The 71,702-nt window shown below is 40.6% G+C and overlaps 2 protein-coding genes and 1 non-coding gene across 14 annotated transcripts in view; 1 reads left to right on the top strand and 2 right to left on the bottom strand.

The window, feature by feature from the left end:
• FBH1 (F-box DNA helicase 1) overlaps positions 1-18,173 on the top strand; it is a 43,594-nt gene extending 25,421 nt beyond the window's left edge. For all 8 annotated transcript variants that reach the window (XM_037143560.2, XM_037143558.2, XM_037143555.2 and 5 more), the window contains 9 exons: positions 510-646; positions 4,660-4,759; positions 4,853-4,974; positions 6,811-6,886; positions 7,505-7,702; positions 8,270-8,395; positions 10,079-10,185; positions 16,663-16,794; positions 17,586-18,173. In XM_037143560.2, the coding sequence (XP_036999455.2) occupies positions 510-646; positions 4,660-4,759; positions 4,853-4,974; positions 6,811-6,886; positions 7,505-7,702; positions 8,270-8,395; positions 10,079-10,185; positions 16,663-16,794; positions 17,586-17,756 (1,169 nt within the window). In that variant the 3' untranslated portion in view covers positions 17,757-18,173. The remainder of the gene's footprint in view (positions 1-509; positions 647-4,659; positions 4,760-4,852; positions 4,975-6,810; positions 6,887-7,504; positions 7,703-8,269; positions 8,396-10,078; positions 10,186-16,662; positions 16,795-17,585) is intronic.
• A 10,854-nt stretch (positions 18,174-29,027) lies between these two features.
• On the bottom strand, positions 29,028-29,134 carry LOC119048027 (U6 spliceosomal RNA). Its single transcript, XR_005082244.2, has one exon. It is a non-coding gene; the product is annotated as a U6 spliceosomal RNA (small nuclear RNA).
• Positions 29,135-34,375: 5,241 nt separating this feature from the next.
• Positions 34,376-71,267, bottom strand: IL15RA (interleukin 15 receptor subunit alpha). Of its 5 annotated transcripts, XM_037143549.2 has the most exons (8): positions 71,022-71,267; positions 48,951-49,145; positions 47,330-47,422; positions 46,924-47,064; positions 45,227-45,406; positions 44,559-44,591; positions 36,914-36,992; positions 34,376-35,139 (listed from the first exon to the last, which is right to left on the bottom strand). In XM_037143549.2, the coding sequence occupies exons 1-8, from the start codon at positions 71,128-71,130 to the stop codon at positions 35,031-35,033; spliced, it is 939 nt and encodes a 312-aa protein (XP_036999444.2). In that variant the 5' UTR covers positions 71,131-71,267; the 3' UTR covers positions 34,376-35,030. The 5 variants fall into 5 exon arrangements, with proteins under 5 accessions (XP_036999444.2, XP_036999446.2, XP_036999445.2 ...); XM_037143551.2 differs by lacking the exon at positions 46,924-47,064; XM_037143550.2 differs by lacking the exon at positions 47,330-47,422.
• Positions 71,268-71,702: the final 435 nt, after the last annotated feature.

Raw genomic sequence — 71,702 nt, 5'->3', positions numbered from 1 at the left:
TCCTCTAAATGTTTTGCTTTGGGTTATTCTTAAAATGTCAACCAAGCATAGGTCATCAGAGGGTAGGGAAGGGACCTAGACTCATGCCAAGTGGGAAGAGATGGTCAATTTAGAGTGAACAGTTTGTGTTGTATATATTTCAGATGGCTAGTAGAAAATAGTGTGACTTGGTAGGTTATCTGGGGACCGTAAGTTATAATATTAAGAGAGAAAAGACAATTTACCTCATTTTATACTTGCCTATGTGGTTTCTTATACGCAATAATTTGTCCAGGACTAAAAATAACTGACTTTCCTAGGATTAGAAACTGTCCTTTTGTCTGTTATTAAATGATTTCTTTGGACTGAGTGTGCCTATACTGCAGGAAAACAGAACTCTGGTGTACAGTGTGCCCTGGCTTAGTTTCAGGAAACCATTTTTATCCTTTCTGTCTGAAATGTGGCTTCTTTTTGCCATGTGGGTCGGTACTCTTTTAGATCTCTTACTTTTTCCCTCTTATTGGTTTCAGCAATCATGAATATAGTCCTGTCTCAGCCGTGCGGAAAGATCTTTGTAGGGGACCCACACCAGCAGATCTATACCTTCCGCGGTGCAGTCAACGCCCTGTTTACAGTCCCTCACACTCACGTCTTCTATCTCACACAGGTGAGAGTTCTCTTTGCTTCCAAGTCCCCAGCAGTACATAAAGAAGCATTGTGGTTTTCCGCCCTTGTTCTTCAATGCTTACTGTGTGCCAGGACCTGTGCGAGGTTTTGTGTCAGGTTCATAGTATGTAGCCAATCCTTGCTTCTAAGCAGTGGGTCTGTGGTTTTTAGGGGACCTACAAAGTCAAAACAGTTTTCATAATAGTAATTTGCCCTTTTCACTGTGTTGACATTTGAACTGATGATGCAAAGCAGTGTGGGTGAAATGGCCCATGCCTTGCTGTGAACCAAGGCATCAGCGCAAAATGGTACCTGCAGTAATTGTGTTCTTTACTGCCATGCACTTACACAGTTTGAAAACAACAACAACAAAAACAAACATGGATATACCTGACATAGCAAAAATGATTAATTTTATTAATTCCTGTTTCTTGAAGATGTCTCTTCAGTGTTCTGGGTGATGAAGTGGGAAGTGTGAATAAAGTACTTCTGCATAACGAAGTATGTTGGTTTTCTAATGAAGAGCACTTTTGTGACTGAGTTGGGAGCTACACTGGCAGCTTTTTTTCTTGTAATACTATTTGTCATTGAAAGAACAGCTGACAGACTTATGGTTATTCAGATTTGGGTTTTTAACATTTTCCCAAAAATGAATGAAATGAGCTGTGACTCAGCAAAAACAACTTACAATTTTTTATTGCCAAAGATAAAAAACCTTTACTCTCAAGTGAAATGAAAATTTTGAAAAACTTATGTTTGCCATTTTGAGCATGACAACTCATGGTGTCCTTGATTGTCTGGAAAGGTTATTAAACTTCCCTCCCCTTTTCTGTGTGTATGTGTGAAAGGCTGAATTTTCTTCATTTTGTTCAACTAAAACAGCACAGCATCACAGATGGAGCACAGGCAGAATGAGAACCCAGCTGTCTTCTCTTCAGCTGGGCATTACAGAGATTTGTAGAAATGTAAAAGAGTGACATTCTTCCTGCCAAATTTTTTTTGTTTTTGGAAAATACGTTTTTAAAAAAATGTGTTATTTATATTATGCAGTGGGTTTCTTATTGTCTTTTTATCATTTATTTATTTTTATTGATTGATTTGAGAGAGAGAGAGAGATGTTGACTTACTGTTCCACCCACTTACTCATTCATTGGTTGCTTCTTGTATGTCTTGATTGGGGATCAAACCCACAACCTTGGCATATCAGAACAATGCTCCAATCAACTGAGCTACCAGGCCAGGACCATTATTGTTATTTTTATTTATTTACTTTTTTTTTAAGAAAGAGAGGGGAAAGGAGGGAGAAAGAGAGGAAGAGAAACATCAGTTTATAAGAGATATATTGATCAGTAGCCTCTTACATGCCCCCATCTGGGGACAAGGCCCACAACCCAGGCATATGCCCTAATTGGGAATTGAACCAGCGGCCTTTTGGTTCACAGGCCAGTGCTCAGTACATTGAGTCACACCAGCCAAGGCTATTGTTGTTTTTAAATGAATCAAAGTTTCTAGTGATTACTATAGTTAGATATAACTCACATAATTAAAACTCTTTTAAGGCCTCAGCAATTTTTGGAAGTTTAGAGAGTACTGAGACCAAGGGGTGCAAGAAGTATTGCTTTTAAGAAACTTTTCTAGCCCTAGCTGGTATTGCTCAGTGGATTGAGCGTGGGCCTGTGAACCAAAAGATCACAGTTTGATTCCCACTCAGGGCACATGCTTGGGCCAGAGGCCAGTTTCCAGCGGAGTACACATGAGAGGCAACCATACATTGATATTTCTCTCCCTCACTCCTTCCCTTCCCCTCTAAAGATAAATAAATAGAATCTTTAAAACAAAAAAAGAAACTCTTCTAGATAGAGGATATGAGATCTGCCAACTATTCAAGTGCAATCTGAACTGTTTTGTTCTGTTGTAGAAAGTTCTGTAGCCTATTCTGTGACTTTATTCCTTTGAGTTCCTGTTGTATTCTACAGTGATTTGGGGTAACATCAACTCAGAGTAACTTTTTAATAGGCTGTTTTTAGTTTCAGATTTACAGAAAAATTGAGAAAGTAGTACAGAAATTTCCCATATACTGTGCATTCAGTTTACCCTGTTATTAACATGGTATTGTAGTACGTTTGCCACAATTAATGAACTAATATTGACACATTATTATAAAGCTCTTAGTTTATTCAGACTTCCTTAGTTTTTACCTAATGTCCTTTTTGTTCCGGGATCTTATGAGGGTTGCCATATTACATGTAGTTGTCATGTCTTCGTAGCCTCCTGTTGGCTGTGACAGTTTCTCAGACTTTTTTTGTTTTTGAAGACTGACACTTTTGGAGAGTCCTGCTTAGGTGTTTTGTAGGATGCCTATGTTAAAATTGTTGACTGTTTTTCTTATGAGTGTTGGGGAAGAAGATCTCCCAGAACAAAAATTGTCATTATCATCACAATATTGAGGGCACATACTATCATTTTTATCACATAATATCAAGGGAATATGATTTATGACTGTTGATGTTGACCTTGATCATCTAGTGGGAATAGTATTTGTTGGGTTTCTCCACTGTGAACTTACTCTCCCTGCCTCTTGCCCTTTCTATACTATAATATATACTTTGGAAGGAAGTCACTATACTTAACCCTCACTCAAGGAATAAGTGTTGGAGTGGCTACATACATTATTTATAATTCTTCTGCAAGGGAGATTTGTGTCTTCCATTTATTTATTCAGTCATTTATTTATATTGGCATTGACACACAAATATTTATGATTTGGGTTATGGTTTACTCAGAAAACTTCCATAGCAACAAAGTACTATTTGTTGAAAGTCTCATTTTTCTTAAGACTGTACTGTTAATGTTCACCAAAGCACATCATCCTTTACTACCTTAGGTTGGAAATGCATAGAAAAGACAATATCATGAGTTTGGGAAAGAATGATGTCTTTCCAGCTGCAGTGGTCAAGGCATTAGGGTGTTAGGTGGAATTTTGAGGGGTGGGTAATTGTTTTGCCATGCACCAGGGCAGAGAGTGGGGAGGGAATGCTCAGGAAATGATTATATAATACTTGGGGTTGATTATGTAGGGCAGTGTTTTTAGATTAATGTAGAGAGAATTTGAAAGGCAAGGAGAGAAGCCTTCCCTAAGTTCTCTTAATCTTTTGTATAATTTATATTTCTTAGATTTGATTTGGAAATAAGGGTAGATTTGCTTACAAACATTTGCTATTGGTTTTGGGAATAGGTTGTTAACACTGTGATGAATCTTGAAAATGTAGGCATCACCTTTTCCTCCTGTATTGCTCTTCTTTTTTGAGCAAACGCATGGCTTGAGGACAGTGTGTGGGGAAGATTGATCTGACAGCCCTGGCTGGCGTGGGTCAGTTGGTAGGGCACCTTCCCACAAACCAAAAGGTTGTGGGTTGTGGGTCAGAGCACATGCCTGGGTTGCAGGTTAGGTCCCCAGTCAAGTACACGAAGAGGCAACCAATTGATGTTTCTCTCTCACATCTGTGTTTCCCTTTTTCACCCTCCCTTCCCTCTCTGTCACTAATAAGCATCCTCTCGGGTGAGGACGGAAAAAAAAAGATTGATCTGACAGAGGTGTGGAGAGGTTTTTGGCAGTGGGAGGAGACTGGAGGGGAGAAGGTCAAGTAGGTGAGGCATGAAGTTTGAGTTTCTGAGCTGACCCGGCAACAGTGGTAAGAAAAATATTATAACAAATTTGGTGGACGAATTGTCAAGATTTGGATTTGGAGACAAGAGGTAAAGAAAAATAGTTAACTCTAAGGTTTCAAGATAGAAAATGCTGTTCTGAAAACTTAGAAATAAAGTCTTTGATTCTTTGTCAAGTTCCTATTCAGTACAAGTGAGTTTACAGTAGAGAATTTCCAAATATGCTTTCCACGTAAGGTGAGTCAGGAAGGATCATTTTGGCAAGGCCAGGACTTGGCAGTGACACAAGTATGCTAACATACTTCAGGGGGAGGTTGTTAACTCCTTTGGTTTTCTGTTTTCCAACAGAGTTTTAGATTTGGTGTGGAAATAGCTTATGTGGGAGCTACTATCTTGGATGTCTGCAAGAGAGTACGGAAAAAGACTTTGGTTGGAGGAAACCACCAGAGTAAGGCTTTCAGTTACTTTTTAAAATTTGGGACAAAAATTAGTTTTCCTCTTTATTTGGGTTTGCTGGAGAGTTTGTGCTCTCTCCCAAAAGGTGGCATTAGAGGTGATACCAAGGGGCAGGTGGCCCTGTTGTCCCGGACCAACGCCAATGTGTTTGATGAGGCTGTACGGGTGACCGATGGAGAAGTGCCTGCAAAGATACATTTGATTGGGGTAAGAGTAAATTTCTCTTAACTGCTTCACGCACAGAAACATTTCAGACAAACATAGACAGTGAAAGTGTTTAATTTTAATTAGGATTATTATGCAAGCAAGCATTTGGGTTTTGACAATTTTCACCATCTGCGCCATGACTGAAGTCTTTTCTCCCTGAACATTCTGATTATGCTAGCCAACATTCTGTAAAGTCAGATCCAACAAGCACTTGAAGATCTTTTCTCTTACTCTTTAAAAAATAAATGCCCTTCTCACCTTTGGCTATGCAAATGAGGCCACGGGCTCTCTCTGAGTGTCCCAGTGTATGTTGTTCGTTAGTGTAAGAACCAGTGAGGGACAGCACAGCAGGGCAGGCTAGCGGGCTCTAGTGAATAGAGTGTATGTACCTGGTTCTAGCTCGGGTTCTGTCACTAACTTTGTGTGGCTTGTGGCAAGTCACAGCTTCCGTGTGCCTCATTCTCTCCATCTCTAAGATAAAGATAATGCCTTTCCTTTACCTGTTTCACGGGGAAATTAGGGATCAGTGACGTGTGTGGCACTTTTGACTCTTGGAAGCCAAAGAGTGAATATGGCTAAAAGATATTCACTCATTCATTTATGAAAAAGACATTTTCCATGTGTAGGCACTCACTAAATGTATTTAGTGAATTATAATCAAAAGATGTTCTGACTTCTCTTTATTTATAAAGATTATATTAACCAAATTATAGGAAAAAGTTCAGCCTTAATCTCAGTATTTCATAGCATTCTCTTTTTGCTAATTATTTCTCATTGTTCTTCTAGATGTTTATTTTTACATAATTGTAATTATAGTGTACATTAAAAAGATGCTGTTTTAACTCAACACATAAGCATATTTTCTTTCATGTTGCCACTATAATAACTACAGTATTTCATGCAGATATCTCATTTCATGAAATGAGATATTGCAATAACTATAATATCTCATTTCAGTGGCTATAGCATAATTTAGCCATTTTTGTTACTGTAAGAAAATAATGCAGACTTGGGGAATATCATTCATCCTGGGTGTGATATAATGTAAGTTGCTTCTTCCCTTCTGTGTATCTACTCATCACCTATAGCATGGATCATTACACATGGTCACGTCTGATTTCCAATTATGCATACCGTCTTATTTTGGTCTCTGTTTTATGTTAATGTGTTACGTGTCCCTCTTCAAAATGATGCTAAAGCCTTTGACATATGTTTCTTCTGTACTGGGACCTGGTGCCATGCAAATGCTGGGTCCCAGCCACTGCTCAGTACACGCTTCCAGGTAGACTTGGGCTGAACTGTGGGTACGGTCAGGCCCTCTTCTCCAGGACCTAACAACCTTTTAAAACACAATAATCTGGACCTATAGACATTCTGTAGTTCTTTTCTCAAAAGAAACAATGGTAAGTATTCATATTTCACTCTTTGTCTTTAGATATCATTTATTCTTCATTGTAACCTTTTATATTCCTACAAGGTAGATGATTTAAATTGCCCTTTGTGACAAAAAAATTCAGCTAGTTTCTTGCCTTTTTAAAACATAGAAAGAGTTTGAGGTAGCAGCTTAAAACTTAGCGTTTGGTAATCCTGAATTTTCAGGCTGCGTTATAGCCTAGTGCTTTTATGCCTGACGAAGTTTCCTGCTTACTGTCCTTATGCTTTGGGTGCAATTTGAGATTTGTTTCCAAGAAAATATCTGATTTTCCGAATCACATCTCTACATTTGGTTTACTTTTGTTAAGACAACAACAAAAACAAAACAAAATGAAAAACAACAAAAAAACTAACAAGTCCCACACAAAAAACTAAAAAGTCCCACACAAAAAACTTTTTCAGGGGATTAAATCATTTGGATTGGACAGAATCATTGATATTTGGATCCTTCTTCAGCCGGAGGAAGAACGGAGGAAACGTGAGTACCTTCCTGGCCATGGTGCCGTGGACGGAAGCACTCCAGTGACGAGGGATGGGAGAAGGATGGGCATGTTCTAAGTCAGAGTGTTTTCATTCTGGAGAAGGGTGGAGCTAGTGTGGCTCTTTCCCATCAAGACTGGGATGCCTGAGGCCTTCTGTTTGCAGAGGTACTGATAGCTTTTTCCACATCCTTTTTTTAGGAGTCTAATTTTTTTCTATTGTTGGCCCCTTAGGCTGTCTTCCCTCATCATCTTTTCTGTCTGCCTGGGCAACTTTACACATTAAAACTTCTGCATGTGCCCCAAATGATCATTGCTAACATTTCTATAGCACTTTCCTTTTCATTACTGTGCTATTTCAAATCCCTGTGAAGTAGGTAAGGATCTCAAGGGTAGGGCTCTTGATTCTCAGTTTGGAGACGGAGAGGCTAAAGCACAGGTCATTTCACTGACTTGCCCAGGAACACACAGTTGGTTAGTGATATAGTCGGGACTAGAACCTGGATCTCCCAATCTTAAGACCATGCACTGATGCTACTGGTTAGGAACGTGTAGCTGCTGCCACCATATGTCAGTGTAGCCTGTATCACATTAACTTGTGTTTGTATTTTCCATAGGAAACCTCATTATTAAAGACAGGTTTATTAGAAGATGGGTGCACAAAGAAGGCTTTAGTGGCTTCAAGAGGTATGTGACTGCAGCCGAGGATAAGGAGCTTGAAGCAAAGATTGCTGTCGTTGAAAAGTATAACATCAGGATCCCAGAACTGGTGGAAAGGATAGAAAAATGCCACATACAAGACTTGGACTTTGCAGGTAAGGAAAAACAGTTCTTCACTTCCCACCAGAAGGAACAGATGATCTTCTGATGCTTCTTGCCGATATGAATATCATGTGTGGTCAAGGGCGACTTCGTTGCACTCCTGGCATTGCCTAAGAATAGGGAACAGAGCTGCCATTCTTCCTTAGGGGTCCTTTGCTTCTGCTCTACCTCCAAGCTGGTAGGTGGGACTTTCTAGTCCCAACTCTGTTGCCGTGTGACTTTGGGCAAAACATTTACTCATTTTCTGGGCCTCTGTCCTTTCATGTGTGAAGCATAGGAGGTGGGCAGGTCACTGTGAGCTCTGGGAGGTGGTTCTGAGATGCATTGACTGACCTGCAATAACTTTTCTACTGTTCCCCTCATCTTTTAATTTTTCTCTTTATTGCTCTTTTTTTCCCCCTGGCTATATTTTCCTCTCTCCTCCTTTTCCCACAAATACACAGGTGGGAAAACAAAGTTAGAGTTTTAAAGGACGGTAGGAAGAGGACATTTTTTCCCTTTCTTTTGTTTTCTCCTCCTGTCTCTGCCCCATCTAATGCTATGCTGTGTTTTTATTCCAGAGTACATTTTGGGTACTGTGCACAAAGCCAAAGGCTTGGAGTTTGATACCGTTCATGTTTTGGATGATTTTGTGAAAGTGCCTTGCGCCAGGCACAACCTTGCCCAGCTGCCCCACTTTAGAGTTGGTAAGACTGGTTGCACTGAGGATCCTCTTTAAGAGTTGACTAGAGCCCTGGCTGGTGTAGCTCAGTGGATTGAGTGCGGGTCTGCGAAGCAAAGGATCGTGGTTCGATTCCCAGTCAGGGCACATACCTGGGCTGCAGGCCAGTTCCCAGCAGGGACACACAGGAGACAACCATACATTGATATTACTCTCCCTCTCTCCTTTCCTTCCCCTCTAAAGATAAATAAATAAAATCTTAAAAAAAAAAAAGAGTTGACTGGAGATGCTTCCTTGGGATGCCTTCCTTTTTGTTGGGTCATGTAGCCTTTTGGAAGGATTCTCCTAGAAGAAAAACAAGCACCTCCCAGTCTTAAACTTGTTATTCATACACTACATTTTTTACAAACTGTACTTCCAGAGCCCGCCTCTCTTGGCGCTGCCTCTAGGGCACTTCTGTTTAGTGTCCCTGTGTAGACGGCATCAGCTCTTCAACTTTGGGTTTAACCATCAGACTCGGGAAGCTTTCAAATGCACAGCTTACCTTCCCACCAGGGTGTTTTTTTTCTTGAACGAACTTTCCTTTGTATTAAAGCGGTCATAAAATCATAAAAGCTCTCTATTATTTATCTGCTTTTGTATAAATTTATGCTCACGGCTAGTTGTTAAACTGTAAGCATAAGTGCTTTTGCTTTAGTTTTAAATTTTAGAATAAAATCATTTGAAGTTTTCCTACTAACAAACAAATAAAACCTGTCAGGTAACTGTGGATTCAAAATTTGGGGCATAGCATACATTGGTGGGCTAAAATAGAAATGCTGAAACCTCCTATACTGATGAATAGATTCATAAAATCAAGAGAAAGACATGGTATTGAACATAACTTAAAGTGGGGTGGGGAAAAATGGCCATAGAGAGTTATCAGTTGCTTTATGTTGGGGAAGAGAAGTTTATTTAATATACTACTACCTTTTTTCCCCTGTGCCGATCATTACACATTTATATATGAACAGCTCTTTGAGATATGATTCACAACCATTCCATCCGTTGATTTAAAGTATACAGTTCAAGGGCTTTTAGTGCATTCACAGATTAACTGCTCTATTGAATTTTTACCCTTGTGCTACGTATTGTAAATGAGAGAATCGAGGTGTAAGGTAGGCAATAAAGATTTGTAATTTGTTTTTCTCCTCTGATTGTCTTGTAACAACATAAGGCATTTCCCCATTGGCCCAAGTAAGAAAGTGTCAGGAAAAGGAAAGAACTTGGGTTTTAGAGACTTGGGTTAAACTCCTGGACTTTTGATTAGCCATGGCTTATTTGTCTAAATGCTTTACCCTCCTTAGCCTCAGTTTCCCTGTCAGTCCCCCAGGGTTGTGAGGGTAACTGGGAGAATGAACAGGAAATATACACTGGGGCCATCATAGGTGTTGACTCACCAGTGAACCAGTTCCCAGGATTTGCCAGTAGTAGCACTAACTGAAACTCAGTATTTTGTGCCACTAGTCTTTAGGTTTTTGTTTGTGTTTGGAGTTGGTGTTTATAGGAAAATTTTGTGTATATAGCCAGAAAATCTTGAGTGGGTTTTTTTTTTCTTTTTTTTTTTTGGCAGGGCTGGATGAGGGGTAGTTAACATTTAGATGAGAACATAAATTTTTGCAAGCAGGCTTTTGAGTTGATACATTTCACCCCTTTACCTTATCTTTAGAGTCATTTTCTGAGGATGAATGGAATTTACTGTATGTTGCAGTAACTCGTGCCAAGAAGCAGCTCATCATGACCAAATCGTTGGAGAACATCTTGACTTTGGCTGGGGTAAGAGGAACTGGTAGTGCAAATTAGTTTATTTACCATATTTGGATTTTAGTGGGTTTGAATAAGGGATCAACCTACCCTGGGTTAGAAGAGAAGGGCTTCTCTTTCTCGAGTGCACAGAGGCTTATTGCTAGTGCAGGAGACATTCTAATTAAAGAAACAGAAATGTGGATTCTCTTCTAAATTCTTTCCTAATTCAGCTTCAAAAGTTTTTTTAGCCCTGGTTTGGAGGCTCAGTTGGTTGGGGCATTGTCCCATACACCAAAAGGTTGTGTGTTCGATCCCCAGTCAAGGCATGTATGGAGGCAGCCAGTCGATGTTTCTCTCTCCCTGCCCCAGCCCCCTCTCTAAAAATTAGTAAACATATCCTCAGGCGAGGGTTTTTGTTTAAGTTCTTTGAAAAAATATCAGCTATGTTCATGTATTTTTAAATTTTTCCTTACTCAATTAGTGTTCAACATTCCTAGGGGAAAAAAACCTAGCAAGAATGTTTTCTACATTTGAACTTTCTCCCTCTCACTCCCTAGTTTCTCTTGAACTGGCAATTGCTGTTGCCACCAGTAGACTTCTCCCAAAAGAACATGTCCTTACCAGGGAGAAGGAGTATTCCTGCACCTGGCCTCTTGTCCTGAGTGAGATGCAGAAAAGTATCAGCACTCACCCTTTACCCCGGCAAGCCAGCCTTCTCCCGCACTCTCCCGTTCCTACCGCCTTTCTGCCTTCCATGGGTTGGGGCATAAGCCAACTTGACAACCCTGTTGGAAATTAGAACAGAAATTTGAGCTTACAGTTACTGCTTAGTCTATCTTTCCCTGAACCATAGATACTTAAGCCTGAGATCTAAAACTTGAATATAGAAGTTATTAAAAATTCTCCTTCATCCTTACCTATTTCTAAAACATGTAAGATTTTGTACTGCAGGATGATTTAGTCCAAGTGCCATATTGCATGTTCTCTCAAGGATTGGCGAGTACGTGAAGCTGTAGAATCTAAGCATTGCTACCAGTGGCTTTGAACCTCTCGATTGGGTGGAGGTGTGGGACAGTAATCATTTTTAACAAATGGTATTCACAGTCTTGAATTTGTTAAGTGGTGGTAGAATAGAATCCTGACCTTCAGACTTGAATATGTATTGAGTGCCTAATATGTGCCAAGCACAGTTCTAGGCACTGGAGCTACAGTGGTGGGCAAGGGAAATCCCTGCCCTCTTAGAGCTTATATTGTAGGTGAAAAGACAGTAGACAAGTAAGCAAATACAGTTTCTCTTCGAATTTTGAGAAGAATATCAGCTTAAGAGGGAGAACTTTGCAGGTAAATACTCTATATGACCTGTTAGAACAGCAAAAGCATCTTGCCTAAGACCGATTACCTTGCATTTTTATTGAACTTTGTTCTTTCAAGCCTCCTTCTCACATTTTTTCCATACCTCTCTTGAATCAAGCCTACTTGGCCGCTGGAATTTGAAATCAGCTGCATGTTTTCCTAATTAGTTTTGCTTCACCTGGGCCTCACCTTGTGTAACATCTCACCTTGTGTGGCAGCTCACGTGGCAGAGCTTCTACTGAAGACTCTTTCCTTGGTTGTATCCTCATTGGCACCTGGGTCACCATTGGAGATGAGTTAGAGCAGATCTCTGAACTTTTCTGTAAAGATCCGGACAGTAAATATGCTTGGCTTTGCAGGTCACAGTGTCTCTGTTGCATCTACTCAGCTCTGTTGGTGTAGTAAGAGAGCATCCACAGGAATTCATTAATAAATGAGTGTGGCTGCGTCCCAATAAAACTTTATTTACAACAGGTGAATCAGTATCTAAGTATTGCTGGTCTGGATTTGGCCCCCAAGTTGTAGTTTGCTGATCTCTGCTTTAGAGATAAGTATGGCTTTTTCTAATTTTAGGGAGTGCAGAAGAATAATAATTATTATGTACAAATAATTTATACTTATCACATAACTTTTTATATAAACTGATCTTGAGTATACCTGCAGTATGCTTTTCTCATAAAAATAATGTTACATTAGTGGTTAGATCTGTAACAAAACCAAATTGTCATGTTGGTAACTTTTTACATTTTATTTATTTATTTTTAGAGGGAAAGGGAGGAAGTGAGGGCAAGAAACCAGTATGTGGTTGCCTCTCTCATACCCCCTACTGGGAATCTAGCCTGCAACCCAGGGATGTTCCCTGACTGGGAATGGAACCAGTGACCCTTTGGTTTGCAGGCTGGTGCTCAATCCACTGAGCCATACAAACCAGGGCTCATTTTGGTAACTTTTAATGGAGGTATTGTAGAGCAGTAATATCATTTCACAACATAGGTTAAATAGAATTTTTCTTGAACTTAAGACATTTAAAAGTTGAAAAAATGATATGTTAAATTACTATATACAAATTATCTCTCTATATATTTGGAGTATGCATCTCTGAAAAAATGAGCCATCTTTTTTCATAGCCAAAGAGCCATTATCATCATATAAAACTTACAATAATTTCATGTAGCTCTACTGTTCAATCCATAATCATACATTTTGTTGTTCAGTCTCTTAAGTTTCTTAATATGGAGTGGTCAAGACCCCCTTCCTCCTTTTTAATGCTTCTGAGTTTTTGCAGAAACTGAGTTAGTTTTCCTACATAATGTTTCACATTCCAGATTTGCTTCCTAGTGTGGTTTTTTAGCTTATTTTACTATTACCTACCCTGGATTTCCTATAACTGGAAGTTGAGGCTTAATTAAATTCAGGCTTAACTTTTCTGGCAGGAATCCTTTATTTGGGGGTCAGAGAAGGGTTTTGCTTTGTATTGCCTCACATTAGAAGACAATGATATCAGGTGATCTCCCTTTTAGCGATGCTAAGATCATTCAACTTTTTAGTAGACAGAACTTGGAAATCCATATTTTTGAAAGGAAAGAAATGTCAAGAGTTCGTACTGATAATTCCAACTTTTTGTTTAAACTCTTTGTGGCTCAGTATAACACAAATGTAGAAAACAGATGTGCACTTTGCAGTCAGGATGATTGACTGTTCACCCAGGTCAGGAGATGGATTTGCCATCTGCCCAGCTGCCCTCCAGGGAGCCCCGCACAGTCAGCACCCCCACCGGGCCCTCATGAGCGTAGCTGCCGTCCTAGCTTTTACATGAGGACTTTTTTCACTTTTTCTCATAGTTTCCTCCCACGTGTGTACCACCAACAGTATGAGTAAGAAAAACAGTTGGGCACATGCCGTCTTCATCCTTTCATCTTCACAGTGAGGCTGCAACTGCGTCTGCGTTGTCAGAGCCGGAAGCCATTTACATTAGAACTCTTACTGGTTACAGTTCTACAATCCAAGTCGGATGAGCATTAAGGGATTTTTTACTTCTTTTACACTTGAAGCTTTTCTCTTACACTGAAAATCTTGGTTCCAAACAGTATTTATTAATTCCTTATTCATACTATTCTACTGTATAGAAAGAAGATATTTAAAAATAATAGCAATATTACTGAATGCTGAATGGAATTTACAATTTCCTAACAGCCCCCTTTCTCCAAATTCCACTAAGGATGTATAGTCAGAATATCATTCTTTTAAAATTTTTTTGTTTATTTATTTTTAGAAAGAAGGGAGGGAGGGAGAGAGACATCAATGTATGAGAGGAGCATCGACTGGTTGCCTTTTGTGCGCCCCCAACTGGGGACCTGGAATGTGATCCAGGCGTGTGCCCTGACTGGGAATCAAACCAGGGACCTTTCAGTTCACAGGCTGGCACTCAATCCACTGAGCCACACCAGCCAGGGCAGAGTATCATACGGAAGGCAATTGAAATAAGTCTTTTTTCCCCTGTAGTTTGAGGATCAATTTAATTACAGTTAGATACACATTTGTTTGTTTATAATCCCTATAGGAATTGCTTGGCTTCTTTTTGACTTAATTATCTGTTTTGAATGAGTGGGACATTTATGTTTTCAACATCAAAATTTTGTAACAGATACATTAGAGAAGTCTCTTTCCATCCCTGTCCCCTTCAGATTTTCTCTCCCTCTGTCATTAACAGTTTATTTTTAAATTAGTTTTTGATCTATTCTTTAGTTTTTTTGGTAAAAATGTATATTTTTCTGTATATTCTCCTTTTTCACAAAAGGTGTCCTTCTATTTATAATGCTCTGTATCTTCCTTTGTCACCGAGAACTGTGCATGGAAATCACTATCAGTTTGTGAAGCTCTTTCTCATTCCTTTGTACAGCTGAGTAGTAGTCACCATGTCGACACATCATGATTTATGCAGTTTCCCACTAACGGATACTAGATTCTTTCTAATCTTTTGCTTTAATAATAGTGCCACAATGCATAGTCATTTTCTATTCTTGCTTGTGCATTTTGGGGAACATACTTCTAGAATCTAAATTTCTGGGCAAAAGGTAAATAGTTGTGTGATTTTTCTAGATATTGCCAAATCCTTCATGGAGATTGTATACCTTGGAGTCCCACCAATTTATGTATAAGAGTCAAATAGGCTTTTTAAAGCTAACAGAAAACTTATCAGTTGGGTGCTGCATACACTCTTGGAGGGCAATGAGTGTTCTTCATAAAGAGTATGGAATCTAGAGAGACTTGCCCCTTATGAGATGGGGTTGGGAAACATCTGTTGGCCCTGGGGGTGCTCCGTGGAACCCCTGGATACATGGCCCATTTTGTGAACAGATGTTTATAAGTCTCAGACCTTAGGTGAGGTATGAGTACTTCTGCTTTTTCTTTATCATAGCTTATGAATCAATGTGGGGACATCCTGTTTCAGAAGTGGCTAAGTGTACCTTCTGTCCAGAGAGGAAGGCTATAGGGAATCTCAAAGGCTCTGATGGAGGGGAGGAGGGTTAATAATTTAGAGAGTATGAAAGCATGTTGCGAACAGTATAGTCAAACATAGTGAGGTTTTAGAACAAAAGTGAGCCATTGTTTCCCACTACATAGAGTGATAAATCATTTGGTCTCCCCTATAACCAAGAGTAGGGCAGCCAACCTACTTTTTCTCTGACACTCTTAGAAAATCTAGCTAATCACTGGGAACCTATTTATTCCTTTGTTTATTTTAGGTTTTGAGGAAGTGAAGGGAATCACTACACTATTGAATTGGAAAGTGACATGGAGTTATGCTAGTTGCTCAAAAATAGCTCCTTAGTCTCCTAGCATCTTAGATTCTTAATCCAAATCTCACAGGCATTTCCCTACAATAGTGCCTGGCACATGGTTGGTGCTCGGTGTTTGTTGAATGGATGAAAGCAGCATCCCCTCAAGTTCTGAGGCTGAACATAATCAGGCCTCAGATCAGGCTGCCTCTGTTCACATCCCAGTTCTTCCAGATGGACACTTCGTGACTGTGGGTGAGCTGCTTATCACTCTGTACTTCTGTTGACTACACCTCTGAGGAGGGAGCTGAAGGGTCACATGAAACTGGTGAAATAACTGCTCTACAATCAATTGGAAAAAGCAGAGGGGACACTCAAAGGTGGTTAGTTGTCTTTGAGACACTGAGTCCCCGCAGTGAGGTATAGAGGGGAGAACTGGCATTTTCAGAAGAGCTGTGTGGTCATCATTTCAGCAATGCATGTGTGCTCATTTATTCAGCAGTAATTCTGAGCACTTTCTACACAATAGAAGTCCTGTCGAGTCAATTTAGCTTTGTATCTGGAGATGATAAGAGAGACAAAGAGACTCTCTGTTGCTTGGTGATTAAAAGCACAGGCTCTGGACTTAGGCACTCCCAGGCTGGAGCCTCACTCACATCTGCCACAGTCTAGCTCTGTGATCTTTTGTACAAGTGACTTCATTTCTTGGCTCTCATGCCCTCATATATGCAATGGGGATGAGGACAAGAAATCATTGGTGAAGATTATATGTACAGTGCTTTATAAACAAAGGACCTGACTGCTAGCAGGGAAGCAAGGCATTTAAAAACAAAACAGCCTGGCATGGTTTAAGGAGGGAGGTATATGTGGTGGTGTCATGTGCCTTTGGATTCCTGAAGGCCAGGGGTTCCAGCGAAGCTTTTCTCCTGTGATTGTGTTTGCAACAGTTGGCAGTGGTCCATCTGCCAGTGCGTGACATGATTTGATATGTGCCCTTTGCAGTTCTTTGAGTGATGGTGTTTCCCAACAGTTACTGGTCTTCATACCTGTGAAAGTATTGGGTACCCAAGATGTCACTAAAGAATGTGGGTGACTTGATTAGTTGATTTACCTATTCATTCAGTTGACAAATATTAATTTATAGAACCCTGTTCTCACTGTAGTTGGTGCTAGGAGGTTTCCGTAACAAAACAAGTAAGATGCTTTGTGATCTCATGGACCTTACAGTCGAGGAAGGAAGCCATAAGGCAGTTTCGGATCTAACAGCAAGATTTTGGGAGTTGGAGTGTTTCCGGCTCCTTAGCTATTAAGAGTTTCCAAGTAGAAAGTAGCATAGGTATTGCTATTGTTCCCTTTCTCACTCTTTTCTTTCCAGGAGTACTTCTTGCAAGCAGAGCTGACGAGTAACGTTTTAAAAACAGGAGTGGTTCGCTGCTGTGTGGGGCAGTGCAACAACACTATCCCAGTGGACACTGTGCTCACCATGAAGAAGCTCCCCATCACTTATGTACGTGGTCTTGGATGCAGCTCTGGTTTTCTGTAGACTTTAATCCAGTCATTTGTGTTTTATTGCATGTGTGCTATCTGGGCCGTGGGTGAGGGAGATAAAAGAGAAATTGATATAATCCTTCTCGAGGGCTTTTTATATATAAGGCACAAGAGATGCCAGATCTACCTCTGTGTCAGAGATGATGATAACATAATCAGTATGGGTAGCACAGGCTGAGAGGTTGGGTTGTGACTGACACTTTGAGGAGAAGTACTTACCTGGTGAACTTGTTCTTGTCCCTTTGTCCCTGCCTTAATAATTCTGTTTTCTTCTGTAAGGGAATTTGATAGAGTTGAGCCCATCCTAGTTGACTGTGCAGTGGGAAGTACAGTAGTGCCTTAGTGCTCATCATTAATTTGTCCCAGAACTCGTGACGAGAGCTGAAACTGACAAGTAGTACTGAGCGAGTGACAGGTGATGAAGCATATTCTCTTGTGGGGTAGGATCGTGACTCATCCAAGTTCTAGCAAGTGATATGAGTCTCGAGCAAGTGCCGAGTGCTGAAACATTTTTTTCTTGTCAAAATGCAATGAGTACAGGGTTTAGTGAGTTCTGAAGCCAATAAGTACCAAGGTATGACTGTATTACCTAAGAGGTTTGCACAAGTCTGAAAATATCAGAATCATAACACAAGGTTCCTTGGCAGTGGGACAGCACTTCTTGGTGGAAAAACAATTCAGCACTTCTCAGTGGAAAATCCTTGTTTTCTGATTGTTCCTTTTCCCTCTTTTCCTTATCCCTCACTACAGAGCAACAGGAAGGAAAACAAGGGCGGCCACCTCTGCCACTCCTGTGCAGAACAGCGCATCGGGCCTTTGGCCTTCTTGACTGCCTCCCCCGAACAGGTGCACTCCATGGAACGCACCATCGAGAACATAGTGCTGCCCAGGCATGAAGCTCTGCTTTTCCTTGTCTTCTGAAAGCCAGGAGGAGCATTCTCCATGGTACAGATTGCCTTGTGTAGACTTCAGTTACTTGAAGAAAGCCAGTAGGTGGGGTTCTCATTCACCTGAGACTCTGAATTCACTCACAGAGCATTTTTGAGGAAGATGAAGCCAACCAGAGTTGGACCTGCCATTTCTCCATTCCTTAGACGTTGCCGGCTTCCACTGCCCCTCCTCCATGCACACAGGCTGGGGACAGTTGGGAAGTTCTTTTGATAAAAAAAAAAAAAAGAATACAACATTTTATGTATTTAAACTTTTATTACAAGGTTTCAATTAAACAAGCGTTGTAGAACTGACATACCACTGTGCGACACCTGCTTTCAGCCCCACTGTTTTGAACTTTCTCCAGTTTTTTCTCCACTCACAGTTTCTAACAGCTCGGTCACTATTCACACAACACACCAAACAGAATATGACACTTAATATCCAGGCTGACAATTGCTGCTTCAAAAATGAGATTTACATGCTGAGGAGACTCACACTCGTATGACATAATGCGCGCTTTTGTCGTCATGGGGTTCACGGTCTAAACGGGGAGGCAATATCATACAGAACAAGACCACAAAGTGACAATAGCAAGACTTCTTGTGTTTCCAGAGGTAGAACTAAAGATCAGAAATACCTGAGAGGGAGTGAGTGAAAGGGGTCAAAGGTAAAGAGAAAAATAAATAAATAAAATGCAGGCATTACTGAGCAGCACCAGAAAATAGCTTACTGTTATCTAGTAATTTGGAACCAAAAGAAAAAGAAACTTCAGGAGGCAGTGGAGTTAGCCAGCCGAGGGCTTGGGGATGAAGGAACAGGAACAGGCGGAGATGGACAGTCAGTGCCTGGATGGCTGCCTGGGGACGTGGGGTGGTTTTAATAAAGCTACTGTGATGGAAACCAGTGGAAAATTCACATTGCTTAGATGTGCACAGATCTGGTATGTTTCCATTTTTGCCATATATCACTTCAGGGATGTAGATGGCAGGTGAGGGGGTTGGCACGCCCTTGCCCAAAGAGTTTACCACGTCTGGTGTCTGAGCCAGGTGAGTGGCGCGCGAGAGCAACCTCAGAGCTTCCGTTGTTGCGGCCTCCCTTTGACCTCTCCTACCTCAGGGCTCTAGTGGAGCTTAGAGAGTGGTCAGTGAGTACAGCAAGGATGCTGTTGGATTGGGCCAAGGGTGCTTGGCAAGGGTGAGGACCAAGTCAATGTTTGCATATTGAGGAAAATTCACAGAATTGGACCTGAAGATAAATTTAATGAGGAAGAGGCTTCATCTACTTGGCTGATATTCCTGGCCTAGCTTCATTTGATGCTTATGGATAATTTGGAATAAAAGAGTAGGTGAAAGGAAGTTATTTGAATTTAGATTGGTCACAGTATTCAGTGTCATTCAGAAGAGTGGTTTGGAGGAAAGATGGCAAGGGATGGCTCATTAACGCATTTTGTGGAAATCTAGTTTGGCCAACCAGAGAGGAAGCAACTAATATTTATTGGAAGACAACTCATTAACTCTGAAACCTCACCGATCACCTGTGGTGTGGCAGGAGCCATGTGAGTGGGTATGGAATCAAAACGTGGTCCCTGACTTAAGGAGGTTGCAGTCAGTGTAATTGCAGTTCAAGCTGAAAGTGTTTGGAGAGGGTTGCATTAAGTGCTCTGGGGATGGGAGTCCAGGGCCAAAGGCTGCCCCAAAGCAGGTGGTGCCGCAGCTTGTTAAATAATAGCCATTAAAGAATGGAAGAATATTCTGGGAAGAAGGAGCAACATGGAGGGCACAAAGGATGTGTGTGGTAATAGCCCTATAAGAACAAAATGTCAGTCAGTACTAGTATTTTGGTACTTATTTTGAAAAGTAACAGAATCTAGGAATTAGTACTGGTATTTCATTTTTAAAGAATTTTTAAAAAGTCGGTACAACTAAATATTTGGTGTGTTTCAAATAGAAAAACATTTTTAAATACCTAGTAAAATATGAATTTTTAAAGTAAATGTTAAATGCCTACTATCATTTAAATATAAGTAATTAGAGAATAAAAACATCAAAAATAAACTTTTAACTACATAAAAATGAAAATATGTTAGATCTTTTAAAAACTACAGTCTTTAAAATAAGAGGCTCCCACGATTTCATGAAGTTGTGAATATACAGAGATGGGCAAAAGTAGGTTTACAGTTCATATGGAAAAAGACATGAAAGTTATGATTATTATAGTAGCTTTATTAACTGTTTTGACTCATAACTATAAACCTACTTTTGTCCACCCCTGTATTTTTGTGCAAGATTTTCTGTAGAATTTTTTTTTTAAACCACAGTGATTGAGAGAGGGAAAATAATTATAAGCTAGTTCCCTGTGGGGGCGACTTTCCTCACAAGTCCCCCCAGCTGCCAGCCACAGGTGAGAGTAAACATGACTGAGACATGATGTGATCTGCTTGGGGAGAAGTGGCCATTTTCCCAGAGGAAAAAGGCCGTGAGCAGTGGCCAGTTTTTCAGGGGAAAAGGGTGTTGAGCCCACTCCTCTAGGGGCTTTTATGGGTTTGTAATACACAGGAATACAGGGTGGCAAGGATCAAACAGTAGATAATATTTCAAAGAAATCTGAGAGCTTAGTATGAGTCAGAGTCTGTCAGGAACAGAGTTTTAGGGTTTCTTGCTCAAATCCTTAACATATGAATGAAAGCACTCTTAGCAGAGCAGATTTCACAGGTTTATCAGGAGGTTTTTGTGATACCAGATTTTTCCCCAGGACACACTCTAGCAAGGCAAGGAGCTGCACCCCTCCCCAACAGGTATTCAGGCTTAAGGGGATTAGAGCCAGGAAGGACTTCTCCCAGAGGACATGGGGACTCGGGCTATGTCAAAGCCGGGGGGCAAGAGTCCATTGCTCTTTGTTGCAGCCCCCCAAGTCCTTCCATGAAGGCCTCCCAAGTGATCGAGTCTGGCTGAGGTTGCCCCCCTGCTGTGAGGGGTCTTACCTGTCATTGACTTCTGACCAAGCTTTGGGGGCAGGGAGAGGAACTGAGGCAGCATTTGCTACCAGAGACAGGCTTTGTCTCCTGCAGCTTGAATTCCAAAGGTCTTCCCTCACCCTTAGCCACAGGGAGTTGAGATACAATTCCTAGAACCAGGCAGAGCGGTCTACAACAATTCCCAATATTTTTCTTTGGTTCAATAATATTTGAATAATTCCTTTTATTTGATAACTTAAAGGAGATCTTTTTTAATTTAAAAATCTGCAAGATATTGATAGTAAGTTCTAGTTTATTGTTTCAGAGAAAGCATTTTTATTTGTCTTTATGTTTGATTTTTATCATGTACATAGACATTCTGATGCAGTTACCCATATGAAAATAAATGTTTTGTCATATTCCATTTATTTAGAAGGTATTTGTATAAAATAAAAACTATTCATACAAGAGAAGTATTAAAATACCATAGTGTATTGTAGACTATATATTAGTTTGTCCTTTCACATAATTATTCTCAAGACATATTTCAGATTAAAAATTTTTTTAAATAATGAGGTGATGGTATTAGGTGAACCTAAAATATTGGTATATGGATCTTTTAAAATATCACAGAATACCAGCAACTGAAACTTCAGTCACTAAAGGTATGAAACTGTAGAAAAAGCTTGAGTAAATTAGATGCATATGTGGCCAGGGAGTACCTTCTTCAGTAGTCGCAGGCTAATGAGAGGGCCAGGTAATAAAAGGCCTTGAACACTAGGCCAAGGATTTTGAGTGGTGTTCTGAAAAATTATGAGGAATCATTGAAAAATTTTAAGATGTAATTTTTTTATAAGGAAGAATATTCTAGTTGCAGATTGGAGGATATTTTATGAAGACCAGGTAAATAAGAGGCTAAGAGTTGTAATCCCAGCAAGAAATGACAGCTGATGGGCTGGACCAAAGCATTTGAAGTGGGTCTGGTGAGGAGGGGTTGGATACGTAAGTTAGTGATTCTGAAAGCATAGTCCCCCGGTGAGCAGCAGAGTTCGCGGTCCTCACCCCAGAAACTGAGACTGAGACCCAGCAATTGGTATTTAACAAGCCCTATAAGTGATTTTGGAAACTTCCACTTTTTAAAAAAAGATTTTATTTCTTAGAGAGAGGAAGGGAGAAAGAGGGGGAAGAAATCATTGATGTAAGAGAGAAACATCTATTGGCTGCCCCTCATACATGCCCCAAACAGGGACCAAACATGCAACCTAGGCATGCATGGGGCGAACTGCAACCAATGGAGCCACACTGGTCAGGGCTGGAGAACTTCTGCTTTGAGGTTAAGTGGTAGGTAGCCTCAGTGAGACTCAGAGAGTGCATACATGGAGATGTGAGTCACTGAGAGGGATCTCAATAGAACCTTCAATTTCCTGGCTTGTTCTACAGGGTAGTTGAGAGTACTTTCATTCAAACAGAAAATGGGAGATGTAGTATGTTTGTGTAAAAACAGTGATAGATCTTGTTTTTGACATGTTGAGTTTGGGGTGCTTTTGAGAAAGCCAAGTAGAATTGTCCTGAGGGTTATTGGGGAAATAGGTCTATACTTCAGCAGATTGCTTTGGGATGGAAATAGAGGTATTAGGGTTTTCAGTACATAAGTGGTAGTTATGTACTAAAAAGGTAATTCAGTTTAAAGATCTTAATTTTTTTTTGCAAATGTATTGACTCAGAGAGAGAGAGATTGATTGATTGATTTGTTTTTCTACTTACTCATACATTCACTGGTGTGTACTCTGACTGGAGGTCAAACCCACAACCTTGGTGTACTGGGATGATGCTCTCAACAACTGAGCTTCAAAGCCAGGGCAGTTTAAGGGACTTGATGAACTTTTCCCTGCATAGTATCAAGATTGAAAAGAGCAGAGATCTAAGAAGCAAACATGAAAGACATCAGGTTCAGGATTAAAAAGGAAAGAGGATTTTGTGAAGAAAGTGGTAATTGATTCCAAAAGATAGACATGCTACCAAATTTGAAAGATGAAAAGGTTAAGCAAAAGGGTCTTCAGCATCCCGTGCTGTAGAGACTAAGGAAAATAAAGATGGACAGGTGTTATTTTAGCTGACACTCAGAGTTGTGGCAACATTAGCATGGTCAGTTTCAGTGAGGCTAGAAGCCAGACAGCAGTGGGCTAAAATGTGAGTGGAGGACGTCAGGTAATCTGATGGACTAAACATCTGTATTTACTTTGGTTGCTTCCTGGAAACATACTAAAATGACAATAAAAGGATTTTTTGTAAGGCCTAAATCTATAAGGGCAAAGAAAGAAAAGATGACAGTCCTAAAAATTTTGGAAGTTGGAAAGCAACCAAAGTTCTTTTCAGCCCAAGAACTCTGAAAAGATATGGAAATTGATGGCACTAGGTTCTTCTGGAAGCAGGGTGTAAAGGTAGAGCAAAAAACAAACAAACAAAAAAAAAAAAACCAAGAACATTGGAAGAAAGTTTATTTAAATCCTCTGATTTTCCGCCCTATTCTGTGTATCAGGGCAACTTCTCCTCCTCAACACTGGTAGAAGACTGGAGGTTTAATCTCTGAAGAGGATAAAAATAGAGGAATATCTTATGTAAGACACTAGACACAGCTACGGACAGGGGCTATATTAACTTAGGCTGCTATAACAGAACACCACAGACTTGGCAACTTATAAACAACAGACATGTATTTCTCACCATTCTGGAGGCAGGAAGTCTAAGTTCAAGGTGCCAGTAGATTTGGTGTCTGGTAACAGCTTGCTTCCTGCTCCATAGACAGACAGCTTCTAGCTGTGTCCTCTCATGGCAGAAGGGATAAGGAAGCTCTGTGGGATCTCTTTTATAAGGGCACTAATCACATTCATGGTACTACATCCTCATGACCTAATCACTTCCCAGAGGACCCACCTTCTAATATCCCCTTGGGAGTTAGCATTAACATGAATTTTCTACACACAAAAACATGTATGCATATATATACATGTGTATACACATGCACACAGACTCTAGGTGGGAGACTGACATTTCCTTCTGTAGGGAATATTACCAGCTTTGGCAGAAGAACTAACAATGACATTAAAGTTTCCTAAGGAAAGTGGCCAACCATATTACCCAAGGAAAGAGCCTACAATCTTAAAACTACCCAAGTGTTCAGTTTCAAATACGGTTTTAGTGCCTCACTCTTAAGTCAGAGTATTAAACCAAGGATTGCCAAACATCTTTTTTTAAGTATATTTTATTGATTATGCTATTACAGTTGTCCCATTCCTTCGCCTTTATTCCCTTCTGCTCTGCAGTACTCCCTCCCACAAGCATCCCCCCACCTTAGTTCATGTCCATGGGTCATACATATAAGTTCTTTGACTTCTACATTTCCTATACTCTTCTTAACCTCCCCCTGTCTATTTTGTACCTACCATTTATACTTTTTATGCCCTGTACCCTTTCCCTCATTCTCCCCACCCTCACTGATAACCATCCATGTGATCTCCATTTCTGTGAATCTGTTCCTGTTCTAGTTGTTTGCTTAGTTTGTTTTTTATTGCTTCTAGGTTCAGTTATTGAGAGTTATGAGTTTGTTGTCATTTTACTGTTCATAGATTTGATCTTCTTTTTCTTAGATAAGTCCCTTTAACATTTCATATACTAAAGGCTTGGTGATGATGAACTCCTTTAACTTGACCTTATCTGGGAAGCACTTCATCTGCACTCCCATTCTAAATGATAACTTTGCTACCTAGAATAATCTTGGATGTAGGTCTTTGGATTTCATGACTTGGAATACTTTTTTCCAGCCCCCTTTTGCCTGTAAGGTTTTTTTCTGAGAAATCAGTCTTATGGGAACTCTTTTGTAGGAACTGTCTTCTTTTCACTTGATGCTTTTGAGATTCCTTATCTTTAATCTTGGGTAATGGAATTATGATGCTCCTTGGTAAGTGCTTCCTTGGATCCAATTTCTTTGGGACTCTCCAGGCTTTCTGGACTTCCTGCAAGTGTATTTTCTTCGCCAGATTGGGGAAGTTTTTCTTCATTATGTTTTTAACTTCTTGCTCTTCCTTTTCTTCTTGTGGCATCCCTGTGCTTCAGATGTTGGAATATTTAAAGTAGTCCTGGAGGTCCCTAAGCCCTCCTCATTTTTTTTTTAATTCTTGTTTATTCATTCTGTTCTGGTTGAATGTTTATTTCTTCCTTCTGGTCCAAACTATTGATCTGAGTCCCAGTTTTCTTCCATTCACTATTGGTTCTCTTTATTTCACTTTTCATAGCCTTTGCTTTTTCCTCTATGTTATGACCATACTCAACCATTTCTGTGAGCATCCTGATGACCAGTGTTTTGAATTCTGCATCTGATAGATTCGCTATCTCTTCATCTCTTAGTTGTATTTTTTCTAGGGCTTTGATCTGTTCTTTCATTTGGGCCATGTTTCTTTGTCTCCATGCACCTGTTTTGTAGTAAGGGGTGGAGCCTTAGGTGTTCACTAGGGCAAGGCAACTCACGTTGCTGTGTTGTGATGCTGTATGTGGGGGAAGGGACAGAGAGGGAACAGTACTGCTTCCTCCACTCTCTGCTGGATTTCAGTTACTTTCCCCACTTTCCACAAGCAAATTGGGCCATTCTGGTGCTGATTACCAGGTTGATGGGTTTGTGTACATTCTAGGACCCTGTGGGTCTCTCCAATGAACTCTCCTGTGAGGCTGGGAATTTCTTCTACCATCTCAACCCCCACAGATTTTTTCAGTCAGAGGTTTGGGAGCTTTATTTCCCTGTACTGGAACCCTAGGTCGTGTGGTCTGTCTCACTCCCCAGTTGTTCCTCCTAGTTTATCCACACACCAATGTAGGACCACCTGCTCTGCAAGCCACCGCCTCACCCAGTCCTCCATCTGCTACCTTGCCTCGAGTCTTCTCCACTCCAGCTGCCCATCTCTAACCCTCCTACCAGTCTGGATGAATGTGTCTTCTTTAACTACTTGGTTGTCTGACTTCCATACAGTTCAATTTTCTGGCCATTCTGGTTATTTTTTGTTTTTAAATTTGTCATTGTCATTCTTTCGGTTGTGTGAGGAGGTAAAGTATATCTACCTACGCCTCCATCTTGGCTGGAAGTCCACAATTTTTTTTCTTTTTTTATCATTTTTTAATTAATGTTCCAGTACAGTTATCTCCATTTTTCCACTATCACTTTCCCCTGCCCCACCCACCCCCACCTCTCACCCTCAATCCTATTCCCCTTTGGCTTTGTCCATGAGTCCTTTCTACATGTTCATTGACGCACCTTTCCCTTCTTTCACCTGTTATTTCCTTCTCCCCCTCTGCTTACTGTCATTTTGTTCTTTTTTTAAATATTTATTTATTTATTTACCTTTTTTAAACATTTTAATTGTTGTTCGAGTACAGTTTTGTCTTTTACTCCCATTCCAGCCCACCCCCACCAGCCCTCCCCACCTCCTTCCCATCTCTACCCCATCCCAGTTTTAGTCCATGTGTCCTTTATACTTTTTTCTGTAAACCCTTTCTCTTTTCCCCTGAAATTTCCTCCCCTCTCCCGTCTGGTCACTGTCAGCCTGTTCTCTATTTCAGTGTCTTTGGTGGTTATATTTTCCTTGTTTGTTTGTTTTGCTCATTAAGTTCCTGTTAAAGGTGAGATCATATGGTATTTTTCTTTCACTGCTTCACTTATTTTGCTTAGCATAATGCTTTCCAGTTCCAGCCATGCTGTTGCAAAGGGTAGGAGCTCCTTCTTTCTTTCTGCTTCATAAATGTACCACGGTTTTTTGGTCCATTTACTGATGAGCACCTAGGTGTTGCTTCCAACACTTGGCTCTTGTAAATTGTGCTGCTATGAAGATTGGGGTGCATAGGTTCTTTTGGATTTGTGTTTCAGGGCTCTTAGGGTATAATCCTAGTAGTAGAATTGCTGGGTCAAGGAAGTTCCATTTTTAGTTTTTTGAGAAAAAAATTTTTTGGGTTTTATCTTTTTAAAAAATATATATATTCTATTGATTATGCCCTTACAGTTGTCTCATTTCCCCCACTTCATTCCCCTCCACCCTGCACACCCCCTCCCTCCCACATTCCCCCAATTCAGTTCATGTCCATGTGTCACAAGTTCTTTAGCTTCTACATTTCCCATACTATTCTTGCCCTCCCCCTGTCTATTTTCTACCTACTGTCTATGCTTCTTATTCTCTATACCTTCTCCCCACTTCTCGTCCTCCCACTCCACTGTTGCTAACCCTCTGTGTGATCTTCATTTCTATGGTTCTGCTTCTGATCTAGCTGTCCTCTTAGTTTGCTTTTGTTTTAGGTGTGGTTGTTAATAACTGTGAGTTTGCTGTCCTTTCACTGTTCATCTTTTTTATCTTCTTTTTGTTAGATAAGTCCCTTTAACATTTCATATAATAAGGGCTTGGTGATGATGAACTCCTTGAACTTGGCCTTATCTGAGAAGTGCTTTATTTGTCCTTCCATTATAAATGACAGCTTTGCTTGGATGGAGCAATCTTGGATGTAGGTCTTTGGATTTCATGACTTGAAATACTTCTTTCCAGCCCCTTCTTGCCTGTAAGGTCTCTTCTGAGAAATCAGCTGACAGTCTGATGGGAACTCCTTTGTAGGTGACTGTCCCCTTAGCTCTTGCTGCTTCTAGAATTCTCTCCTTCATTTTCATCTTGGTTAATGTAATTATGATGTGCCTTGGTGTGTTCCTTCTTGGGTCCAACTTCTTTGGGACTCTCTGAGCTTCCTGGACTTCCTGGAAGTCTATTGCCTTTTCCAGATTGGGGAAGTTCTTCATTATTTGTTCAAATAAGCTTTCCACTTGTTGCTGTTCCTCTTCCCCTTCTGGTACCCCTATAATTTGGATGTTGGAACATTGAAAGATGTCCTGGAGGTTCCTAAGCCTCTCCTCATTTTTTGAATTCTTGTTTCTTCATTTTTTCCTGTATGGTTGTTTCTTTCTTCCTTCTGGTCTACTCCATTGATTTTAGTCCCAGTTTTCTTTCCATCATTATTGGTTCCCTGTGCATTTTGCTTCATTTCATTTAGCGTAGCCTTCATTTTTTCATCTAATTTGTGACTAAAATCAACCAGTTCTGTGAGCATCCTGATCACCAGTGTTTTGAACTGTACATCTGATCGGTTAGCTATTTCTTGGTCACTTAGAAGTATTGGCTCTGGGGCTTTGAGCTGTTCTTCTGCTTGAGCCATAATGTTTTAGTCTGTTGGCACCTGTTACGTATAAGGGGCACAGCCTAGGTGTTCACCAGGGTGCGGCAACTCAGTGGCTGGGTTGTGACACTGTGTGTGGGGGTAGGGTTAGAAGGAGCAGTGGCGCTTGTTACTCTCTCTCTCAAATCTTGATCTACTCTGCCACTTTCCACAAGTGAATTGGGCCCCTCTGGTGCTGGTTCTAGGACCCTGTGGGTTTCTCCAATGAACTCTCCTGTGAGGCTGGGAGCTTCTCTTGGCACCTCAACCTCCGAAAGTTTTTCTAATCAATGCTTTTAGGCTTTAATTTTTGTCTCTGGGGCCCCGGGTTGCACGATCTGTCTCACTGACCATTTTTAAACCTGCCTGGTTTATCTGCATGCGAATGTGTGTCCATGGTCAGCCAGCCGCCTTGCGAGCCTTACTGGATTTTCATCCCTGCATCTGCCAAGGTGCACTAACCACTGCCTTTTCCTGTGGGACCCCTCTCTGCTGGCCACCGACTTCACTCCTCTTACTGGTCTGGATGAATGGTTCGTTGTTGTTGGACTTCGGTACAGTTCAATTTTCTGTCTATTTTGGTTTTGGTTTTATTTCTAAATCTTTGTTGTCCTTAAATTAGGTTGTGCGAGGAGGTACAGTATTTCCACCTATGCCTCCATCTTGGCCAGAAGTCTTTCTGAGGAAATTCCATACTGTTTTCCACAGTGGCTACACCAGTCTGCATTCCCACCAACAATGCACTGGAGTTCCCTTTTCTCCACATCCTCTCTAACATTTGTTTGTTGATTTGTTTATGTTGGCCATTCTGACTGGTGTGAAGTGGTATCTCATTGTGGTTTTAATTTGCATCTCTCTGATGGCTAGTGATGCTGAGCATCCTTTCATATGTCTCTGGGCCCTCTGTATGTCCTCTTTTGAGAAGTGTCTGTTCAAGTCTTTTGTCCAATTTTTAATTGGCTTATTTGTTTTCCTGGAGTGGAGTCATGTGAGTTCTTTTTATATTTTGGAGATAAAACCCTCGTCTGAGATATCATTGGCAATATATTTTCCCCTACAGTTGGTTCCCTTAAAATATGGAAAACTCAATGAATTTGCATGTCATCCTTACACAGGGACCATGCTAATCTTCTCTGTATCATTCCAGTTTTAGTATATGTGCTGCCAAATTGAGCACAAGGCCTCAATTTGTTGTTCCATTTATTTGTGCATTTATTGGTTGCTTCTTTATGTGCCCTGACCTGGAGGTTGAACCCACAATCTTGGTGTATTGGAAGATGATGCTCTAACCAACTGAGCTACCTGCCAGGGTCCCAGACTCATCTTTTAAAGGACCTTACTGAAGACCCGAGGAAATAGCCAACACAGCATGAACACCCTGAGATTCCCCCAACCCCCCTTTTTAAGTGTCTAATTCAATGGTTCTGGATTTTTTTTAACGAATCATTTTACTAATATTACATTTTCCTAATCTGTACCCAGGGTGAAACAGGTAACATTTTAATCAGTTGTTTCAGAACTACATAACAAAGGGACACTGGCTTCCTAACCTGAACTAGTAAGCACCTTATTAGCCACTGTCCCACCTCCTCTGCTCAGCAGTTTCTCATTTCAGGGTCCGTTATAATACCTCCACTTAGAATTACTAATTCAGTATCAGGACATTTGGGACTATGAGTGATCCCAAACAAAAACTCTTGACAGGCATTGAAGAGGTGACATCAGCTGTTCAGCACTGTTGTTAGGAAGCCAGGTTGTTTTGCCTCTCCCTGCCCCAGGCTGGCTTCTCTGCAACAGGCTGTTTGCAGCAGTTCTGGCAGTTCCAGGTAGAGCAGTGTCAGAGGGAACAAAGCCTGTCTTCTGTGTCCCTTAGGAGCAAGACAACCTTTCCAAGAAGCCTCCCTAGCTGACCTCACATCTCAGTGGTCAGAAGCAGGTCACTTGCCCATTCCTAAGCCAATCGCTAACAAACAGCATTGTTTAAAATAATGAGTGTTTCCTTTCCTTAAGCTTGAGATGAGGTCAGCTTCCTATGATGTACATGACTGTGTGGAAAAGGGTAAGTATGCAAAATGTTGGGACTCACTAGAGAAGGAAGAAGAGGAATGGGCAGCCACCCACACCAGATTGTCCAGTATACAAATAGGTCTCATTTAGGAAATTAAGTTAGCTTTTATTAAGTGCCTCCTACATGGTAGACACACTGAGGAATTTGTGTATATTGTTTCATTTAGTCATCACAGCAAACTTGGATGAGCAGGTGATGGAACAGTCTGTACAGTGACTGGGCCCAGAGAGCTGTGCCCTGGCACATAGAGTAGAGCTTGGGTTAAAATTCAAGTGCCATCCCAGATGTGGGGGTGACTTTGCCCTCAAGGCCCCCTGTCCACCACGGATGAAAGTAAACACTACCAAGACATGATCTGCTTGGGGAGGAGAGGTGGCCAATCTCTCAGAGGAGAAAGGCCAGGAGCCCATTTCTCCAGGGGCTTTTATTGGGTTGTAATACACAGGAATACAGGGCAAGAATCAAATAGTAGATGACATTTCAAAGAAATCTGAGGTCTTAGTCTGAGTCAGTGTCTGTCAGGAAAGGGCGTTTGCAGAAATTCTGGGAGACATACTCATTTCCTGCTTGGACCCTTATCATATGAATGAAAACACTCCTAGCAAAGCAGATTTCACAGGATTTTTTAGGAATTCTTTCTAATGCCAGATTTTCCCAGATCTGCTCTAGCAAGGCAAGGAGCTACACCCCTCCCCACCAGCTTTTCAGGCTTAAGTGGATTAGAGCCAGGAAGCGCTTCTCCCACAGGACATGGGGACTCAGGCTTTGTCAGAATAGCGGGGGGGGGGGGGGGGGGGGGATCCATTGTCCCCTCTTTGTTGCAGCCCCCTGAGTCCTTCCATAATGGCCTCCCAAGTGATCGAGTCTGGTTTAAGTTGCCCCCTCTCTGTGAGGAGTCTTATCTGTCATTGACTTCTGAGCATGCTTTGGGGGCAGGGGGAGGAAACTGAGACAGCATTCCCTACCAGAGATAAGCCTTGTCTTCTGTGGCTCAGCATTCCAGAGGTTGCTCACTCATCCTTAGCCATGGGGGGTGGTTACAATTCCTGAAACCAGTCAGAGCGGTCCCCAACACCCAGACCCTATCCTATAAACACTTGGAGCTACACTCTTAAAAAAAAAAAAACCAACCCACATTTGTTAAAAACAGAATGTTCTTAGCTGTGACAATCTTCAAGCAAAATTTTATCCCTGTTTAAAGGGTGTAAACTGCTCTAATTAGACAGGACTGGAATTCTTTCTAAGCTCCTCCCTCCCCCCAGGTAACCGCTAAGGTGCTTTGGGAGCCTCTGAAGCTTCATGAAACATGCTGAAGACACCATCAGCCACATGCAACTCTGGTGCCACTAGGTCCTGGAGCAACTCAGGTATCCTCTGAATCGCATTCATCTCAAAGGGGACTTTAAAGATTACATGCTTGTTTCATAATCAGTGCTTTGGCTCTCTGCCCAGAGAAGCGATGAAACAGCCGTGAAATTTAGATAACCATCCAACTTCATGCGACACCTACCAGGAGGGGGGTCATTGGGTATAGCCAGGGACTTGGGGAGAGACCCTATAGTTCCACTGATTGTATTCAGTCCCTGCAATACCTTCATCCTTCAAGCTCCTTAAAAAAATTTTGTTTCACAGATAGTTACTGAGCAATTCTCCTGGAACTCTAGCTAATGTCATATATAATTCCAGGGGGTTATAACAGAAGCATGATTCTTCACAATTAGATTCCTGCCTTGTCTGTAAAGTCCTACAAATAGTTTGTCATTCCAACTGCCTTGCTTTCTTTTCTGAACCCGTCACTTGCATTCCCATCTGTCTTTGCCTGTGTCAGTCGCCTTGTATAGAACCCTCCCTGCCTGCTTTTGTTTATTAAGTCACACCCATGCTTCACCTCAAGTCCCATTAGGTATGAGATACTCCGCAAATATCCAGGCCAATAAAATGAGCAGAAGCGATACGTGGCATTTCCTTCTCTATCCTGTAAGGGGCCTGGCAGTTTCTTCTTTCAGTTACCATGTTAGCAGTCTGATTGCCCCGAGGCCACCATACTGTGAGGAAGTCCAAACTAGCCGTGTGGAGAGGCACGTAGAGAAGTGCTGATGTACCAGACAAGCGAGTGAAGCCTTCTCAGACCTTCAAGCTCAGTCCGGCCTCTAACTGAATGCAGACAAATGAGTGACTTTAGTTAATGGCACATAAAACAGAACTGCCTGGCAGAGCCCAGTCAGCCTGGAGATAAGAAAGAGTGGTGTTTTGCTGAGCAGCAACAGATAACAAGAGCAAGTAGCATCACAACAGGTCAGTTAGCAAGACTCTTCCCAGATAGGCTGAATCTGAGGCTTGCAGGTGGCATGGGAAAGTGGTGATCTTGGAGAGCTCTGGCAGGCAGCTTACTGGTAGGGGGTAGGGGTAAGCGTTAGGGAAGGGGGCACTGATGCAATAGAAAAAGTGTGCCTCAGCTCCCTATATACTGTTTGTTTATCTTCCCTTTCAGCATAGCTTTTTATTGCTGACCATGTACAGTCCTTCAATTCCAGGTCACATTGTACCTTCCCAAGCTAAACCCTCTAGTCAATTTTGCAAACCCCTTTGTGTGTAAAAATGGGGACACAGATGTAGAACTTGAGGCAGTGCTTGGAACTGTCAGAGAAGCACGGGGAGGTGGGATGCACAAAGAAAAGTGGCTGAATGCCCCCAAATAGCACCTCCTTTGTAGCTTTGCCTGAAAACAGGTTTCCTGTCCCAGAAAAATTTTTCATACTTCATTTAGGAAGCTTTTAATTTACTGATCTAGCATTTCTTAATCACCTTCAGGGCACCAATCAGTCTCTGAGAATTCAAAGATTAAGATACAGTCTTACTTTTGAGATGTTTATCACTGTTTGATGGATGAATTCTGGGGCCATACTATGTTTTGGCATTGTAAAGTTATTTAAACATTTCCCTAGAAGAACTACACCACCTGGTAAAAAAGAATTCATTTTACCCCTTTAAGTCTTTGGGAGAAAAAAATCCTGATTTGTTTATTTACTTATTTATCCACTTGTCCCCCCCCCCCCTTCCCAGGTCCTTTCAAACCTCAACTCCACCCTATCCTGCTTGCTTCCATGTCTAGATATAATTTTCTAGATATCATTTTTGTCATGTAATTTACTCAGCTTGAACTTGATTGGTGACTGATGGCCCATGGTCTGCTTCTGTGATGGATCTGAACCAGTGATTTCAAAGCTCCAAAATGGGCCCCCAGAAATCATTACACCACTCACTTTTCCAAAAACAGTGATAAATTCAAACCACAAATCGCTGTACTAGCCCCGTGACTTGACCCTCTTACACTTGATAGACACCTGTCAAAATTTGATTCCACTGAGTATCTGCCCAATTTTTATGTAAGTTGTGTTTTCTCTCATATTAATTTTACAAATAACAAGGGTCAAACTCTTAAAACTTCTTATAAAGAATAAAGTGGATCCAGCCCTAGAAAGTTAGGGGCAAGGAGCTAAAGAGTTTAAATCAGGCAGCTTCAGAATAATGAAATAATTAAAGCCAATAGTGAATAAAATGGCTCAGCTCACGTGTTAGTAGTGAGTTTTCTACTCATTGAAAAAGATATTTGTACACAGTGAAAATGGTATGGCTCTAAAATTCCCAGCACCAGTTATTTAAATTCCTACCCTTTGCTTTTGATGAAACCATCTAAATTGGCAACACAAAGAAGTTAAGAAGAAAGGACACTTTGAGAGCTTCTAGCAATCATGAATTGATTGCTATGCCCTGCCTCACAAATGCTTATGACGGCTGCCTGGCTACCCCTGGCTGTGTGATTGGGCAGCTGATGCCAGTTTACAGACAGCGACTACTACTCCCCACCCCGCCCCCTCCCCATCCTAAATTCCATCCAAACTCTGGCATTAATTGAGCCATGAGCCTTGGGCAAGTCAGCTTCTCTGGGCCTCAATTTTCTCATTTAAAAAATGAGGAGGTAGGAATAGGCCCATGATTTTATTAAAAAATTTTTTATAAACAGCAAAGAAAGAAAAAGAAGAACAATTCAGCACAAGAGCAAGTTTGTACCAGGCATACCTGCCAAAACCTGCTGCTTGTGGCTTCTCACACGGAAACCTCACAAGAAATTCTCTAAAACTGTGATCTGATCCAGCTTTAGGCAATATTTTTTTCTCCTTTTAGAGAAGCTGAGCTCAACCACTTGGGACTCCGCATTCCTGTTCTTTATCCTCTTGTTTTTTTTTGTTTTGTTTTGTTTTATGTGTGTGTGTCCATTTCTTTCAGTGATTTTTTTACTGCATTTTTAATTGAAAATAGACATTTTATTTTGTTTATACAAGGTACAATTTCAAAATAGAGGTCATATAATATGTAGATGTAATAGATAAGGGAATATAAATATAAAGGCATATATACAGAAAATGTCACTGAGTTCAGTTTTCTTTCTGAATCCTTAAATCGGGAAGATTCACTGGGCACAATATCTCTTCCCTCCCTTTCAGTAAATGCAGAGCACCGAACTGGGGAGAGTTTTAGGAGCTGAAAACCTGATGCCCAATCCTTATAGATTTTTCCCAAGCCAGAGGAGCCTCCTAAATTCACTTAGAGCCTCAGGCATATTTCTTTTCTTTGTAAAGTGCAAGCCAAGAGGAGGGACAGAAGAAAGAGTCAAGCTGATAAGCTATCCTGAGTAAATGTCATAGTGAAATAAAAGCCCTGATAGGAAGACCTGAGGCCTTCAAGCTGAGACTTTGGTAACTTGGTCCTATATCTGAGGCAGGGCCTGGCATGCGGTTTTTTTGTGCTAAGCCTGGAGAACTTACTCATCCAGGCAGTGTCTAGGGTAGGCACAGTTGATAAATGATAGCCAATCGTTTTGGCATCCTCGCAGCTTTTCCCTGGTGCCCAACATCTTGAGTCTTTTCTAGGTTCCCTCTGGCCAGAGCAGAATCGGTGCCCTTGCTCAAGCCCTTGCTGGCCCCGCGCTGGCCCCTGGGGTTTCCTAGGCTGTGTGGTGGTTTTCTGCGTCCTCCTCTCTGCCATCGGTTCCCCCAGTCATTGGCGTATCTTCCATATTTTCCATTTGAACACTGGGTGTCCAGGAATTTTGCCTGTAAAGCAGATAATAGACAGGTTTTAAAAAGAGGACTTGCCCTCAAATGAAGTAAACAGATAGTCCCTGTTGAACATTCAAATGGAGAAAACTCCATTTGCAGATGCTATTTAAATCATATTTGGGTATTTTTAATCTCCTCACCCACCAGAGTTCCCAGTCCTGTTGGAGCAGCTCCCCTCACTTTGCCAACTCTCTGCTAAAAAGGGGTAGTTCAGACAGTGAGAACTAGGGGAGAGAGACTAGGAGCCCGGCCAAGTCCCAGGTGATAATCCTGATAAAAATGATGTAATGTTTTGGCACTTACTGTTAAATAGTTAAACAAACAACTACACTGATCAGTTTCTGAGTAACCAAGAGATGGGGAGGCATAACACTTTAATTCCATATTCCTGCCATGTTTTTTAGGCCATGAGTATCTGAGTCAGTGATTTCTTTCCTGGACTATTGAATCCACCTCCTGTGGATAAGCACTTTTTAGGACATTTAAAAATAAACACTTTGAGCTTCTTGGAGATTAACTAATTCTCAAAAATATATTTATGAATATTTCTCTAACACAGTCTGTAAATATTCATATTTCCTCTTAGAGTATATTTATTGGCCATATATACCACATTTTCAATTTTTTAAAGAATATACTTTTAATGTATTATTCTTTTAAAATAGTGTGCGTATATATTTTTAATATAGTCAATGAATATAGTCATTACAATTTCTTAAGAGTGTAACTGCAAATACAGCATTTTATATGGAAATTATTATAATGACATTTAAAAAATCCTTTTAAAAATCATATTTTGCCAACATTTTAACATTTTTTTGTTGTTTTGACAAGTGTTCAAGTAATACATCATCTTTAGTTTGTTACTTTCTAAACTGTGAGGTTTATGTCACTTCTTGTTGGTTGCAATAGTATTGCCAGAGTTTGAAGATTTATATAAATTTTTTGCAATGTTTTCATTTTGGCTTTACAGTAGCATTTCATGAAATGTTCCTTTTTTTCAAAGTTAGGCTCAAAGGGCGGTATAGTTTTTATATGGATACGATATTTAGAAAAGAATTTTTTTACTAGTAACTAAAAGTTTATTTCCAACAAATCTGATATCCATTCATTGTGTAAAGCTGAGGAAGGATCCAGAGCACCACATTCATATGGGGTGATGAAATGCCGATTACTGATTGATAGAAGTATAAAATTAGGCTAATATATTATTTAAAGCTTTAATGAAAGAATGATGAAAATGACTGAAGACTAGAAAAGTAGTAAAATCTGAAATTCAGCAAGTGGCAGAAACAATCTGGTCACAAATGCTGACATGTCAAATTTCAATTATTACAAATATAATAAAAGTAAGGCTGACATGAAGGAGTATATTTATAAAAAGTTACATCCATATTTAATGTGTGTTCAAGAAGAATATATTCATGACTATATGATAAGAATTGATACAAATCACATGTATATCAAATCGGCTATTTGACACAGCCCATCCTTCTAAGTTGGCACTCAGTAAAACTGGCCCCATGTCATCAGCCAGGTTCTGGTGGCCCCATTTCTGATGAGTGGCCTGCTTTGGAGAGTGAAGGGATCTCTAGGACTGGCTCAGTGACTCCTCAGCTCCAATACTCCTTCTGGGCAACACAGAAGGGGGTGATGACAGTGAGAGCCTGCATCTCTAGCCAGGAATGGGCCAGAGCCATGGTAATGAAGCTCTCTTCTCGGAGGAACAGAAGAATCTTATCAAGTGTGATTCTCCTGTGCCACTCACCTGGATTTTTTGCAGTGACGTACTAGAAGAAATGCCACACACACTCCACAAATCACAAGGACAGGTATGGATACTGCCACTGTAAAAGAATAGAACTGAGCTGGTACCGTGCTAAAAGTTCAGGTAGCAGATTCATTTTTAAGAATCTAAAAATTCTTTACAATTTATGTTCCTGAAGAGAGATCCAAACACCTCCCCAACCAGCTTACTATTGTCAACATTTCTTAAGGTCTATGAAATCCAACCTATTCTACATTTGGGCAAAAAGTTCACTTCTTTCCCACCGACACTGCCAGTTCAAACTGTCCCCATTCATCTTATCCCCTGTCCCCTGCTACTAATCCTCATGCTTCCTGAGCTGAGTGACATGGCGATGGGTAAGGACAGGAGTAAGTCAGGAGGGGATCAGAAGCTGAAGTGGACACATGAGGATGAGAGGCTAGCACTTTGTGAGAGGAAATGCTTGCTGCTAACTCCAAAGTCAGGAAAATAACAGACATGCCAAGGGTCATTCTTGGTTGTCCTTTGACATGACTTCCCCCTCTTCTGCAGCTTTGCAGAAACCTGAAATGATAGCTTGATCAGAGACTTCCGCCCATGATGGAGGTATAGGTAGACACACTGTGCCTCCTCGCACAACCAAAATAAGGACAACAACAATTTAGAAACAAAAAAAAAAATCAGTACTGACAGAACATGGAACTGTATGGAAGTCTGACAACCAAGGAGCTAAAATAGACACATTCATCCAAACTGGTAGGAGGGGCAGAGTTAGGGAGCCAGGGTGAAGAGGGGTAGCAGCAAAGCGGTGGCTGGCAGACCCCGGGCATGCAGGCAGCATCTGGTGGACCCAGCAAGGCGGCGGGTTATGGAGGGGGGCTTAGTGCACAAGGCAGCTGGTGGACTGGGTGGTCCCACATTCATATGCAGATAAATCAGGTGAAACTGGGGAGCGAGACAAACCACACAACCCAGGGTCCCAGTGCTGAGAAATAAAGTCTCAAAACACCAACTGAAAACACCTGTGGGGGTTGAAGTGGTGGGAGAAACTATCAGCTTCACGGGAGTTTGTTGGAGAGACTCACAGGGTCCTAGAATGTACACAAGCCCACCCACCCAGGAATCAGCACCAGAAGGGCCCAATAGGCTTGGGGGAAGAGGGGGAAGTGACTGAAATCTGGCAGAGAGTGGACCAAGTGCCATTGTTCCCTCTCAGACCCCTGCCCCACACACAGCATCACAATCCAGAGACTGACTTGTCCTGCCCTGGTGAACACCTAAGGCTCCACCCCTCACTACATAACAGGTGTGGCAAGACAAAAAAAAAAAAATGGCCCAAATGAAAGAACAGATAAAAGCTCTGAAAAAAGTACAACTAATCGACGAAGAGATAGCCAACCTATCAGATGCACAGTTCAAAACACTGGTGATCAGGATGCTCACAGAACTGGTTGAATTTGGTGGCAAATTAGATGAAAAAATGAAGGCTATACTAAGTGAATAAAGGAAAATGTACAGGGAATCAGTAATGATAGGAAGGAAACTGGGACTCAAATCAATGATGTGGACCAGAAGGAAGAAAGAAACATCCAATTGGAAAAGAATAAAGAAACAAGAATTAAAAAAAATGAGGAGAGGCTTAGGAACCTCCAGGACATCTTCAAATATTCCAACATCTGAATTATAGGGGTACCAGAAGGAAAAGGGGAAGAGCAACAAGTGGTAAAGTTATTTAAACAAATAATAAAGGATAACTTCCCCAATCTGGCAAAGGCAATAGACTTCCAGGAAGTCCAGGAAGCTCAGAGTCCCAAAGAAGGTGGACCCAAGGAGAAACACATCAAGGCACATTATAATTACATTAGCCAAGATTAAAATGAAGGAGAGAATCCTCGAAGCAGCAAGAGCTAAGGGGACAGTCACCTACAAAGGAGTTCCCATCAGACTGTCAGCGGATTTCTCAAAAGAGACCTTGCAGGCAAGAAAGGGCTGGAAAGAAGTATTCCAAGTCATGAAATCCAAAGACCTACATCCAAGATTGCTCTATCCAGCAAAGCTTTTGTTTAGAATGGAAGGGCAGATAAGTACTTCTCAGATAAGGCCAAGTTCAAGGAGTTCATCATCACTAAGCCCTTATTATATAATATGTTAAAAGGACTTATCTAAGAAAAAGAAGATAAAAAACATGTATAGTAGAACGGCAGCAAACTCACAATTATTAACAACCACACCTAAAACAAAAATGAAAACAAACTAAGCAAACAACTAGAACAGGAACAGAACCACAGAAATGAAGATCACATGGAGGGTTAGCAACAGGGGAGTGGGAGGAGGAGAGAGAGGGAAAATGTACAGGGAATAAGTAGCATAAATGGTAGGTAGAAAATAGACAGGGGGAGGGAAAGAATAGTTAGGAAATGTAGAAGCTAAAGAACTTGTAAGTAAGGCAAATGGACATGAACTAAAGGCGAGGAGTGTGGGTGGGGGAGTGCAGGGTGGAGGGGAGTGAAGGGGGGAAAATGGGACAACTGTAATAGCAAAATCAATAAAATATATTTAAAAATAATAAAATGAAATCAAGAATGAACTGCAAATAAAAGGCTAGAACCAAAGGGAAAAAATAGAAATGATAGTTTACAGTGCCATTTGTCTTCCAATTTCATTATCATTATTTATTTATTTGCTACTTTTTATGACAGAGAAAGGGTGATAAGGAGAAAGAAGAAGTGTTATAAGAAAACTCCTAGAGATGAGAGGAGAATAAGGTCATGTTTAAGAAAAGGAACAAAACATGTGGACTAAGTTGTAAGGAACAGTACAAAGGGGTGAAAGGAGTTAAGGGTGGAAGGCCAGCAGCAATGACAGCTTATGCTTTATTAGATCTGAACAGTGGGATCTTTGTGTGGAAGCAAAAGGCTTATCCTGTGGGCAGGGCAAGCATAACTATTTTTAAAACACTTGTGTCAATAATAAGCTCCAAGCCAATTTGTCTTAATGTTATGAAATCTCCCTGCAAAAATCACCTAGCTGCCCCACTTGCAAGATGAAAGCCCTGAACATCTGGACAGCTGGCTGTCTCATTGGGGACCATGAGTCACTCCTGTCTCCTAGACTATTAAGCTTTTTGGACCTGTGCCTATTCAACCAAAACATAACTTTGTAGGCAAGAGGAATATCCCATGGCTCAGCCTTCAATATACAACCCTCTTGAAAAACAGCTAAATACACAGATGTGGGGCAATACCCAGCTTCTCTCCAGGGCAGGAGTGTAAATGCATGCAGTTTTTCTCAAGGGGACTCGGCAGCATAACAAAAGCTTTAGAGAAGACCATCCCCTTTGACTCTCTAATTCTGCTTTTAGGAATTCTAAGGACATGGGAAGGACCATATTTTGCCATATATGATGCACACCTACATTTTGGCCCACACTTTCAGGAAAAAAATCTTTTATTTCAATTTTTTAATTCAATTATTTATTTATTTATATTTAGAAACCAAATTGTATTCCAGGGTATTGTTTTGCATACAGATATCATTATGGCTTTTTAAAGTTACACTTTTAATGCATCAGCATAAATAAAGGAATTAAAAACATTTATATAATGCAGAATTAGTAATACCCATATACAACGTGCACATTTATTTTTCCCTCAGAAATTTGGGCAAAACTTTACAACTTTACACGTCTTCCAAACTATTTGCAGTAAAAGTAAGCATAGAGAACTTGTTTCAAAAGAAGGAACAGAAAACGTGGGAAATTGGTGACAGATGTTTTGAGTTTTCAAACTTCATATTACTCATCAATAGGAGTAAAAGTCAGAACTGTGTTATTAGCAAACATATTGCAGACTATGGTAAGCTATTTCTTCACACTGACTGACTAATCAGCTTGGCGTGCATTTACTGTTTATAGAGAGACTTATTGGAAAAGGCAACTCAATGTAAACAATAGTTGTATTTCACAATGCTTCTTCCCATTTCCTTTCAGCGAGAATAAAAACTGCAGACTCAAACTCAAGTGAGAAGAGGTCTCCTGAGCCAGTGATCCAAACAAAGCAGTTTGAATTTAGTGAACTAAACTCAAATGCTTGGCGTCTTCCTGAGTTAGAACAGACGAGTTTAGTAGAGAAATTGAAACCAGAATCACTGAAACAATGGACTAAAATATCATCTGCCACAGTTCTCCACCCTTTTGTGTTTCCTCGGGGTTGAGGAGTGGTACACGGGTTATAGAAAAGGAAGTGAAAGAGATTTGGTGAGATGGAGGACTGAGAGGAGGATTAGACTCTGGGAGAGGGAGGAGGAAAATGGATTATTGCACGGGGAGGCCAGGAAGGTCAGTGCTGCTGCCTCGAGTTCAACCTACTGTGCACGTTGGGTCTGAGGCTGCGAGGCGGCCTAGATAGCCAGTGGCCACTATTCCACGTGGATGATGAAAGGTCCTTTGTGAATATACGGGGAATTGCAATTCCTTAGCAGTACCTGCAAACTAGGTCATTCAGGGAATAGTACCCATTTCTGATGTTGCTGTGCCCAGGATCCTTGTGTGTTTGTATTTGATGAGGGCAATTTTGAATAAGAATGTCAATCCATTATGCCTGGTCACTTTTCCTAGTTTCTTTCCTATCTCTTACTATACTGAGAACATTTTAAGTGTTGGGGTCAGAGTAGATAACCAATATTTAATTGATTGAATTAAATCATTAACATTCCATATGTGGAAGTATGCACATTTCAAGTACTATTTACACTTGACTTGGGGAGGTGAACACACAGCATACAGATGACGTGTTGTGGGACTGTGCACCTGATACCTGTAATTTTGTTAATGAGTCACCCCAATAAATTCAATAAAAAGGAAAAAACTTTTCCTTTAAAAATTTTTTTAAATGTTTTCAAAAATTAAGTGCTATTTAGTTTTTAATGAGAAGTCTGCATTTCATTGCAGTTTAGGACAGTATCTGGCACAAAATAGGATCTCAGTTTACATTGACTGAACAGATGAACAACAGAGACGTAGCTCCTGCGGAAGACGGAGCAGACTGAGCACAGCGAGCTTATTTCAGATGTGCCAGACTATAGCTGTAATGCATTCAGGAAAGTGAACCCCTACTCCCAGTGTACTAAATTACTATGGCTATGTGGACCCTGTTATAGGTAACAGTTTTGACCTTTTATTTTACAATTGAGACCCTTCAAGAATACCGTAGTCAAGAATCAGAGACCAGATACTGGAATTATTGAATAAAGATACGGATGAAAAGGGCTGCCAAGGGAGGCAGTAGATATTTAAGACAATGAAATGATGAGTCACACTTTAATATTTATTTAAAGGTTAAAGCCCTCAAATTCACTTACCAATTTGTGCATTTTTTCAATATTTATTCAGCATCTACTACTTACCATTTTCTATAGAACTAAAAATAGCAACTTTAAAAGTTGCGATATCTTTTATAAACTAATTTTTAAAAAAGTTATGGTATTGGTAGTATCAATGGGCTGATTAAAATGTTAAGTGAACATTGACTAGGCGACCACTATAGTAAAGCATCATTTATATTTCCTTACAAAGGTGAACTCAACTGATTGCTTATTCATGTAGAAATAGCAACACCCACTGATGCCTAGGGCACCAGTGAGTACATCTGTCGCTGGTAACTGTCCTGGGCATATTCTTAGGTCTCAGGTGCCTGCAATTGTATGTGACATACTTTGAATGTATTATCTTATTTAGAAAATAAGCATGCTATTCATTTTAGCATATACCTTCTTAGGAGATGAAACTCAAATAGTACAAATGAAATATATCTAGTTTTCGTCTCCTTGCTGAAATTACTTGCTCTGTCCTGTAATTGTTAACATGCTATCTTTATATTTTAAGGGGCCTGAAAGAAGACATTCTTATTCATATAATATGAAAGGTTTAAAGCTATTTTTTCTTTTAAATCTCTGTATTTTAACAGTTCCTTGCACATAGGTATCTTTGTCTATTGTACATGTTTAGTTAATGTTTATTATATTACATTTCAGAATTTAGGAGTGACTTTCCCATAGTTTAACCCAGTGAAAGATACAAATTAGGAAAAAATATATTCTAGATTTATAGCCCAATAAAGTAGTTTGAAAATCTATATAGAAAATATGGCCCCCAAATTTTATATGTAGGATTTTATCCTATAGCTATACTTGCACATATGCAGAACAATACAAGGTTTTCCAACACATCATTGTTTGTAACATAGCCAAAGAATGTAAGCAATCACATGTCCAAATAAGGTTTGGCTGAATAAATTCATGCTATAGAATATTTTGAAGCTATTAAAAAGCATAACATGGTTTTATGTGTTGATATAGAAGGATCTCCAAGATATACTACCAAGTGAAATAACAGTGACAATAACGTACCTAACTGGCCAGCATTATTCATCCTCTGTGTGTGGTTACATCCTGACTTTCTCTGAAAAGGCCCACAGAAATCTGGGAATGGGATTTTCTTCCTTCCAGCAAGGGGATTTTTAGACATAGGGCTTACTTTTTACTATATATATCTTTTTGTAATTAAAAATATTTAAACCATGTGCATATATTACCAATTTTAAAAAATGAATAAGAATTTTAAAACTGTAGAAAGGTTAATGTAGAATGTGACACAAAAAGAAAAATTAGCTAGGCTTCTTTATTTATTGGTCTCCTCTTAAATGATAAACAAATTCTTGTTTCCACGTCCTTGTTATTAAACACCATAGTTTCCCTATGAAAATACAAGGAGCCTTTCTAAAATGTCTTGCCTTTTTTCAAAAGCTATTTTAATCAACTAACTGCTGAAATGACCAAAACCATGTGATCATTTCCCAGATGACACTAGTGCAGATAAAATGTAAGCACAAAAATATGAGTCCTTTTCTAGCAGGAAAACTTGGAAATCAGAAAAAAAATCATTTTTGCCCATGTGAATTAGTAGTTTTTTTGGTTCACCTGAAAACCTGTCAGACAAAAGTATTAGATCCTTTCTTACTACTTGCATTTCTCTCTTTTTGCTTCTGTTTCTCTTTTCCTATCCTCTCTTCTCTGAGCTCTCTTCTCCTCCTTTTATCTTTTTCTTTCATTCTTGGTAACACTTTTCAACTTTCCCACTTATATTTCCTGAGACATTCTCTCTCTCCTAGCCTTACTGGTCTATTGTCTTCTGTAAAAAGAAGCCTTGTAGCCTGAGAAATCTGAACAGTCTGGCTGTACGTACGTTGTGCTGGCACTCTGGGAGACTAGTGCAACCTACGTGTCGGCAGGACAGCCTCTCAATGAAGCCAACACTCATTTGTGGTTCCTAATAATTCTGGACAGAAATCTGGCCCTGCTTAGCAGAACTGAATTGCCGAATAGGCCCTTTTCATGATGTGTCCACTTTCTGGTTTCCACATCAGGAGCCTGACAATGGGAAGGTACCAAGATAAAGAGAGTGATGTCAAATAAAGAATTCCATAAATAGGGGGATCATGTAACTTAGTCTCTAAACTGAGACACTTTGGAGAGTGAAAGGAAATGCTAGCAGGGATCATGCAGGGAGAGCAGGCACAAAGCAGGGCTGTCCAGCTTCCTGGGACCGCGGTCCTCTGAGCATCAGCACTGCCATGACAAAGGTACTTACCAGTGACGGCCGTGGAACTGTACGCATATGCACCTGCAGAGAAGAGATTGCAGCTCAGTTATGAATGTAGTCCTAAAGGCACTGTGCTCATTAAGCAGGAGAAATTCTGGACAATTTGGTTCCCATTTTAAAGCCATGAGAAATTCATGGCTGGCAAAGCCAAACTCATCTTAGCAAAAAACAAGCAAGGTAATTATTTATTTTAGATGCTGGGCCACACTTATGAATCAGATATGCCCTTACAAGTAATGGGGGGGAATAGGGGTAATTGTAATTGAACAACAATAAAAAATTTTAATGAAAAAAAAATAGGATCAGATATGCCCTTACAAAAGATACAAATTACCGAGAGCTCCTCCATCCTGTAGATTGTGACTCCAGATGGTGGAAAGCTTCCTCTGTCCTCCCATAATGCAAGGAGGCAGATATTATTCAGATTCTTGGCAAATCAGGTTAATACAGTGAGCTTTGTCACACATGGGAGATGGACTTTCTTTTTTCACCAGACTGAGCCAGGATGAAGCACAAAAAATAGAGACCAGAGCAAGAAGGCTGTAGCAAACAGAAAGCAGGTGGCAGAGGGTTGCTAAGTTGTCCTGATTTGGGTGGTATAATATCATGCAGGCAAAGAGCTGACCACTCCTAAAGCATGCAAAGCCAATGCTAACCTGGCTTCTCCTCAGAGGCAGAGAGAGTGTGTTCTAAGGCCTTTGCTGTTGTTTGAGATTGGTCTTGGGAGGGCTCATTCCCAGTGATCTCTGTGGTTTCTGCAGAAGGAGGTTTTGGTGTCATCAGCCTGGAGCCCGGTGTAGTACCTGGCTTTGTGGCCATTGTGGTGAAAGCTGGCTCTGTAGGAAGGTGCAACACATGGGGAACACCAATGTTTAGTAATAGTCACTTTCTCGGCTCCAGAACCGAGTGAACTTAATACCTGTTGTAACTGAGCCCACCCTGGGCCAGGCCTCCCCTAGCACATCTTCCATGGCTCTTTATGAAAATCCCTTAATGACCACAGACTTTTGAGAATGCTAGAGAATTTATAGTGATATATCATAGTGCACGTTAGTTAACTATCTCAAAGATTAGAGTAGAGCCAGGCTTGTTTACTAGTGGAGATTGAGCTCAAGAAAACAAGTGATACAGTATTTGCCAGAGACATCTGGGATGCAGGTTTTAGATTCTTTTACACATGTTTTCACAAAACTTCTAAATAAGGGGAAGCCTGATATCAGGTCATCTCAACTATAGAGTGTATCTGAAGAATGTCTGGCTTTGCCCCAATCTCAGCATCTTTGGCTGTTTGACCACACTGTTTGGGCCACTTTCCCATGCGCTTCCAGCCACAGATGCTGTGAGAAGTTATCATGCCTTGTAGTCCTTTTTCACTTCCTCATACTTCCCAGGCTGCAAGCGCACCAGGTACTTTGCAGATGGAGTTCCCCCAGAGCCATCTCATCCAAGTTCCCATTGCCGTGTCACTCCGCATCAAAGATGACACCCTCACACCTGAGATTTCAACCATGCAGTTTCATCTGATCAAGTGTTTGGCACACGAAGGCAGGACAAGAAGAGGCCACTTAATTATTCTTATCAATTGGGTTAATCAGATGTGACTCTGATCAAAGGAGCTTTAGAATTACCCTGAACTTAAATATAGCCAGTACCTCAACCTCTTCCTTCTGTTTGTAACCAACTAACCAGGAGGGAACTTTCTCTGGCCCTCTACCCTCCCTTTAGCACTGGTTTTCTGCCTTGGCTACCTAAGAATCACCTGCAGAGCCTCTAGAATTCTGATTCCCAGATGGCTCTCCAGAGTTCCAAGGTGATCTCAGTGGACAGCCAAGTTTAGGAACCAGTGCCCTCGGGAAGGCATGTCAAGCAGGACAGGATGGCTGTGCCTGGAGGGGAGAAGACAAGGGCCAGGAAAAGCCACAACCTGGATAATGGGACACAAACGGTCAAGAGTTAAGTGTAAAGTGAGGGTATCATAGGATACGGGGCACATTGTCCCAATGACATTTAGCACCCAAGATTTTGAATTTTCTTAACATTGGGACTGTGCTGAGGAAATTGGGATTGATGATTGGTTAAGACTCAGTGGAAATCTGGGACACTGGCAGCTCTGTGCAATGCTTCTACAGTAGAGCCATCATAGTTAATTTGCTGATGTTCGGGATTGTTGGGAGGCAATTCCGCGGGGGTCTCTCATATTTCTGAGAGCCATTTCTTTCTTTATTAACCCTTACAGAGCCCCTCGTAGGACCAGAACTCATGCACTGTTTTCTGTTGTTGATTTAAAATAAATTATTTATAATTGACGTACAGTATTAATTTCAGGTGCACAACACAGCGATTCAACATTTACCTAGTTTAGAAAGTGATGGCCACAACAAGTCTCTGATGCAGCAGTGTCGCATCTTCTGCCAGTACCCCTGGAACTGTGGGGGGCTAGCACGTGAGGCAGGCAACATCCCAGGCCCTCCCCAGTTTTGACGAGGGTAGCAGTCTACAATTAAGTTAGATCTGATGTAGTAAGAGTGGATTTCAAACCTTATTAATCATGCACATATAAAACCTGGATATCAAGCACCTTTGATTTAAAATGGAAAATGAAGCTAAAGTTAAGTTTTTGTTCTTGACTTTAATAAAATGTTTCCTATTACATAAATTCATAGTGGAACTCCAGCAGTGGTCCATGAATCTGAGGGCTGTGTGGGCACCTGAGTGTTAAAAGAGAATAAAAGTCCTTAAAAGATTTCCAACATTCCTACCTTTTCCAGAAGGGGAGGGGCTGTCTGGCTCTGGGGTCACCCCTGCCGGAGCTACTGTGGAGGGTGGCCTTGGGCGAGTCAGGGAGGGGTCTCCTAGAGAGAGGACAACCACAGGGCATTTAAGCTCTTGAGGGTGGAACCTGGGGTGGCTTCAGAACTGGATTTAAATAAAAAATAGGTGTATGTATTTAAAATAGATATCTCTGGCTTCCTAGGCTAGATCAGAAGCATAAGAAATAAACTACACTCAGTGTTTCCCAACCTGCAGTTCTCATGCAAATACAAACACAGGCTGCAAACACAGCAGGCAGCAGGTACACCAGCATGTCTGCATCAATTCCCTCATCCCCAGGCACCCCAGGGGCAACATGTTTAGACCTAAACAGATACATCCAGCAGGCTGCATCACGGCAGAGGAAGTCTGAGCTCAGGGGATCTGAGTCTTTTATTAATGGCATCACCATGTCTGCCTTTTTCCCAGAAGGAGAAGGAGATGGAGATGCTATCTCCATCTTCCAAGGGTATATATTTAAGCATCCTTGAAAAGATAGTCCAGGGAAAGGGTCTGTCAGTCTTTTGCATAGAGGAGGAGGCTTCCTCCTTGCCCTGCCTTTGACAGTAACACAAAGAGACCAGGAAGGGCCGCCAGGTGTTCTAAACACTATGAATTCAGTGAGGAAATCTGACTCTCCAAGGAGTCCTTCCACAGAATGAGTTTGCTATGGAACAACCTCCTCTGGTCAGCTCCCCCCACAGAAAGGATGAAAATTTTCACAAATGTTATATGAGAAAGTATCTAGCTCGCTGTTGGACATATACCAAGTGAGCAATAAATGTTAAATCAGAATTCTCTTGGAAGACTGTGGGTTCATCTTTATTTTTCTAGAGTAAAGGGATTAGTATTTCCGGACATGGCACAATTTGGCTTCCACAGCAAGATTATTCAGCTCCTTCTGGCATGGTTATTCAGTTGGAGATGGTTTTAAAAAATTGATTCTGGCAGCTTTCCCTCCCATTTTCTCTGGAGCACTGACTCAGACTTGGGTGACTGAGTAAAGGGAATCTGTGCCCTATGTGTCTCCCCAGTCTCCTGGGGTAGATACCCATGGAGAAGAATGGCAATCATTTTCCTGCAGGCTCTTTCCTAGGGAGAAATTGGAAAAGTTCTCTGGGAAGCAAGCATGCTTGAGCACACACCCTTGTCCGTAACCAAATTCTTGCTACCATAATCTTAAACCATCGATGGTAATAATAGTTAATATTTACCAGGTTTCACTTAATTCTCCTACAAGCCACAATATTGACATCAGGCCCATTTTTTAGATGAGAAACCTAGAGTGCCAAGGTGTTAAGGCCCTTGCCCAAGGTCTCATAGATTTAAGTAAGTGGCAGAGCCAAGATCTGACCCCAGAATTGTGTGAGCCCCCTTCTCCCCACCAAAGCCCATGTATTTCACCTCCAGGAGGTGTTCAGAGGCCCCCTGGTTTATTTAGCCTTCAGCCTCAACACAAATCTCTTGGCCTCTCAGATGGGCTCACTTAGTGACCCATATTGCTGCACTACTGTCTGTGTGCCCTTGGCAAGTGTGGAGGGGATGGATAGGGCAGGGATGGCTACTTACTGATGCACTTGAGACTTGGAATTGTCCACTGGGTAATGTTTGTATCCTCGTTACGCAGGCACTTAGTCAGGCTGGATGTCCCAGCTTTACGCTTGAAACCAAAGTTACAAATGTACCGTTCCCTGGAGTTCTCATTGTAACTCTTGACCTGGATGTTTGCATGTTCAACAGATATGGGGGTAGAGCACGTGGCACCTGCAAAAGTACAGATATGAGGGGAGAGATAAACACATTTCAGCCTGTTCAGAAGCCTCCCAGAAACCCTGCCATCCAGCATAGCTAGAGAGAGAGGCGTTATCAATGAAAACCTCCTTTGCCTCACCCTCCACTTCCCACGCGTCCCCAACCTCAGTCTCTCTAAAAGGTATCCATCTCTGTCTTTCTCTTCTCTCCTCATCCACACCAAGCCTCTGAGCTCTCTTGCCTAAAGAAACACCAGTATCCTCCAGGCAGCCAGCATCATCTTCAGAAATGTGTATCTCATGGCCTCACTCTTACCTGACTTTCCCTTGCTCTTAGAATAAAAATTAAAATACTTAAGTTTTCCAGAATCTGCCAGAACTGGCCCTGCCTGCTCACTAGCTACTCTTCTCTGGCCACATGAGCCTTTGGTCCCCCCATGCCAGTCACTAGGCCTCCCATCCTCCTCTCAGCCCACTCCTAGCTGGCCATCTGCCGTCCTTCCTCAGGAAAGTCTTCCCTCACCCCCACAGTCAGTTAGGTCACATAGTTCTGTGTTATTTCCCCATGTAGTTGTTTTATGGTTGCTTTTAAGATATTGAGGTGATGTAATGAATATATGTCTCACCATCTGCACTGCAAGCCAGGGAGGATAGGGGTCATGTCTGTTTTGTCAACATTGTATTCTCTGAGCCTACTGCAGTGCTTGGCAGGAGCAGGTGCTCAAGAAATAGTTGTTCAAATAATGAACGGATGAACTCTCTTCCTCAACTTAAGTCTGACCTAGTAAAAGAGGCAAGATGAGTTTCCCCAGATGGCTCTACTTTGTGAAAGCTGGAATTAAACTCTGACTCCAAAACTTCAGCTAAAAATCCTGGCAATGGGACTCTAGTTCTGTTCTGTGGAAATGAGGAGTTTTACAAGTTAGTGTCTGAGGATATTTGCCTTAGACTGAAATGTTGGCCACTTCCATTTTGAGGGTGCCGTATTTATTACTGACTTTTTGTTGCTGTTAATTATTTATGGCCTGTTGATATTTTTTCATCCTTGAAAAAATTCCTTTCCCACATAAAAGCATCCAACATAAGTGTTAAAGACATTTAATGAATTAATGAGTTGCAGGAGTACTTCAGATGTTTTTCTACGTTATGTAATAAAACTTGCAAAAAAGAAAAATTAACTTTTTTCATTCTGCAAAATTGGCATTATTTATCATGCACCTAGTATAAACTGCTGTAAAACTGTGTTAAAAATTTCTCCTTCCTCCCAATTAGAAATTGACATAATTGAGCAAGATTTAGAACCCAAGATTTTCTTGGTTTGAAACTTAATGGCTAAAATCGGTGTCCTGGGGTTCGCTCAGTCATGTCCATTCATTTCATTTTGGGGCACTGCTCCACGGACAGGTGCTCAGTAGATCTTCAGGATAAGCCCAGAGCCGGTCTAATGGCTAGTTAGCTGAAAGTCTGATGATTTAGCTACTGGAGAGGGCTATGAATAGCCTAACTCCCAAATGAATAAGGTGAGCTTGGCCATCTATCTGAATTAGACTGTGTGCTAGGCCTAGAGGGTTACAGAGTCTGGAAAGTTTGATCACCTTCTGCAACTCTGAATGTCGTGGTGAGGATTCTGGATTCTGGAATGCAAATCTACATGCATCCTGGAAAATGTCTCTGATCTTTACCTAGGTGTTCAGGTGATGCTGATTTCTTTTGGTATTCTTCAAATAAGCCAATCTTGTTTGATTTACTCCAATAAATCTGTACCTGCCTTCCAGCAGCTAGAACCTTCTTTTGGACAGGCAGGATCTGGGTCAGCTTTGACTAAATAACAGCTTTTTCCTTTCTTCTCACCTGCTTCCTGTGGATTTGCCTGTCTCTGCCTAGAAACCCTACCTTTCTGGAAGAAGACCCTGACCCTCTGCCCTGGTTTTGCACACCTTTCCCTCCAGAGAGCAGTTCCTGGATTTCCACGCTCTTCAGCTGATGGCTAGGTTTGGATGTCAGAGAATGACTGCCAGAATCACCAGGATACTTATTCACCTGACTCCCAGGATCATAGTCTCCTGGACCCCTTACACCACGTCCTACTGGTCAGGCAGGCCTCTCCAGATATCAGAATCAGAGGGAGCCATCTTAGAATTCAGCGTGTTAGGACAATCTACTGTCAAGTGCCTGACGGGCTCCAGACAGGTAACCCCGTGGGTCAGTTGTCAGACCTCTCTACCTGCTTCAGGAAGTCCTCCTCCTCAGGCTCTGCCACCAAGGTTTCTGCATACCTCACACCTGAGCCCACCCGAACTATGACAGCCCAGGGAGTCAGTCACTCCAGGCTTCACTTGGGCCTCCTAATCTCACGAGAAAGTGGATTATTGATTTTTGTTCTTATTTGCTATATATATATAAAATCTGTGTCATTCTTTGTCACTCCATGCTGATAGTCTCAATGTTCTCTTTTCATTTATGTGGCTTCTATAGTGGACTCGAACATTTTCATTTTCTTTTCAATGAAATTATAAAATAATCATTTTACCTTACTAATGTCTGAAAAAAAATTTCCCCCTCACTTCTATGAACAAAGTTATTAGAAAGAAGAAATGAGCTGCTAGTTTACTTCATTTACCATCCCCTCTCTGTTCCTTCTGGCCTGTGGGTTGTACCTTACTTGCCCGAATCCCTTCCAAGACATGGTTATTTTACAGATAGTCCTCAAGTTCAATTTTCCAACTGATTTTAATTTTAAATAATGTTCTGAACTTTTTAATCTCTCTTTGGTTGCCTTTTTTCAGTCTTCACTGTTTTCTGTGTTATTTTTAAATTGTAGATTTTTGTCAGCAAATTGTGTTAAGTCTTCTAAGTGTTGAAATAGTCTTCTCCATTTAGGACAGTGGTCTTCAGCTCTGAGTGTTTGTAGCTCATTTTGAAATAAAACATATGTGGCCTGTCACTTGAGGGCATTTAAAAAGTCAAGGTAATGGCAACCATGTCAACAAGAGCTTTAAAGTATCGCTGCTACAGTAGAAGGCTACTGTAGCCTTCAGTAGCTAACGTATGCTAACGTATGAATCACAGTGCTAACGTATGAATGATCAGTGCTAACGTATGAATCACATGCTCATCCCTCAGAGCTCATTCTCAGGTGGGTAGGACAGTGCTGTGAATCTAAGAGCCCAGAGTTTTATAGCTTCCCATAAATATGCAGTCTTTTTGTGGGATGGCTTGACTTACTACTCTTGACCTTAGATTCAAAGAAGGTAGTACCCCTCTCAGCTCAACATCCCTTCTGCCAAACGTTGTTGTAGCTGCAGGTTTATTCAGTTGTAGCAACAATGAATTTTACACACCAGGCAGGAAAGGAGTCATAGGAAACATTCTATGCACACAGTTGAGAACCACTGTTGTATAAGGGAAAACAAGCTTTCCCAGATCCTGAGTAAATAGTGATTGTCTGCGGCTTCTGTAGATGTTCTTCCCAAGCCCATCTCTGCTGTTAAATCTGAGGGCAAAGGTTTTAAGTCACTGTCATCTCTCCTTTTCTTCTTGAAAAGGAACCAGTCATCATCAATGAGTGGAACAAAACCAGTCAAACCCAGTAATGGGTTTGGAGGAAGAACTTAGAACTACAGAAAGGGGGAGAGGATGAGAAGAATGTACCCTGATGTTAGAAACTGCCCTACCTGTTTTCAGAAGCTGTATTCCCCCATGGATAAGGCTGAGTAAGAGGCCTTGGGACCATAAGCCACCAAGGAGATAAAGCTTATCTTCCTGGTAGGGGTACTGCCTCTGCCCATTTCACTTTATCCTGCTTGGCCCCAGGCTGGTGACTGGTTAGCCACTGACGGGTAAGATTCCTCAAGGGAGGGACAACCTAAGACAGGCATGGGGTCACAAAGGGGCCCCACAGGGAAGGACTTGCGGGGCTATAGAAAAAGGGGGTGATGGACCCTTGCCCCTCAGCTTTGACATAGCCTGAGTCCTCACTCTATCTGCAAGAAGTCTTCTAATCTCTTGGTTGCCTTACTTCCTCTGCCTGACTTAAGTCTGAAACGATGCCGGAAGGCAGTGCAGCCCTGTGCTGGAAAGGGCAGGTGACCAGGCTTAAGAAAGAATACATAAAATCCTGTGAAACCTGCTTTGCTAAGAATGCTCTCAATTTTCTGATAAGGGTCTGAGCAGGAAATGAATTTTGTTTCCCAAAGTTTTGTTGCCCTTTAGCTAACAGTCCCTGACTCAGAATAAGCCCTTGTAATTCTCTGTATGCTATCTATTCTTTGATCTTTACTGCCTGACAATGATTGCTGAATTTTACCTGTATTCCTGTGCAAACTGAACCCAATAAAAGCCCACTGAAGAAAAAGTTCCTGGCCTTTTTCCTTTGAGAGATTGGCCACCTTTACTACCCAAGCAGATCACATCTTGGTAGACTTATTCTCATCTGGGCAGAGCCCCCCCACACTCTATGGTGTTGAAATAGAATTGAAGTTGGAGGTATCAGTATGTAATTAGTTTGTGTGCATACCCATGTGAGTACATGTATCTGTGTATGTCCATGTGAGTGTGTGCATGCAAGTATGTAGCTGTGTGTGTATGTGCTAGCTCTGTCCTCTGACAGTGCCTAGCAGTGATGACATACTAGCAGCAAACATACTTGGTACTCAGGTTTTGGTCTGTGCAAAAAGAAACCATGGGTCCTTGGAGAAAAGCCTGATTCCAGGGTTAGGACATGGAAAGCACAAGGTGAGCATGGAATATCTTGCACCAGAAAGTAAGGAAGTGCTCAAAGAATGATGGAAACATGTCAAATGGATATAGGGCCGGGTTGAACCCCCTCTTCCTCACCAAATCTGGGCTATTTGAGTACTAAAACAAGATAATAATGAATTATGGAAAAAAATAAAATTCCATAAGTTTGTACTAATATAAACTATTAAATTTATTATTAAGGAACAAGAGAAAGCCCTTCTGACAGTAGGTCAAAGTTAACATTACCAATGTTGAGATAAATCAGTGCCATCTGCCTCCCGATCTAACTCACCGAGAAAGACACAGCATCAATCACATCTGTGGTATTTTTCCCCAAAATCTAACCAGGAGGAAACACCTGATGAACCTAAATTGAGAGACATTCTAAAAATAGTTTGCTCGTATTTAAGATCAAGAAAGATAAAGAAAGGCAGAGGGAATATTCCAGACTGAAAGAGGTTAAAGGGACATGAAAACTAATGGCCCTGGATTAGATCCAGAATTAAGGAGAAAGTATCTAAAAAGCACATCACTGGGACAATTGATAGAATTTAAATATGGACTGAGTATTAGCTAAAATTTCCCGATCTTAATAATTGTTCTGTAATTATCTTGTATTTTAGGAAGGTATGTAGGGGAGTGTTGCTCTTAGGAAATATATATATACTGAAGTATTTTGGCATAAAGGGACATAATGTCTCTAAATTACTTATAAATGCTTTTAGAAAAAAATGCACATGGGTAGAGGGGGGAATAATAAAGTAAATAGGGCAAAGTGGAACAGGGTAAAGGGGTATTCAGAAGGTCCTTGTGCTATTCTTGCAACTTAATTATAAATTTGAAATTATAACTGAATAAATAAGTTAAAAAATAAGCAAGGTTAGCATCCAAATAAAACCACTTGATGAGTGGGGCCTTTTTTTTTTTTTTAGGATTCCTCTCAAAGGAAACTTTAAGAGCCCTTGAAAATTCAGGCCAAGATTATTTTCCATCAGGAAAATTTTCTTTAACTTCCTTAATTGTGGTTTTCATAGTGCTAACTTTTCCTCTTTTCTTGTCTGTATTCAGGCCTTTTAGAGTTCCTTTTTTTTTTTTCATTTCCGGCAACCAATAGTGGTGTTTCCACTCTTTCTACTTTTGGCATTTGGTTCGCTGTGTGCATTCACCATTGCCATACTGGAGTCCTTGCTCTGCTACATGAACTTTGCAGCTACCTTTGTCTTCATCTTGGGCCCTCTAATGTGAGCATGCATCAGAACCTCCTGCATGGCTTGTTAAAACACAGAGTGCTGGGTCCTCCTTCCAGAGCTCTTGAGGCAGTAGGACTCAGGGATAGCTGTTTGTTCATACCTTCCTTAGTTAATGGCATCAATTCTGTCAGTGAGGGTTTCTTTTACATGTTACTCTTGATGTACTCTTCTCAATTTATTTTGTAATACTTTTTAATTGGATCTAATTATCCCTTTTCCATCTCAAATCTCTCTCTCTCACACTTGCTGTGTGTGTGTGTGTGTGTGTTTACCTTGGTTGTACCATGGTTTTAGCTTCAAACTACCAAAATCTTAACTCTGCATCTGATTCTCTTTCCTGTATGTTAACACATCTGGGAAAACACTTAGAGGTTGTAGGATAGAGTGGGGACGAATAATCACAAAACTCAATTCTAGAAATTTGATGGTAGACCAGAAAGGGTAGTTCCATAAAAATGCTAGACTCTGCTCTATGATAAAATGTTCCTTCCTTCTGAGGGAACTGGAATTGACCTTGGATCTTTGGACCTCTCAGGTAATATTATGTTATTGCTGCCTGGACAGTCTCTATCCAGCCACAAATCAATGATTCCAGAGAACATGAGACATGATGTCCCTAATGGAAAAGGCTAGACACAGACTGGATTCTACTGGTAGGAATGTACTTAACTGGATTTTCCTCCCTTGGCCATTTCCTTTCATACACTGACTCTGCTCTTTAGAGCTGATAGTGTCATGGCCGTGGACCTGGAAGAACTTGTGAGATCACAGAGTCAAGCTCTCAGTTTTTGGAGGACTTGCCATGCTGAGGTGGCCCCTGCTACGTGCAATTCCAAACCCTCAGGAAGGAGAGTCTAAGATCCTCTATGTTACCCAAAACACCACACACACAGTTACCTACAAGACCAGTCCCTTTAGGATTGCAAAGACACCTTGCTCAAACCTTATTTCCACTTAGCATAATTTCCTTAGCATAAAATATATCATAGCATATTGCAAAATCTCCTTCCTTTTTAAGACTGAACAATATTCCATTGTCTGTATATACCACACTTTGGCTATCCATTCACCTGTTGATGAATGGCTTGCTTCTACATTTTAGCTATTGGGAATAATACTGCTATGAACATGGGTGCACAAATATCTCTTTGAAACCCTACTTTCAAATCTTTTGGGTAAATACACAGAGTGCAATTTCTGGATCATATATTAATTCTATTTTTTATTTTTTCACATTTTATTGTTGTTCAATTAGAGTTGTCCCCATTTTTCTTCCATTACTCTCCCTTACCCTGCCCATCTCTCTCTGGATACTTAAGATCTTCTGTTTGTCTTTGGTGTCCTACAGATTCATTACAGTGGTTCTTGGTATGGGTTTCTTTATCTTGCTTGGTGATGTTTTCCCAATTTGATCTTTTGTGTCTTGGTGGCTTTGACCAGTTCTGGACGATACTCAGCCATTATCTCCTTGACTACCATCTCTTCTTTGTTGTTTCTATTACCCCTTTCTGGAACTCTGATCATATGGTTCTTATTCTATCTATCTGATTCAGTTCAGACAGCTAACAAAATATTATCAACTAGGTGACAACAACTGGAAACCTATGATTAGGGTGCCTGCATGGTAGGGGTTCTTGTAAAACGCCCTCTTTTTGGTTTACAGACCACCACCTTCTTGCTATGTCCTCACATGGTGGAGAGAGCGCTGTTCACTTCCTGTTCTTATAAGGGCACCACTAATCTCAACACAGCTCCACCCTCATGACCTCATCTAAACGGAATTGTCTCTGAAAGTCCACCTCCAAATATCATGACAGGGGGATTACTGCTTCAATAAATGAACCTAGACAGGGTACATATACTCAGTGGGTAGCTCTATCTTTCATATCTTTTAAACTCTCCTGTTCACCATCTGTTTTTCTATGCTATACCCTGAGAAATTTCTTCAGATCTATCTTCTAGTTTACTTATTTCTATTTCCTGGTCTATAATTTGATATTTAGCTTCTCTATTGATTTTTTGAATAAGTATTTGAATATCGATTATTTGCAGTTGATTATATCTGTTTACTGTTGACAAGCATCTGCCAGATTAGGTCAATGATCAGAGAATTTGTGTTTGAGTCAGGATAGCAGCCTAAGAGGACTCCCTTCTTCCTCTGTACATTCTTAAAACTATTTTTATTATGAAGGTCACATGTATAAAAGTGTATAAAATGTTTAAGTGCAGTTTAAGGATTAATTGTGAAACGAAGACTCATGTGTGTACCAATCATTTTATGAAATGGAATATTTCAGTAACTAAGAGGGTACTTGAGCACCCCCTCCAGCTCCAACCCCAACTTCATCTCCCCAAGACATGAACACTAGACTAATGTTTGTGACAATCATTCCTTTTCTGTTTATGGCTTTACTGCATAAGTATTCATAAATAATGTATTGTTGAGTTTTTATGTTTTTGAGTTTTTGTACGTAGACTCATATTACACATATTATTCTATACTATGCTTCTCTCGTACAAGATTGTGTTTTTCATTTATATGGATACACATAGCTGTAGTTTGTCCATTTGGGGTATTAAACTACTCTATTGTGTGACTATGCCACAATTCATCCAATTTACTCTTGTTAGACCTTTGTGTCATTTCCAGTGTTTTTGCTATTACAAATAATAAGGCAGTGAATATTCTTGTATATGTCTCTTGATGCACATAGAAAGAGTTTCTTTATAGTATTTGCTTACTGATGGCATTGCTGGGATACAGCACATGCATATTATCAGTTTAACTGAATAATATCAAATTGTTTTCCAAAGTGACTGGTAGAGTTTGCATTTCTACCAGCAGTAGGTGAGTTCTTGTTCCACCATGTCACTAACAATTATTCGATTAATGTTTGTTAAATTGGCGAATATGACATTATATTGTATCTCATGGAAATAATTTCATTTCCCTGTTATTAATGCAAATAAGCAGCTTTTCAGGTGTTTACAAACCCCATTTATGTTTCTTAGCAAAATTCCTGTATGATTTTTGATAGTTTTACTATTACATTATCTTTTTTGCTTTTTGATTATTACAGGTCTTAGAAAATGTATTCTTGACACAAATAACTGCTCTCAAGTTGTGGCTTGTCTTTACTGTCTTTGTGGTGCAATTGGATGAACAGAAGTTTTAAATTTAAATGTAGTGAAATCTATCAGTGTTTTACTTAAGAAGTCTTTCCTAACTCCAGATTATAGAGAGATTCTTCTATATTTTCTTCTAAGAATTTTATATATTTGTGTTTCATTAAGTGTTCGCTCATTCTCCAGTTGACTTTTGTGTATGATGCAAAGGATTCAATTTCATTTTGTAAAAGAAAGATACCCAATTATCTTAAGATTTGTTATAAATAGTACATCTTTTTCAGCTCTATCATTAAGTAAGGTGCTATATTTAGTTTCTCCTTAGGCCAGTTTATTTTACTGATTTGGTTTTCTATCTCTATACCATAATTTAGGTAGTGAGTCCTGAGAGTTAACAGAGCAAGGCTAGTTTTGGGAGAATTAACATTTTTAAGATATTGAGTCTTCTTACCTGAAAACGGTGTAAATCTTTTTTACTTATTTAGGCTTCTTTTTAAAAGTTTTACAATTTTCTACATAAGGGGCTGACATATTTTGTCAATTTATTACTAGGAACTTAATTTTTGGTGGTATGTGCTTTTGTAAATTAACTGTGTATTCTGCAACCTTGTTCTAATAGCATTTTGGTAGATTCCGTAGGATTTTCTACAAAAATGATCAGGTCATAGATTGCATTTCATGATTCCATTTAATCTCTCTTATTGGTTTACTAACTACAAGTCTTTGTTGTATTATTTTAGTTGTTACTTTAGGGTTTATACTATATATCTTTATCTTATCATGGTTTACCTTCAAGGGATATTATACCACTTCACATATATAGTGTAAGAACCTTAAACAATATAGTTCCATTTCTCTCCCCCCCATTTCTCTTTGTGCTATTGTTGTCATACGTTTTGTTTCTATATACATTATAAACCCCACAATATATTTTTAGTTTTTACTTTAGGCAGTTATTACCTATTTTATTGACTAGGGATTTTAATAGACGTTTGCTCTGTTTTATTAATCATTTCTGGGTGGTTTTTAAAAAATATTTTATTTACCCTGGCTGGTGTAGCTCAGTGGATTGAGCACGGGCCTGTGAACCATAGGATCGAGGTTCGATTCCCAGTCAGGGCACATGCCTGGGTTGCAGGCCAGTTCCCAGCAGGGGACGCATGAGAGGCAACCATACATTGATGTTTCTCTCCCTCTCTCCTTACCTTCCCCTCTAAAAGATAAATAAATAAAATCTTTAAAAATATTTTATTTATTTATCTTTTAGAGGGGAAGGGATGGGGAGAAGAAGCGAAGGAGAGAAATATCAGTGTATGGTTGCCTCTCATGGGTCCCCTGCTGGGAACTGGCCTGCAACCCAGGCATGTGCCCTGACTGGGAATCGAAGCTCGATCCCTTGGTTCCCAGGCCCGTACTCAGTCATTTCTGGGTGTTTTGTAGCAGAAGGGTTTTTCAGAATATCTATTTTGTCATTTTGCTGAAAAAGGAAGTCTACTACTGGTCTTTCCATTATAAATAGCCTCAAAGACAGATCAATACACAAATAGTTGATATATGGATGCACAAGAATACCAATATACTGCATGTAACCCAATCAGCTAGTTACTTACTTTACAAAGCTAGACTCTCTCATAAGCATATTATAGATAATGCGGTTGACTATATTAATGACCTTTCATTGAGGCCTTAATTACATTTTTTGATGCTTCAATGATAATTTCTCTTTATAGTTATTCTTTTATAACACTGTTCCCAAGATATTCAATGTAAGCAAGTCTCACCTTGTTTATAATGTAAGCAACTTGAAGGTAGTGAATATATTTTAAAGTCCTCTGGTACACAAAATGTCAAGCCTGACATGCAATAGATATTTTCTGAATATGAAGATATAAAGTGGAATGGATGAGGTAATGGAAATAGGATAAAACTTAAGTTCTGGGATTTTTAAAACTCTAAGTAGCCAAAAAACATATAGGACAAGTCCTAACTATCATTTAAATTAAGTCACTAAAATAGTGTTTGTGGTCACACCTCTTTCTACTTCCTAGAACTTGTGAATCAGGGTTTTATCAAGTTGGTTAATACAATCTATTATGAGTAAGTAGCTCTGGCCTAGTTTCATACTCAGAATTCCAAAGTTATCAGGTTTAGCATGCCCCTCCTATTCTTTAAGGAGTGTCAGAATCCATTCCAATATTTCCTTTCTCTTATTCTACTATTTAAATGCCTATGGCATGCTGATTGTAGGATACAAAGAAGCATACTTGGTATCCTACAAAGTATGTATCCGCCATGTGATTCCTGCTTTCAACAAGTACAGTGTGAAGCTGGTATATTAAAAGAGTAAAGGCCTGTGTTCACAGTAATCTATTTCCTTTCATTATTTTTATAGTTGGAATGCTAGCCAAGCAAACATACGTCCTTCTGGCACTCATTGTAAGTATAGACTACACTCAGGTCATTGACCTTAACTCATCTATTCTTATCTCAGGCTCATTAACTGACTTTCCCACCCCACTTTTTGTGTGATAGGCAAATTCATCATAGTTCAAGTCCTTAAGTAATGATTTAAGACTCAGATGAGTTGAACGGCTACAGGTTGAAGAGCAAACAAAAGGAAAAGAATGAAATATGTTTTATACTCATAGGACTCAGGAAGAAATCTGCCCACTCCTCTCTTCCTTATTGACAGCGGCTTGGTTTAGGATTTCATCACCACTTACTGGAACTATTGCAAAAGCCTTCAATTTAGCTTTCTGCCTCCAGGCCCTCTTCACTACGGTTTATTCTTTACACTCTTTATAAGAGTAACCCTTGCACCATTTAGCTCCAATGATGTCACCTTTGCCCAGAAGCAGTCAATGGCTCCCCACTGTGCAGAAGAAAAGTCTATCCAAATAGAAAATATTCAGATCACATCAATCCTATGTAATGAGTAACACTCCAAGAGTGTATACTTGGAGTATGTATGATTCCAAGAGTATACAGTTGGAGATTTTATATATTTATTCACATAGCTATATATTGTTTGGTAAAATCAATTTGGTATAAGTGATTTAAACAGAAACCAGTTAGTTGAAATAATGATTTGATTGAAAAAGAATATCCCCAGAAACATTGTAATTTTTTAGAATTCAAGGTGATTCCCTTGCATTTTTTGCTCTATATAGCTAGCTTTCCCTCCAGTTATTTTTACTCTGTGCTGTTTAGAACATCAAATATTTTGAAACAATGTAAATATCCAACCATTTAGAGGCAGTTGAAGCCTACACGAAGCTCCGACAATAAGAAATTGTTTAAACAAATTGTAAAGGATTATAAAATGTATGTATAATATGCACAAATGTTATATGCAGTAACTTTATAGTATCTTATTTTGAGCAATTAAATAAATATTAAAAAGCCATGAAAGCATTGCCAAACAAGGAGATCAGCTATAATTTAAAATGAATATAAAACTCTAAAATTCTGGACCTTTATAGTATTATTTTGTGGTTTTATTTTACTTTTCTAACTACAAAAACATTTTGAAATATTAGCACCATGCTCTAACCAACTGAGCCAAGCACAATAATTCAAAATAGGATAGAAAAGTGGAAAAGGCAGACAAATACACAGACACACACAATCCATATTTCCCTGCTTAATGACAGCCATTTCTACATCTTCCAGTAAAAAGTAAATCATATTATGCAGACTGACAGTCACTCCATTTTATTTATGCAGTCCTCTGCTTTTGAACACTTAGTGTCATTTCAAATGACATCAAATCCTATATTTTTGTACATTTAAGTTTTTATCACTTTTTTGCTATCAGTAGTAGCACGAAGCAATAATAACTACAAACAACTGATTTGAAATTTAAAAAAAATAAAGGTTTGGGAAAAACTCCCCAGACTCCTGGAAAATGGTTTAAAAATGTTGAAAGACATAAGTTGTAAAACCACGCCCAAGTGTACTAGCATTCTTTACCAACTAGAACTGGTGAGCAGCAATATTCATCTTTATCTTTCAGGTTGTAAGCACTTCTAAGAAGTAAATGAGCACTTCTGCTCAAAACGATGGATTCCTGCCTAAATCAGGCCTTTGGAATCAGAACAGATTGACCACAACTTTCTGTCTAGTAGCACTGTAAACTAAAAGGATCAATTCTGAGATTATATTCTTTTCTAAGCTAAGGATAAGGAATACACTGTTCTTTATACTCTACGACCAGGACAATACTACCAAGTAGCAAGTTTAATTATCTGAATCCCTTCTAAACTCACTTGAAAAACAAAAATAGACTTCCAGCTAAGATGGAGGCATAGGTAGATATGCTTCACCTCCTCACATAACCAAAAGAAGGATAACAACCAATTAAAAAACAAAACAACCAGAACGGCAGGAAAATTGAACAATATGGAAGTCTGACAGCCAAGAAGTTAAAGAGGAAACATTCATCCAGACTGATAGGATGGATAAGGAAGGGCTTCCAAGGCAGACAGGATGCATGGTGAGGGAGTGGCTAGCAGATCAGGCAGTCCCGCATTCACATGCAGATAAAAATCAAGAGAAACAACTGGGGAGCAATACAGACTGCATAATCCAGAGTTCCAGCACTAGGCAAATAAAGCCTCAGAACCTCTGGCTGTAAAAATCTGTGAAGTGGAAGAAACTACTAGCCTCTCAGGAGAGTTCCTTGGAGAGACCCACAGGGTTCTAGAATGTACACGAGCCCACCCACCTCTGAATCAGCACCACAGCAGCACCTGGAAGGGCACCATTCACTTGTAGGAAGCAGGGAAGTGACTGAAAGCTGGGTGAGAGCTGAGCAAGTAGCATAGTTTTCTCTTTAACCCCTCCTCATAAACTCTAGTGGCAAGAACCTATAGGGTTTTCAGTGGCAGAAGAAACTGCCCGTCTCTCAGAAGAGTCCATTTGAGGGGCCAACAGGGTCCTAGAACATACACAGGCAACTCACTTGGGGAATCAGCACCAGGGCAGCAAATGGAAGGGTATTGGTTGTTTGCAGGAAGTGGAGAAGTGACTGAAGGCTGGGCATGAGCCAAGCAAGCAGTATCCTTCCCTCTATGACCCCTCCCCGCCAAATACAATACCACAACCCACCAAAGTGGGTTGCCCTGCCCTGGTGAATACCTAAGGCTCTGCCCCTAACAACATATAATAGGTGCCCCAAGACAAACAAATATGGTCCAATGAAAGAAGAGATCAAAACTCCAGAAAAAGAACTAAGTGATTAGGAGATAGCCAACCTATCAGATTCAGAGTTCATAACACTGGTCATCAGGATGCTCTCAGAAATGATTAAGTATGACTGCAAAATAAAGGAAAAAGTGAAAGCTATACAAAATGAAGTAAAGCAAAATATTCAGGGAACCAACAGTAAAGTGAAGGATATGTGGACTCAGATCAATGATCTGGAACAAAAGGAAGAAATAAACATTCAACTGGAACAGAATAAAGAAACAAGAATTCAAAAAAAATGAGGAGAGTCCTGGCTGGTGTGGCTCAGTGAATTGAGTGCCAGCATGTGAATGAAAGGGTCTCTGGTTTGATTCCCAGTTGGGGCACAGGCCTGGGTTGCAGGCCGGGTCCCCAGTGGGGGCTTGTGAAAGGCAGCTACACATTGATGTTTCTTTCCCTTTCTTTCTCCCTTCCCCTCTGTCTAAAAATAAATAAAAATTTTTTTAAATGAGGAGGGGCTTAGAAATCTCTGGGACAATTTTACACATTCCAACATCCAAATCATAGGGGTGCCAGAAGGAGAAGAGGAAGAGCAAGACATCAAAAACTTATTTGAACAAATAATGAAGGAAAATGTCCCCAATCTGGTGAAGGAAATGGACATACAAATCCAGGAAGCTCAGAGTCCCAAACAAGTTGGACCCAACGATGGCCACACCAAGACACATCATAATTAAGTTAACCAAGATTAAAGATAAGGAGATCATCTTAAAAGCAGCAAAAGAAAAGAAGAGTTACCTACAGAGGAGTTCTCATAAGACTACTAGCTGATTTCCCAAAAGAAACCTTGTAGTCAAGAAGGGCCTGGAAAGAACTATTCAAAGTCATGAAAGGCAAGGGCCTACATTCCAAGATTACTTTATCCAGGAAAGCTATCATTTAGAATCGAATGGCAGATAAAGTGCTTCCCAGATAAGGTCAAGTTTAAAGAGTTCAACATCACCAAGGCCTCATTATATGAAATGTTAAAGAGACTTATCAAAGAAAAAGAAGAAAATCAAAACTATGAGCATTAAAATGACAACAAACTCAACTATCAACAAGTGGACCTAAAAACAAAAACAAACTAAGCAAACAACTAGAACATAACAGAATCATAGAAGTAGAGATCACACAGAGAGTTATCAGTGGGGTGGAGGAATGAATGTGGAAAAGGTACAGGGAATAAGAAGCATAACTGGTAGGTACAAAAGAGACAGAGGGATGTTAAGAATAATATAGGAAATGGAGAAGCCAAAGAACTTATATGTATGACCCATGGACATGAACTAACTTGAGGGAATGTTGGAGGAAGTGGGGGTACTGGGGAGAGGGGGATAAAGGGGGAAAAATGGGACAACTGTAATATCATAATCAATAAAATATATTTGAAAACAAACCAAAACAAAATACAAAAGATATCCTTGTTCTGTTAGCTCTTTGTGCACCTTACACCAATACCACATTGTCTTGATTATGATAACTTTATGATGTCTCAAAACTCAGAAGTGTTCTTCCAATTCCATTCTTTTTCAGAGTTGTTTTAGCTATACTAGGTCTTTTGCATTTCAATTTGAATTTTGGATTCAGTTTGTTAATTTCTGCAATACAGCTGCTGGAATTTTGATATGTGGACAATTGACACCTTAATGATACTGATTTATCCAACCCATGAACATGGTATATCTCTCCATTCATTTAGATCTTTAAATTCCTCTCAGCAATGGTTTGTGGTTTTCAGTGTTCAGGTGATCTTCTCTAGTCTTTTTTCAGATTTATCCCTAAGTATTTCATATTTTTGATGCTATAACAAGTGATATGTATATATTTTAAATCTCATTTTTCCAAATACTCATTGCTAATGTGTAGAACTATAACTGATTTTTGTATATTGGTATTTTGTCTAATGCAACCAGCCCAGACATGAAGGGACAGCTATGTTTTTTTTTAAAAAAGAGTGTAACAGCAATTCAGCAGAGATAATCTTTTTAATAAATGGTGCTAGAACAATTTGATGGCCATATTCACCCCCCAAAAAACAAATCCAAACTAAACCAGTACAAAAGTTTCAATCCATACTTCACATCATATAAAATTAACTCAAAAATGAATCATGCACATAAATCTGAAGCCTAAAGCTACAAAATTCTAAAAGAAAACTTTACAGCCTTGGATTAGGCAAATATTTCTTAGATGTGACACTAAATGCATAACAAGAAATGCATAATAATTCATAACAAGAAAATAAGTTGAACTTGGTCAAAATAAAATTTCCTGTTTTCATCAGACACCATTAAGAGATTGAAAAGACAACCCACAGACTTTAAGAAAATATTTGTAAACCATGTATCTGATAGAGGACTTGTATCCAGAATATATAAAGAACTCTTAAAACTCAATAATAATACACTGAGTTTTGAAATGGTAAAAGATTTAATCAGACTCTTTACCAAAGAAGATATGGAGATGGCAAATAAGCACATGAAAAAATGCTCAGCACAGTAATTAGGAAAATGAAAATTAAAACTATGAGAGACCATTATACCCATTTTAGAATGGGTAGAATTAAAAAGATGGACCATACACACTGCACACCCAACATTTGTAACTATGTGAGGTGATGGATGTGTTAACTAACCTTATTATGATAATCATTTCACAATATACTGTATATCAAATCATCACACTGTACACCTTAAATTTATACAATGTTATACATCAATTTTATCTCAATAAAGCTGGAAAAATCTTTTAAAAAGTTATTTAAAAGTTGATCATGCCACATACTGACAAGGATGTGGAGGAATTGGAACTCTCCCACACTGCTGGTGGAAATGTAAATAGTACAATTCCTTTGGGAAATAGCTTGGCAGTATCTTTTAAAAAATTAAATATTCACATGTCATACAATCCAGCCATTCCACCCCTAGTCATTTTCTCTACCCAAGAGAAATAAACTCCTATATCCACACAATAACCTAAATGTAAATGTTCATAGCAACTCTATATGCAATAGCCGAAAACCAAACCAACACGAATGTCCATTAACAAGTGAAGGGGAGTTCCAGTCAACATGGTGGCATAGGTAAACATGGCTCACTTCCTCACATAATCACATCAAAATTGCAACTAAAGTGTAAGACAACCATCACTCAGAACTGTCAGAAATTGAGTTCAGTGGAAGCCTGACAACTACAGAATTAAAGAAACCACATCCATGCTGGTTGGTAGGAGGGGCAGAGATATAGAATGGGTTGGTCCCACACCCACATGTGGTGGATAAAAATTTGGGGAGAGATATCTTAGGAGCAAGGAGTCTTAGTCCCACATCAGACCCTAGCCCAGAGTTTTAGTGCCAGGAAGATAAGTCCTCACAAAAACTTCTGGCTGCAAAAACTATCAGGGACTGAGCTGGTCAAAGAAACTACTGATGTCCCAAGCAATTCCTCTTAAAAAAACCCATTAACAAATTTACTCAGACTCACTCCCTCTGATCTCTAGCAGCTTGAAAGGCACCAGTGGCATAGAAAAAGGAACTGAAATGTCTGGTATCAAGACAAGAGCTGAGGGACAGCTTTTTCCAAGACAGAAAGGTGGGCAGAGGCCATTGTCCCTTTTCAGAACCCTCCTCCACAGAGCCACAGAGCCAGGAGGCAGGTGCCATATCTGAGTCTCTACCAAGCTGGCTAACACTGTTTGCCTTGATCTGAAGATCCTCTGAGACTCTGTCCCACCCAACTTATGAGCCCACCCAAACTGTTAACCCTGATTTTTCCATATGACTAGCTGGTCTTAGCTCATGTTTCAGAACTTCCTAAATCCTCTCAAACAAGCAATAGCTGGCCTCAGTGAGCCCCAGTCCTAGGCCCAGCACTAGCAGCAGCCAGTCTAGATTAGATTCATAGCTTGGCTTTACCTGGGTATCTTCACACCCAGCATAAGTTGCTGCCACCTCAGATTGCTTTATAGCTCAGGCAAGCTAATCTCAGGCAAAACACAGGTGGGGTGTGACCTTGGCCTACACCACCCAGGAAACTGCAAGGCTAGCACACCCAGTGGACAGCTACAGACCACTTCAGAGCACCACCATCCTGCCCCTGCACAGCTGATTCGTGAGTGGGGAGGTTGGTGGTCAGTGGTCACAGGTAGTCCTTGCAGCTGACCAGCTGGGTAAACACCCCCCCACTGACCTGCTAACAGCAATCAAGCCTCAACTATAAAAGAAGGGTGTACTAAACCCACATGAACGGCACATCTCAATTACCTGAGTGATAAGGAGGCTGTGCCACTAGAACCTACAGGATCCCTACTACATTAGGCCATTCAACAAAGACAGGGAGTCATAGCAGCTTGACCCAATACATAGAAACACAGGGAGGCTACCAAAATGAAGAGACAAAGAAACATGACCCAAATGAAAGAACAAATCAAAACTCGAGAGAAAAGAACTAAACAAAACAGAGATAAGCAATCTATCAGATGCAGAGTTCAAAACACTGGTTATAAGGATGCTCAAGGAACTCAGTGAGGACCTTAACAGCATAAAAAAAGATCCACTCGGAAATGAAAGATACACTATTTGAAATGAAGAACAATTTACAGGGAAACAACAGTAGAATGGATGAAGTTGAGAATCATATCAATGATTTGGAACATAAGAGAAAAAAAAACAATCAACCAGAACAACAAGAAGAAAAAAGAATCCCCCCAAACGAAGATCATATAAGCAGTCTCTAGAACAGCTTTAAGCATGTCAACATTTGCATCACTGGGGTGGTAGGAGAAGAGCAAGAGCAAGAAATTGGAAATCTATTTAAAAAACAATGAATGAAATAGATTCATCTAATTTGTTGAAGGAAATAGATATGCAAGTCTAGGAAGCACAGAGTCCCAAACAAGATGGATGCAAAGAGACCCACTCCAAGACACACCATAATCAAAATGCCAAAGGTTAAAGATAAAGAGAGAATCTTAAAAAGTAGAAAGAGAAGTTGCTTACCTACAGTGGAGTTCCCATAAGACTGTCAACTGATTTCTCAAAAGAAACTTTGCAGACTTGAAGGGACTGGCAAGAAATACTCATGAAAAGTGGGGAACTACAGCCAAGATTGCTCCACCCAGCAAAGCTATTTAAAATTGAAGGGGAGCTAGATTCTCAGAGAAGAAGGAAAAAAAACAACTAAAGGAGTTTATCATCACCAAACCATTATTATATGAAATGTTAAAAGGCACTTATTTAAGAAAAAGTTCAAAGCTATGAACAATAAAATGGCAAAAAATACATATCTATCAACAACTGAATCTAAAAAAACAAACTAAGCAAACAAGAACAGAGATATAATCATGGACACAGAGAGTGTTTTGATGGTTGCCAGATTGGGGGGGACGTGGGGGAATGGGTGAAGAGGTGAGGGGATTAAGAAGTACAAATAGGTTGTTACAGAATAGCCATGGGGATGTAAAGTACAGTTTAGGAAATGGAGTTGGAAAAGAACTTACTTATACCTGTGACCATGGACATGAACAATAGTATAAGGATTGTCTCAGGGAATTGAGGGTGCTGGGTAGAGGGGGAAAAGGGGGAAATTTTTGGAAAGCTGTAATAGCATAACCAATAAAATATAATTAAAAAATAAAACTAGAAGAAGAAATATAAAGATAAAGGTACTTAAAAAAAAACAAGTGAATGGATTATCAAACTGGGTGATATCTATGCAATGGAATAATACTTAGCAATAAAAAGAAAGGTACTATTAATGCAAGTAACAATGTGGGTTAATTCTTAGAATGGTTACTATGAATGAAAGAATCCAGACAAGAAAGAGTACATACCACGATCGCAGTTATATTAAATTCTATAAAATTCAACAAATTAGTGACAGAAAGCAGATGGTTGCTGCCTGGGAGACAAGGCTCTTTGGGAGGAAAGGAATATAAAGGACACAAAACCTTTGGTAGTGACTATGATGTTTATTCTCTTGATCATGGTGATTGCCATATGAGTTGTATACATTTCCTCTAAATTTATCAAATCATGCAATTTTCATGTATGCAGTTTATCTGTCAATTATCCCTCAGTAAAGCTGTGTAAGGAAAACTAGGAAACATCAGGAGTTATAAGTGGCAGCAATAACTTTGCAAGACAAAAGCTGTAGTTGATGAGCTTTGGAGATCTTGACTGCAGTCTTCCTCTCTGCACTTTGATAATAGCTCATTTTTGCTGAGTTCTGACTAAAGCTGCATTTCACTTTCATGACTGCCGAAGTCCCCTGGCTATCTCCTGCATCTTCTAAGCGTCATGTAGGATACTGGTTAGTCAGCTGGGAGGACCCAACAACATAACTCAGATAACCAGATGGGGGTGAGGGGTTCCAACAACAATTTATTTATGAAAATAAAACTTCATGGAATTCACAGAGCTATGGCTTTCACACCAACCCAGCCAGGGTGGATGTCTCTGATCAGGTAGTGGCTAAACTGATCTGACTGACTGGATGTAAATAATGGGGAGTATTGCCTTTAACACACACGGAAGGAAGGAAGGAAGGAAGGAAGGAAAGAAGTGAGAGATATAATGGATTTACTAACTCCCCCTGGGGAGTCCATGGATGGCCTTCAGTGGGTCCATGACCCCAAAATTATATGTACGTTTTGTAAATATATGCACTCATGCATTTTTCTGGGCAGAGGGTCCGTAGTTTTCATCATACCCTCAAGGAGCGTCCAAACTAAAAAGCAGCACCAACACAGATAACGCCAGACCCATCTATCATCCTTTCTTCTCCCTCCACTGTAGCTCCCAGGAGAAAAATCTATCAGTTACTCTTTCGATTCTTCCCCGCTGCGATTACAACTATAGGAACCACATCAAACTATTACCGATTTCATTTCTTCCCCTTTGGCGAGGAGCGCATACTCCAGGCTGCCCGACTACTCTACGCCCTCCCACAGATTCCTGCTGCTCAAGAATTTGGAGCTGTTTCCAAATTCCCCAGTTGTACAACCTGCTCGAAACGTTTTCTCTCCCAAGGGACGTATTCCCCACCCAGTCCTACCATTACCCACCCGGGTTATTTGCTTTTTTTCTGAGGGTTTTGATGGGGTCCTCTTCCTCCGAAGTCTACGAAGACTGCCTGCTTTGCAACGTTCGCCCAGCTTTCCTCCTAGGGCTCGGGAAAGAGCGCTCACGATTTCTCCAAATTGCAGTAAAACTTCAACTCGGATTTTCCACTGCAAACTCTGAGCTTTTCCTCTTGCCTCGGAAATCGGGAAGAGGTCCTATTAAAAGCCTGGCCTTGCAGCTCCCTCCCTTGAGCGACCTGGCCAGCCAGCATGGGTGGGGGCGCTGGGACCAGCGCTCTGCCCTTAGCCACCACTCACTCCACATGTTGCCCGCCAAGAGGTGCAGCGCCCCCTCTCAGGTCTGCGCTCACTCCTTTCCTCCCAGACCAACTCGCGGGCGCCACAGGTGGGATTCCCAGTGCTGTCCACAGGCGGCGCCCGGCCCTCTTTCCGCCGCCCGGCCAAGGGCGCACGCCTCTCCTTACCCAGCGTCGCCGGCGGCCGGAGCAGCAGCAGCAGCAGCAGTAGCGTGGGGATGTTGCTGAGCCAGCAGTCCCTGAGCAAGCGGGTCCTGGCCTTACTCTCGACCACCATGTCCTCACACTGGTGGGGACGCCCTGCCACCAGCGTGTGCAGATGCCTGACGGTCCCTGAGGAGGTGACTGGCGAAGCTCCCTGAACTAGCCGCCTTGCGTCGCATTCGCTTTCGCTTTTGCTTTAGACCCCAGAGGGCTGGGGAGAGGTGAGAATCAGGACAGATCTGTGACTCAGCATCCCCACCCCCTCCTCTAGAAAAAGCCCCGGCCTGATCGCCGTGCCACCGCCCCAAGTCTCTGGAGCACCGCGGGCCGCCGCGAGGAGCAGAGAGACCCAGGCTGTCACCTGCGGAGGACTGCATTTCTCCCCCCTACTCTCCTCGCTTCTCGTGACCCCAAAAGTCCATTCGGTCTCATGTCCCCACGCTAAGGGAGTGGGCAAAACCTCTGGAAGCGAGGTATTTCCAGTAAGCGCGGCCAGTGGGCGTCCACACGGGACTCTTGCTCCTCTTGACCTTCCTTAGCTTGTCCCTGCCTGTCGCTCCGACTTCACCTTTCCAAGTTTCCCTGCACCTTTAAACCTTGGGCTGGCGGGCAAGTGGCCCTGCGATCCACCTGTGCCTCCGATCA

Source organism: Artibeus jamaicensis, unplaced genomic scaffold (genome assembly GCF_021234435.1).
Source record: "Artibeus jamaicensis isolate MK-2021 breed Jamaican fruit bat unplaced genomic scaffold, CSHL_Jam_final contig_426, whole genome shotgun sequence".
In the NCBI taxonomy this organism is placed as follows: Eukaryota; Metazoa; Chordata; class Mammalia; order Chiroptera; family Phyllostomidae; genus Artibeus; species Artibeus jamaicensis.
The sequence above is the reverse complement of the archived record's forward strand: the minus strand, read 5'-3'. Positions and strand labels throughout refer to the sequence as shown.

Coding starts and splice junctions, on each gene's coding strand:
- IL15RA (XM_037143549.2), bottom strand. CDS start 71,130: ATGGTGGTCGAGAGTAAGGCCAGGACCCGCTTGCTCAGGGACTGCTGG. Junction 47,065..47,329: donor CCCCTCCCCTTCTGGAAAAG/GTAGGAATGTTG, acceptor ACTTAATTGTAG/ACTGCTACCCTCGTCAAAAC. Junction 35,140..36,913: donor CGTCACTGCAAAAAATCCAG/GTGAGTGGCACA, acceptor TCTGCTTTACAG/GCAAAATTCCTGGACACCCA.